The sequence below is a fragment of the Orcinus orca genome, chromosome 17 (genome assembly GCF_937001465.1).
Source record: "Orcinus orca chromosome 17, mOrcOrc1.1, whole genome shotgun sequence".
In the NCBI taxonomy this organism is placed as follows: Eukaryota; Metazoa; Chordata; class Mammalia; order Artiodactyla; family Delphinidae; genus Orcinus; species Orcinus orca.
Window position 1 is genome coordinate 47,870,702 of NC_064575.1, and position 60,948 is coordinate 47,931,649.

A 60,948-nucleotide genomic window follows, 5' to 3' on the forward strand; every position below is an offset into this window, starting at 1 on the left:
AGAATTGAGGACACTTTCAAGAGCTCTGGGACAACATTAAATGCACCAACGCTCGAATTATAGGGGTCCCAGAAGAAGAAGAGAAAAAGAAAAGGACGGAGAAAATATTTGAAGAGATTATAGTAGAAAACTTCCCTAATACGGGAAAGGAAATAGTTAATCAAGTCCAGGAAGCACAGAGAGTTCCATACAGGATAAATCCAAGGAGAAACATGCCAACACATATTAATCAAACTACCAAAAATTAAATACAAAGAAAAAATATTAAAAGCAGCAAGGGAAAAACAACAAATAACATACAAGGGAATCCCCATAAGGTTAACAGCTGATCTTTCAGCAGAAACTCTGCAAGCCAGAATGGAGTGGCAGGACATATTTAAAATGATGAAAGGGAAAAACCTACAACCAAGATTACTCTACCCAGCAAGGATCTCACTGAGATACGATGGAGAAATTAAAATTTTACAGACAAGCAAAAGTTAAAAGAATTCAGCACCACCAAACCAGCTTTACAACAAATGCTAACAGAACTTCTCTAGGCAGGAAACACAAGAGAAGGAAAAGACCTACAATAACAAACCCAAAACAATTAAGAAAATGGTAAAAGGAATATAACATATCGACAATTACCTTAAATGTAAATGGATTAAATGCTCCAACCAAAGACTTAGACTGGCTCAATGGACACAAAAACAAGACCCACATATATGCTGTCTACAAGAGTCCCACTTCAGACCTAGGGTCACATGCAGACTAAAAGTGAGGGGATGGAAAAAGATATTCCATGCAAATGGAAATCAAAAGAAAGCTGGAGGAGCAATTCTCATATCAGACAAAATAGACTTTAAAATAAAGAGAATTACATGAGACAAAGAAGGACACTACATAATGATCAAGGGATCAAGCCAAGAAGAAGATACAACAATTGTAAATATTTATGCACTCAACATAGAGCACCTCAATACATAAGGCAAATGCTAACAGCCATAAAAGCGGAAATCAACAGTAACACAATCATAGTAGGGGACTTTAACACCCCACTTTCACCAATGAACAGATCATCCAAAATGAAAATAAATAAGGAAAAGCAAGCTTTAAATGATACATTAAGCAAGATGGACTTAATTGATATTTATAGGACATTCCATCCAAAAACAAGAGAATACATTATCTTCTCAAGTGCTCATGGAACATTCTCCAGGATAGATCATATCTTGGGTCACAAATCAAGCCTTGGTAAATTTAAGAAAATTGAAATTGTATCAAGGATCTTTTCTGACCACAATGCTATGAGACTAGATATCAATTACAGGAAAAAATCTGTAAACAATACAAACACATGGAGGCTAAAACAATACACTACTAAATAACCAAGAGATCAATGAAGAAATCAAAGAAGAAATAAAAAAATACCTAGAGACAAATTACAATGAAAATACAATGATCCAAAACCTATGGGATTCAGCAAAAGCAGTTCTAAGAGGGAAGTTTATGGCAATACAAGCCTACCTCAAGAAACAAGAAACATCTCAAATAAACAACCTAACCTTACACCTAAAGCAATTAGAGAAAGAAGAACAAAAAATAACCCAAAGTTAGCAGAAGGAAAGAAAACATAAAGATCAGATCAGAAGTAAATGAAAAAGAAACGAAGGAGAAAAGAGCAAAGATCAATAAAACTAAAAGCTGGTTCTTTGAGAAGATAAACAAAATTGATAAACCATTAGCCAAACTCATCAAGAAATAAGGGGAGAAGACTCAGATCAATAGAATTAGAAATGGAAAAGGAGAAGTAACAACTGACACTTCAGAAATACAAAGGATCATGAGAGATTACTACAAGCAACTGTATGCCAATAAAATGGACAACCTGAAAGAAACGGACAAGTTCTTAGAAAAGTATAACCTTCCGAGACTGAACCAGGAAGAAATAGAAAATATAAACAGACCAATCACAAGCACTGAAATTGAGACTGTGATGAAAAATCTTCTAACAAACAAAAGCCCAGGACCAGATGGCTTCACAGGCGAATCTATCAAACATTTAGAGAAGAGATAACACCTAACCTTCTCAGACTTTTCCAAAATAAAGCAGAGAGAGGAGCACTCCCAAACTCATTCTATGAGGCCACCATCACCCTGATACCAAAACCAGACAAAGATGTCACAAAGAAAGAAAACTACAGGCCAATGTCACTAATGAACACAGATGCAAAAGTCCTCAACAAAATACTAGCAAACAGAATCCAACAACACATTAAAAGGATCATACACCATGATCACTGGGGTTTATCCCAGGAATGCAAGGATTCTTCAATATACGCAAATCAATCAATGTGATATACCATATTAACAAATTGAAGGAGAAAAACCATATGATCATCTCAATAGATGCAGAAAAAGCTTTCAACAAAATTCAACACCCATTTATGATAAAAACTCTCCAGAAAGTAGGCATAGAGGGAACCTACCTCAATATAATAAAGGCCATGTATGAGAAACCCACAGCCAACATCATTCTCAGTGGTGAAAACTGAAACAATTTCCTCTAAGATCAGGAACAAGACAAGGTTGTCCACTCTCACCACTATTATTCAACATAATTTTGGAAGTTTTAGCCACAGCAATCAGAGAAGAAAAAGAAATAAAAGGAATCCAAATTGGAAAAGAAGAAGTAAAGCTGTCACTGTTTGCAGATGACATGACACTATCCATACAGAATCCTGAAGATGCTACCAGAAAACTACTAGAGCTAATCAGTGAATTTGGTAAAGTAGCAGGATACAAAATTAATGCCCAGAAATCTCTTGCATTTCTATACAGTAATGATGAAAAATCTGAACGAGAAATTAAGGAAACACTCCCATTTACCACTGTAACAAAAAGAATAAAATACCTAGGAATAAACCTACCTAAGGAGACAAAGACCTGTATGCAGAAAACTATAAGACACTGATGAAAGAAATTAAAGATGATACAAACAAACAGAGAGATATACGATGTTCTTGGATTGGAAGAATCAACATCGTGAAAATGACTATACTACCCAAAGCAATCTACAGATTCAACACAATCCCTATCAAACTACCAATGGCATTTTTCACAGAGCTAGAACAAAAAATTTCACAATTTGTATGGAAACCCAAAAGACCCCGAATAGCCAAAGCAATGCTGAGAAAGAAAAATGGAGCTGGAGGAATCAGGCTCCCTGACTTCAGACTATACTACAAAGCTACAGTAATCAAGACAGTATGGTACTGGCACAGAAACAGAAATATAGATCAATGGAACAGGATAGAAATCCCAGAGTTAAACCCACGCACATATGGTCACCTTATCTTTGATAAAGGAGGCAAGAATATGCAGTGGAGCAAAGACAGCCTCTTCAATAAGTGGTGCTGGGAAAACTGGACACCTACATGTAAAAGAATGAAATTAGAACACTCCCTAACACCATATACCAAAATAAACTCAAAATGGATTAAAGACCTAAATGTAAGGCCAGACACTATCAAACTCTTAGAGGAAAACATAGGCAGAACACTCTATGACATAAATCACAGCAAGATCCTTTTTCATCCACCTCCTAGAGAAATGGAAATAAAAACAATAATAAACAACTGGGAGCTAATGAAACTTAAAAGCTTTTGCACAGCAAAGGAAACCATAAACAAGATGAAAAGACAACCCCGCAGAATGGGAGAAAATATGTGCAAATGAAGCAACTGACAAAGGATTAATCTCCAAAATTTACAAGCAGCTCATGCAGCTCAATATCAAAACAACAAACAATCCAATCCAAAAATGGGCAAAAGACCTAAATAGACATTTCTCCAAAGAAGATATACATATTGCCAACAAACAGATGAAAGGATGCTCAACATCACTAATCATTGGAGAAATGCAGATCAGAACTACAATGAGGTGTCACCTTACACCAGTCAGAATGGCCATCATCAAAAAATCTACAAAAAATGCTGGAGAGGGTGTGGAGAAAAGGGAACCCTCTTGAATTGTTGATGGGAATGTAAATTGATACAGCCACTATGGAGAACTGTATGGAGGATCCTTTAATACCTAAAAATAGAACTACCATATGACCCAGCAATCCCACTACTGGGTATATACCCTGAGAAAACCATAATTCAAAAAGAGTCATGTATGACAATGTTCACTGCAGCTCTATTTACAATAGCCAGGACATGGAAGCAACCTAAGTGTCCATAGACAGATGAATTGATAAAGAAGATGTGGCACATATATACAATGGAATATTACTCAGCCATATAAAGAAACGAAATTGAGTTATTTGTAGTGAGGTGGATGGACCTAGTCTGTCATACAGAGTGAAGTAAATCAGAAAGAGAAAAAGAAATACCGTATGCTAATACATAGATATGGAATCTAAAAAAAATATATGGTCATGAAGAACTTAGGGACAAAACAGGAATAAAGACACAGATGTAGAGCTTGGACTTGAGGACACGGGGAGCGGGAAGGGTAAGCTGGGATGAAGTGAGAGCATGGCATGGACACATATACACTACCAAATATAAAATAGATAGCTAGTGGGAAGCAGCCACATAGCACAGGGAGATCAGCTCAGTGCTTTGTGACCACCTAGAGGGGTGGGGTAGGGAGGGTGGGAGGGAGTCGCAAGAGGAAAGAGATATGGGGATATATGTATATGTATAGCTCATTCACTTTGTTATAAAGCAGAAACTAACACACCATTGTAAAGCAATTATACTCCAATAAAGATGCTAAAAAAATAATAGAATAGAACAGAATAGAATAGAATAGAATAGAATAGAATAGAATAGAATAGAAAATATCAGTATGTCTTGTGCATAGTACAAATATTCTCCTGGAAAACTTTTGTTTGAGGTGTGTGTGCGTACGTGTGTGTGTTGTGGGTTGTCCGTGTAAAATTCTAAGGGATGTGGTTAACATTTTTTAAAATACTCCTTTTAAGAAAGTATTCTCTAACACTTTATAGCGAGGTATACAGCTATTTCTTTGGAATAAATGGCGTTTTCTACTAATTCCTTTGCCTGGGTGCTCGCCTACTTCAACGATGTCATTCATTCCAGGCAAAAGAACAGGAGAACAGAGGAGTCAGGGGATGGGGGTGGGGGGAGGTGGTTACTGGGGGTAGGGGAGGGGCTGCTCATGGCAGCCATTCTACAGAAAAAATCATCCAGAACCAGCCCTAACCATAGCCTCCAAGTTTCCAGTGGGACAGGTTGCACTGGCCACGTGATTGATGGCTGAAGAAAATATTAGAGGCATCAGCTTGAATTCAAAGAGGATTAAAAGCTGGAGTCAGTGTCTCCTAGGACAGAGCTAACCCAAGGAAGCCAATTAGACAAGCAGATGTTTCTTTAAAGGTTGTCTGCAAAATGTGCAAACTGACAAAATGTTTACAGAATCCCTAGTACTCCACCAGCTAGGTTTACCTTTAACAAATCGTTCCAGTGACTCTACAATTACCACAGTCCTGGGGTTATCTTTCTTACGTGGCTGCAGATGAAAGAAAACCAATAACTGAGTCCAATTAATTCAAGCTGCCATTCTCCCCCACATGAAAACTGAAAGAGATCTTTGCAGCAACTGTCCAAAGTGATTATTTCATTCGAGACTCTCTTTAATAAAACTCAAATACATAGGCAGCAAACTTAACCTGGCTGTTCAGGGCTCTCTGCCTGGCTCCCATCAAATCACTGTTTCTGAAATTCATTCATTTAGGAAAACTCAATCCATGCGAGGTATCCTCTGGGTACACTAACATGCTTTAGAACCAGATAGTTGAATGTCTCTAAGGAAATTAATGAAGAAACCTGTGAGAAATCCCTAGCAGAGAGCCCGAGGGATGGCCATGTGACTGAAGAGCCAACCACTTGGGTGCCGGCAAACCTTGCTGCCTTGTGGAAGCATCCTGTCTTTAATAATTCACCTTAAAAATGTCTGGAACCTGCATCTCACATAAATGCTGGGAAAACCAGCATTTTCCTGCTCCCAATATTTCTGGAGAATCTTGGAGGAGTAGGTTTTCCCAGTTTCCTCTTATTTCAGGATCTTTTTCATGCTGAATTCTCACCTTCTCTATTCTTCTCTGTCTCTTCTCGCCATCTTGCTTTCAATGTGGTTATCAACATTTGACCTCTGGTTCTCCACAGCACACAGGATGCCACGTATGGCAGGCATGCTACACCAAAGGTGTAGAGAAGTTACGCTGCCACACAGCCAGGAAGATGACTGATAAAGCAACTTTAGAGGTCTTTGTCCTTAAACAGTCCCCACTGGAGCTCACCTCTGAGACCTTCTCACGGGTCCTCTCTCCTCTCCATTCCCCTGGCTGCTGCCCTGTTTCCTCACACACACACACACACACACACACACACACACACACACACACCCCTTTCTTTTGTAGATTGTCCTGGGAATCTCAAAATCCCACTTCTTTGTTATATAAATCAAATCAACTCCTGTTTCCTCCCTCACAGGTGCTCAAAAGACACAAGACCCATTACAATGCTTTGCAAAAGTACCTCCACCCATTACATATAAAAGCCTGCAAACATGTTGAAATTTACACCTTAATTTTTTTTTTAATCGGGTTAAATTCTTGGGTAAGGCATCCTTACCCAAGAAATATGTAATCTGAAATATGTAATCTTTAAATGCAGAAATAGTACCAATTTTGTAAAAATTGTTTCTAACAGCATTGTCCCTCTTCTCACTATTATGGATATCTAATGAACTTTCTTGACTCAGAAACTGATTTTTAAAACATGCAACGGTTAGAGTTTGTACAAACCATGTTGAAGGAATTTTCTGTGCACGGAGCTATGTGCTCAGACTTCCAAGACTCTTCAATGTATCGTTTTGTTGCTATTGTTGCTGTTACAGAGCAGCCAGGGCATTGCCAGCCCAGCCTAATCTCCAACGGGAAGTTCAGTGCGAAGCAAATGGGTACCTTCCCCTTGGCTAAAGGAAAACTCCGTAACTCCACAGCTTCGGCTGAGTCTATGAGCCTTTAGCTAAATTAGTTGGGTGTATATTTCAACGTTTGGCTGGACTGTTTGCTTCAAGGCAAAAAGGAAGAACTGGACAGGACGATGTACACAGGCACACATAACCTGAGCAGAATTCCAGGATAGATAATCCAGTTTCTCTGCTTCTATTCTTGATTTGTCTTCACTACATATTTGAGAGGAAGCATTAGGAGACTTGGTTCAGAGTTTATTCTGTTTAATTACATGTGGTCCATAAGGAGAGAACCCAACAGTTAATAGTGTTTCCACAGTAGTTGTGTTAGGATAAAATGGCATTAAGATCCCTAAAGGCAGTAACTTAGGTTCCATATTGGAAATCTTATTTCTGAAAAATAATTGTTTTAAAAGTCCATGCTCTAAATCTGTGGTGGACTATAAATCTGTTTTTTATTGTATTTTTATAATTTTACCATTTCAGAGTTTCTAGTATGAACTGACTGATGTCCAAATAAGGTCTCATCTCTTTTCAATATTCAAGTAATCACTTGCGGTTAACAGAACACCAGTTTCTCTTGTTCTCCCCTCTTACCTTCTTGCCACCTCCAGCTAAATGGTCCGAGAACCTCAGAGACTTACTGAGTCCAAAGGAGCCAGTCTTTCCCTCTCCCTTCTGAATTTTACTCTCAACCAAGGATGCTCCACATTTGGGTTCTCTGGTTGAAGCTTTTACGTTTGTGCTCTGGCATTGTTCTCAACTCTGCCTTTCTAATAGGCTGGCAGAGTTAAGAGTGACTCCCAGACCCAAATATACACTGACCCTCCCCCTTGCCCTCCTGTGCATTCTCTTCAAGGGTCTTTGGGATCCTTTCTGTCATAGACTTTAGCTGAGACCATCTCAGTCCATCAGAAAGATTCTAATCAGAAAGGAAGGGCTGATTTTTTTCTCCTAGGAAATTTTTTTTTTTTTCTCCTAGGAAATTCCTTTAACTCTTGTACATTTCCCATCCTCCTCCCAAATCACCAGGTCTTCTAATTAAGGAGTATTGGGGAAAGCATATTTGCTTGGCCACAAAAAATCCACTTACACCTACCCCTCTACCCAACGCCTATGAGCACTCACATTTACATATCTGAGGACTGTCCACGTGACTTTCCCTGCAAATTAAGATGTGCTCCGAAGTGACAGACTGAAGAAATAATAAGCAAGTTCTCTTGCTGAACAAACCAGTAGTAATAAAAAGTTACAAGTTAAATTCCTTCTCATCGGACTATGTTTTAAAAAATGTATATTTGTGGGCTTCCCTGGTGGTGCAGTGGTGAAGAATCCGCCTGCCAATGCAGGGGACATGGGTTCGAGCCCTGGTCCAGGAAGATCCCACATGCGGCAGAGCAACTAAGCCCACGCGCCACAACTACTGAGCCTGTGCTCTAGAGCCCATGAGCCACAACTACTGAGCCTGTGCACCTAGAGCCCACACTCTGCAACAAGAGAAGCCACCGCAATAAGAAGACCGCGCACCACAACGAAGAGTAGCCCCTGCTCGCCGCAACTAGAGAAAGCCTGCGCGCAGCAACGAAGACCCAACGCAGCCAAAACTAAACAAATAAATTTATAAAAAACAAAACAAAAAAACATATTTGTAAATACATTTCCCCATTAAAGTCTTTATTGTTGTTTTTCTTCCTATAGGACCGACTATAGCTCACATGAAAGCTTTGGGGGAGAAATTCTTAATAAAATAAATTTGGCGTTCAAATACAGATGTTAACGTGCGTGAGATATAATGCATGTGTCTGACACTTAATAAAACTCTGTAAATTTTGTAAATTGCCTCCCCAATCTATTCTTCTAGTAGCAGTTTTCTGTTTTTTTTGCCCAGTGCCCTTTACCCTTTCTTCTGGTAATAAGGCTTCATTCTTTTGGGAACTCTGTTTTTCCCCACACTCATCCCAGACATAGGGAGGGGTGGTAGGACTGAGGTTGGGCCAGCCATGGTACTCTACCTGCCCCGCGCCTCTGTGATTTGTCTGAGGGTGAAGAAAGATGGGTGCTGGGCCAATCAGGACCTACACCAAGATTCCTCTAAATGGAGTTGGGGAAGATGACCCCTTTTCACTAAATAGGCAAAGTTGAAAAGATGTCAGCAAAGTACTGCCAGCAACTTTGGTCCTAGACCCTCGGAGAAAACTAGCACTCTGGAGGAGAGAATGGAACCCACATCCCAGAAAGGCAAAGGTGAGAGGAGGAGAGAAAGTCTTGAGGGCAAGGAGTCTCTAGTGCCACCCATCTGTGATTCACCCCTGCCCTCTTTGGCCGAAGCTAGTTTCGGTCGGGTCTGTGTTGCTTGCAATCAAAAGAGTTTTGACTAACGCAGAAGTTGCTTCCGACCACTGAGGTCCCCAGACCTAATCCCAAGGCCAGCATGGTCAGATGTTCTTTTGCTTCTACGAGCCGTACCAAGTGTCAGTCATTCTGACAGATCCCAATTTCAGGTTAAGCTTGTTCAAGCTGGATTTCTGAACCTTGACTTTTCTGGATCCATTTCCTCTTTCCTCAGTATCTCCATGAGTCAGTCCCCCTTAGGAGGAAAAAATGTTTCTGAGCCTCTTCTAGAGACCTACGACCCATTTGCTACTACGAATATGGTCAAAAAGAGAAAAAGAAACACCTCTCTTTCAGGTCAGCTCCATGTGGGCAGGAGTAATCTCCCAGAAGTTTCTCCTCAGTGAGGGACTTGTCCTGCACAGGAGTCTTGGCTGGTTAGTTTTGAGAGCTTCTAGGACCCCAACTTCTCCAGGCTGTTCCGACCTTGTAATGGATCCCTGTGCACTCACCTGCTGTTAGGTGTGTTCACTGCCTCACAGTACCCGCCACCTGGACGCCACATAATGAACGTGTGTAGAATGAATGAGTGCACGATTGAAGGACAAAGGTGTCTTTCACCCTCCAGACTGAGTTGTTCTCTTCCCATGTCCAGGAGCACTGTTTACGTTCCAGTCCTTACTCTTCTGTACAGCGATTCCCTTTCACATATATTTATCCTCCACAAGACAATGAAGAGTCCAGGGCAAATGGCCACACCTAGTTCATCTCCCAGTGGGGCATCTATGGGACACAGTGGAAAACAGCCAGTGTTTAAAAAGTAATTAATTGGATGGTGAATGAATGAACAGAGTCTGAATTACGGATTTTTAAAATATGTTTTCGTTATTTTTCAAAACCATAACTGCTACCAGTGTTTTCAAGCGAATGCCCTGCTGAGACCAGCTTTTATGGCCCCGTGAGACTCATTTATAAATGTAATCTACTTACACACAACAAAAAAACTTGTGGACCAAAAGCTTTGATCACACGCCCCTGAGATCTTCGTAGTTTCCACTTGCTTAACAAGTGCTCCCTGCATAAGCCTACTCTGGGTCAGGCAGATTCCAAAAACCTCCCAATGGAAGAGCCCTGATGGCTGCTATACATCCCTACAGTGACTTACTTGGAAACGGAGGTTCTGGAAACAGCACTGGGCTCGGGGTCGCCTGACAGGAGCAGTGGTTCTTCAGAGCTCGGAAAAGGATCTGCCGCTTGGTTTCGAGATGAATGAAGTGGCAAATCCCATGAAAGTTTCCTCCTGAAATTATCTAAAGCCTTCCTCAACCTCCATAGAACGTTACGTGCTTCTCGTGCCCAGAATCATTATTATTTGCCCTTATGCCTGGAGTTATCCCTTCCTTGGAAACCATTTAAATCAGCCTCCTAGTTACTTATCTTGAGAACGGGCAGAAAGGAATCAAGGAAATTCTGACCTATTTTACTGTTGGTGACCTTAATTCACAGCAATGAGCCACCTACTCGCTCTAAAATGGATCTAAAATATTAGGTTTTATTTCGCTGTGTCGCCCCTGACACGTTCTCACTCTGATCAGAGCAGCAGCGACTCCAGAAACCAGGCTAATGGCGCCCTCTGGTGTTCAGACAGCGACGTGAGCCTTTTAAATCCTTGGATGCCCTGGGCAGGGGGAGGGAATACTATTTAATGCCGCCGGGAGAGGAACAGTCTTCGATACACCTTGTCTTGTTCTTGTCTGAAACGGGGCGGGTCCAACACTGCTACCCCGGAAACTTCGCCTGGTAGCCCAGTATCATCCTGGGGATTTGCTGGCCGTAAGGTCAAAGCAGTCTCCTGTTATGATTAAAAATATAGAATGTCAGTCCCTCCCCCGCGTTGGAGAGAACAATGCCCCCAGGGACCCACACTCAGCATGTCCCTCATATCCCTGCTGAGACGATGCTGAAGAGGATGTGTAGCGTGTACCTCTCTGTTGGGTGTAAAGTAGATAAACACGCAAACATTGGGTCTGGGATGGAGAAGGGTTGGGGAGAGAAGAATCGCAAGTGAGGTTCAACACTGTGTTCTGGTCTCCATGTGCCTGTACGGTGGGGAATCCAGTGCACAGCCTGACCTCCTCCCACTCGGAAGTGATTCTACCCATCAAAAGGTACGTGAGCCTTCCACCTTCACCTCAGAGTGGCCCAGCCAGCAGCAAATGCAGCACGTGAGCCTGGCCCAGGCGGAATGGGTGCTACCAGGGGAACTGCCCACCCCGGAATGGGCCCCAGCATCTGGCAGTGGGCATCTTCACGGCAACCACAGGGAGAACTCACCAGAGGATGGATCCTGCCCGTCTAATTGTTCCGAAAATTGCAGCTACGGGGCTCTCATGGTCCAGGGAATGAGGAAGGAGCCGCAAGTAACACACTGGACTTCTCACCCATGTTGGAGAATGGAGCCCAGAGCAAGTTTTCGTTTAGAAAAGTAAGGAAATGAAAGGTTTCTTTCACTTTGTGACATGGAGCAGTTCACATCTGTTATATGTAGTTACTGATTTCCTCCCATCCCCCTTCATTCCACAAAGGCTTTGAGGTAGATAAGAAAAAAAAATCCCTCAAATAAAAATAAACTCTAATGAACAGTTATTTATGGGGGTGTCTAATATCTGAACCCTTTTCCTGTTTGAGGAATTCCCTATGGCATGGGCCTGGGTGGCAGGCAGGGCCGTCTCTCATGCAGACGCCTAGGAGGTCAGATACTTGCTTTGCTCTGCACATGTGACTGGTCTTGTCCAAGTGGATGCTTCCCCTAAGGACTCTACATGAGTCCTGAGACCATGGTAGCAGTGTCCTGCCCAGGTTGTCTCTGCGATAAGATTAGGCTGTGGTTTGACTATCCAGCTTCCATTGGTACCTGCCCTTTTCTAAGCCAATTTTTTAATCTTCCCAGAGATTAATCATAGTGAAGATGAATATAGAGTGTGAGGTAAAGATGAAGGAAAAGAGAGATGCAAATATGCAGAGCGTTAAAGCTTATGTAGCTTCTATATATGAGTTAAATATTTGGCCCTGAGCTTCCTGGCAGCTAAAGTGAAAAGGCAAGCAACCTGTTACCCAACTTGTGAAGACAAAAATACATACTAGCTCCCCAAAGGAAGTGAATATTTTGCTAAGGGTTGAACTTTGAAAGGAATTTCTCACCCTAGAGTTTCTCATAGTTGCTCCTGGGACTGTAATGTACCGTCTACCTAATACTGTTTACTCTTAAGGTGGTTTCTCATAGCATCCCTCAGTGAAAGCCTTAGTTTAAGCCGCTCTTTGAAAAGGGAAAGTTTCTAGTTTTTCTGATGGTGTAGCATCTGGAATGTTTAGAAAAATGAAGGAATGGTATGTCTCTTTAGGTGTTTTTCACCAAAGATGGGTTTTCATGAGACTTGAATAGGACAGAGTTTGAAGTTATTGTCTATGATCAAAGCCTAGAGAATTCTGGAGTTTTAGAAATAAAACAAAGGCATACTCAAACTGACATCCTTTTCTGGGAATGAAATTAATGATAATAATAATGATACTAATATCATTGAGTTTTAAGTGAAAGTACAGGTACTTTTAATACATTATTCATTCACTGAATGTGCCAAGCATGGTGTATACAGCAGGGAACATGTACTTGTGAAACTTACATCCTAGTCAGGGGAAACGGACAATAACCAAGTAAACAAACAAGGAAAGATCATTTCAAGTAGTGATAAGTGTTATGTAAACAATAAAATGAAGCAGTGTGATAAAAGTGTCCAGGGATGGCCATTCTTGATAGGGGGGTCAGAAAAGACCTCTTTGAGGAGAGGATTTTTGCTCTGAGGCCTGAATGAGGAAAAGAAACTCGCCACACGAGTCTGGTGGGAGAGCCCTCTGCCAAGGGAACGGCACGTGCAAAGGCCCCGAGGCGAGAAGAAGCTTGGCATTCTGGGAAACAGAAAGAAAGAATCCTTATAACTGCTCATGACATATTATTGCTGTTGTTGTTATTTTCCAGATGAGAAAAAGCTAGAGAGGTTAAGTAAGTAGCCCCAGACCCTGCAGCTCAAGAGATGGAGCTGGGACCACAGTTGGGCTTTCCCTGAGGAAACCAGCCCTCTTGCAGGTGGTCACGCTGTTCTTTGTGGAAGAGGGCAGGGGCACAAAGCCCTTGTATGGCCATAGTGTCCCAATACCCCCTCCCAATACCTCGAGCTTTCCATTAGCCTGGTTTCCTCGCTGTTCTTTTGCGAAATGATCAACTTCTCTTCTCCTTGAGGCTCCATCCTTATGGCTCTTCTCCCTTCAAACCCAGGAAACTGAGAAGGGATCCCACATTTATCTTACAAAACCATTGAGATGAATGCAATGAGGGGTGTGGGGCGTTGTGTGAGACAGTGAAGGAAATCCAACCTGTCACATCCCTTTCAGGAAAAGAACCTTTAGGGTGAGAGGAGTTCATGATTCCATCCTTCTGCCTCAGAGCGGTAGGGGATTCAAACAGCTTCAGGCGGATAAAGACCTGGTCCTACCGCAAGGAATGGGGGCTAAATATCTCTTCATAGACGGAACTTGCTGATTGTATAGGGCAGAATCTACAAATGCAAAAAATGATTAACAAATAAATACACCCAAAGTAAATTTCAAGTAGAAATGCAACAAAGACAGGTCCATGTTCAAGGAGATTGTCTGAAACGGGGAATATATCCTCCCCTGCATACCTTTACTTGCCCCCTGGTTCTCCCCTGAGCTCTGGGGTGTCCCTTAGAACAGTAACAGTAGCCCCTAACTTAACTGAGGGCTTATGATATGCCAGACATTGCCCCAAATACTTGAATGTTCACGATACATTTTGAAGTAGGTACAGTTATCTTTTTTTTTTTTCTTGGCCACGCTGTGCACCATCAGTTATTATCATTTTACATATTTTAATGAACAAAGTCTTATTTAGCACTTACTGTGTGTCAGGTACCTTTCCAGTGCCTTCCACATACTAACTCACTTAATCCTCATTGCCATCCTGTGCGGTGGGTATTATTATTAACGCCATCTTATGGAGGTGAAAACTGAAGCCAAAGGCAGTTAAGATGAGGTTAAGCAACTTGCCTGGGTCACAGAGCTAGCAACTGAGAGAAGCAGATTCAAGTTCAGGCTGCCTCTAGGGCCTTCGTCGTTAGTCTACTTCCGGGAAGTTTTGCATCTCAGAGACTGTGTGCAGGCGGTAGGGTAGGAGGGCTGAGTCCAGAGGGGTCCTTTCTGATGATCCTGCTCTGCCCCGTGGCCTGCAGCCACCTGCCACCAGCTCGGGAGCAGGCTGAGGGAGGTGGGAGGCTGACCCCAGCCCTCCCCCTCCCCTCCCCTCCGCCTTCCCCCTCCCCCATCCAGTGAAGGAAAACAATAGTTCTTACCCAAGGTTCTCTCAGGAAGGGAGGCTCTCAGACCCGCCTTGGTCTCTCCGTATTCACCTTGCACTTTGCACATTCACATGTGCTTTTTGTACACTCATTATCCCACCTGATCTTCCCATACCCTGTCACCAGTCTCTCTTCCTCAGCCCAACCTCCCTGGAGCCTCGGGAGACGTCTTTCTCCTAGAACCCTCCCACCCTCCATGAATGGCTTCCCCTCACTCTCCCGAGGGAGACCCCCTCCTCAGGGCCCCTGCAGGGCCTGCTCAGGTCTGGCACCCACTTGCCTCTGCAGGCTTGTCCGCACCCTCGCCCCGTGGGTCCCAGGTCCTCGATTCCTGTCGTCTCCTTTAGTCCCCAAGCACTGCATTCCCTTTTTGTATTTCTGCCTTGCCTCAGGTTACATCTAGAATGCTCTGCCCCAATATCTTTTCTCTCCTCTTTATTGTTTACTCAGTAGTAAATGAGGGACTTCCCTGGTGGTCCGGTGGGTAAGACTGCGGGCTCCCAATGCCATGGGCCCAGGTCGATCCCCAGTTGGGGAACTAGATCCTGCTTGCGAGCCGCAACTAAGAAGCCCGCCTGCCGCAACTGAAGATCCCGCCTGCCGCAACTAAGACCCAGCGCAGCCAAAATAAATAAATATATGAATAATTTTTTTAAAACTAGTAAATGATAGGGAATTCCCCGGTAGTCCAGTGGTTGGGACTCTTCTCTTTCACTGCCCAGGGCCCGGGTTCAATCCCTGGTTGGGGAATTAAGATCCCACAAGCTGTAGCATGCCCAAAGTGTACATAGATAGATAAAATATATATATAGTAAATTATGTATATCTATTATAAATATATGATATATATATTAAATATATAAATAGCAAATGATGAAGACTGGCATTTCCTAGGTACCAGGCACCATTCTGACTTGTATCATCTTACTTCTCACCTATGGGATGTATATGATTACCATCCCCATTTTTCAGATCACGTTCCCAACAGTAAGTGGCAGAGCCTGGATTCGGGCTAGCTCTAAGACACCAGTGTCCTAACCCCCATGTCACACAGTCCCCAGTGTTGGTTCCAGCATGACGTTCTCCTCTGTGACCACATCCCTAGCTCCCCCTGCAGAGTTAATACATTTCTTCCACTCCTCTCGTAGGCACGTCTAGAAAAGCGTTGTCGTGGGGCACAGTCTCCCTCAGTAACTGCTGCTTGTCCTCGATCCCCAAGCTTCGCTGGAACTTAGCGGGCATTCAATTATGGTGGCCGAGCTCATTTTTTAAATGAGGACCCAGGGCTCAGGAAGGCCAGGTCCATTGCCAGGACCACAAACTGTTGGTGCCCAGCACGTGTTCAGACCCAGGTTTCAGATTCTACACGTAGCTCCTTCTTCCTGCGTCACTGCCTCACCTACCCAGACCTCTGTGCAGACGTGCGTGTGGGAGAAATGGAACTCAATTTGGACAGTTCTTGTCTCAGAAGCATAGAAAGTGGCCATGAGAATTTTTAAAATTCTGATAAACCCTCTTTTCTTACAAAAGTATCTGAATCATCTGTTACTGGTAAAATGACGAGCACCTGCAATTCCATTTTAAAATTCCTCAGCCTATAATATCCTTCCCTATAAGAATGCAAATACCCTAGAGAAAAGAGGAACAGACTTAGCTTTTCTAAGCTAGTCACAGGGGTGAATTTTGGGCTGGGACACAGCTGCCTAATGATCAGGGCGCAGAACAGAGACGGCAGTCCCATGCCGTGGGCCCCGATCAGAGCAAGGGCAGGAATGGCTCCTCAGAGGGAGATACACCTGGAAGGGAGAAAGGCAGGTTGGCTTGAGACGTGGTAACTAAATAGAGGTTGGCAAGGACTCCGGAAGGTCCTGGCATCCATGAGCAAGACCCCACAGTGGCTTAAAAGAGATTGGTGGATTGAGAAACTCACCAGCTTCAGCTAGCTGAAGCATCCGGGGTTTCAAAAGACAAATAATTTCTAGTAGATGCATAGACAATTATAATTGTGCACTGCACTCTAGCCCCTGCTTTCCTAAAAAGGAAGGCGCTCTGGTGCATTTTACCAGAATTGCTCCCAAACCCCTTCCACCTCTCTAGCTCCTCTAATCTTCATCCTCTGCCATCCTGGTGTCACAACACCCATTTTGGACTCCTCACCTTGACTGCTGCTCCAGAATCCTGGCTCTGGGGTTTGCTACCCCAGCTCCCCCTCTCCAGTCCTCGAGGACATGATTCTGAGTCTCTTTTCTCCAGCTGGACACATCCCAGCATTGAGACATCAGCTCAGCTTTGCAAGATCTGCTCAAGCAGGGCTAGCCCTACTCCCATCACTCACCCCTGGGTAGAGGGGGATCATGTATTGATGAATAATGGCCACGAATCCTGAAGTGGACTTGACCAACCCTCTTAAATGGAAGGCCGTTAGCTAGATGGGCAACATGGTGCCGGCTGGTGGTTCAGAAAAATCTCAAGTTTCTTTCAAGATCATGAAAGAATAAAATAACATAACCATAAAACCACAACCATAACCATAATAACCATAAACTAACAATATGTAGCTGTTTTATGTTGCCTGGTTGAATATAAGGGAGTCTGAAATTGTAGTGATTCCATTTACACACACACACTCATGCATGCATACACACACGTGCGCACACACCAGCCTTTTGAGATTCCATAGCAATCCCTAAGATACTATGCTTTTAAAAATGTGTGGGTCTGCATGTGGGTGCATTTTCTGCTTCTGAGTTAGCCTTTGACAGCCGGGTGCAGGGAGAGACACCCACAGAGAATACAGGGTTGTTGCTTTCCAGTAAGGAGGTAGCCAGCTACCGTGTTCCCTCTTTAGACGCCCAGCAAGGTGCAATGAGTTCATGTCCTCTCGATCTTGTAGCAGCGGGAGTTGGGCACCGGGGAACGAAGCTTTTCTGCTGGTCTTCCTCCACGGAGGCATCGGAGCCTGATCTTAACCGTTGTCACTAGGATTTGCAAGCTACAAGAGGTGCTTCTAAACTGGGGGTTCTCAACCTGTCTATCCATTAGAATTACTAGGGGGATATATTAAAAATCCCATGCAGGTTGCACTCCAAACCATTAAAATCAGAATCTTTAGTGGTGAAATTCAGGCATTGGTTTTTTGTTTTTGTTTTTGTTTTTTTGCGGTACGCGGGCCTCTCACTCTTGCAGCCTCTCCCATTGCGGAGCACAGGCTCCGGACGCGCAAGCTCAGCGGCCATGGCTCCCGGGTTCAGCCGCTCCGCGGCATGTGGGATCATTCCTGGACCGGGACACAAACCCATGTCCCTTGCATTGGCAGGCGGACTCTCAACCACTGCGCCACCAGGGAAGCCCGGGCATTGGTATTTTGAAACTACCCAGGTGATTCCAATATGTAACCAAGGATGAGGACCACTGCTGTAAAGAAAGCTGTGTTTCAGGCGATCACTGTCATTTCTAAGATCTTCACCATCCTTATCTCCACGCTCATTTATTTAACTTCTTGCCACATCTTCTCCCAAGGCTACAAATTTTGACAGCACACAAAAATCACTTGACTGGAAATAAGGCATTTAGGGATTTTTTAGATTCCATCATTAACTAGTTGTGTGATCTTAACTAACACCACAATTACTAATATGCTGATTATTAATATGCTAATTACTAATATGCAGTTACTAATGCGGATAACAGCTTACACTGATTGCACCCTTACCATGTGCCAGAAGCTATGCTAAGAGTTTTACATGCTTTATTTCACTCAATCCTCACAACCACTCAGAAAAGTAAATATTAGTTTACAGAAGAAGAAACTGAGGTTCAGAGAGGTCAAGTCAATTGCCCAAGATCATAGAATAAGTAGCAGAACCAAGATTCAAATTCAAGTTGTCATACCTAGAAGCTCATGTCCTTAACCGCCTTTCAGTACCACCTCTCTCAATAACTTTCCCTGATTACAGAGCTGGTGAAGAACACAAGATTCCCTTCCACATCTGCCCAACTTCAAAGCTCAGCCTTTTACTCGGATGCTGTACTACTCGTGTCAATGACACAAAAGTTAAGTCAGGTTGGTGTCTCTCCTCCTGACCTACTCACTTTCCTGAAAGAAATATAGATGACAAGGAAAAACGCTTTCATAGCTAGAGGGATTTAAATGGTCTAATCCAGTGAAAAGGGTCTCTGCATTGAACTATAATTCAGGCGACAAGCAAGTGAATCCCCATCTAAATGTTCAGGGATTTCCATATGTAAGAAGAAAAACATACTTCATAGGTAAGATTTAAGACCAGAAACGGTAGATCTGCAGGCTGGTAAATTTTTCTCACACTATATTCCATATGGCAATAGTAAAGCAAGTCTCTGATTTCTTTCATTTCTTTAGAGACTATAAAAAAGTATACATTTGCAAGAATCAGTATGTGTTTCGTTTTCTGCCATTTCACGTAATAGACAAACACAACCTTCTGTCCCACAATAGAAATTTATTGTGTTTTCAGATCGCCCCAGAAATACGTACATAGCAATGTCTAAACTCATCAGGCAGTTTAATTTCAAAGCGTTCTGGTGTCCTGGGCCAGAATCTCATGGGAATGTATATTCAGATAGTTCCTGGGAAGCTTCGAGGACATCTAAGGCAAGGTCTGAAACTGATTAGAGCAATATACTCCAGGAGAAATGTTTTGCATGGCCTTCCTGGAGGAGACTGTCATCACTCTTGGGTGAGACCTGGGAGGTCACAGTAATTCACACCTGACAACAGGACCTAGTAAGTAGGACTGGGCAAGGGGCCCATGGTCATCCCAGTGGTATGTGTCTAAGTGATGGCTGTCTCTCCCTTTGAAACCAGGTGAAGAAAGTACCTTCAAAAGTTGTAGGCCCAGGACACTTCCTTACAAACTTATTCTAAGCAGGGCAGAGAGAGGAGGAAGGGTTAGGAGGGAGTACACTGGAATTTATTCCCACAGGGCCTGGACCGTATCAGCCATTTGTAATGTGAAAAGTGAATGGGAGGTGGGGAGAGGGAGAAGGAGGGGGGATGTACAAGAGAGAAAAAGAACTACAGAGAGAAAGAGATGTTTGTTTCCTTCAGGTGCTTTGCCACCACTATCAGGAGGAAAGGTTGCTTAAAATAATGAAAAAGAAACGTTCAAGCTGTACTCCATTTAAACCAAAAATCAAAGTGGGCTCCCTTATTCATTCATGGATTCATTGACACATGCAACCAATACTGAGTCCCCACATCAGAGGTACAGTAGTACACAAAAGCCCGGTCCTATGAAGCTTACAGTCTAATGAGGGAGATGGACAGTAAACAAAAAAATAACCAAACAGACACATACTATGACGTCAGGTGGTGATAGGCATCGTAAGTTAAAACAAACAAACAAAGAACAGAGTAAATCATTGAGAGTGGGAGCCAGCAGGGCATGAATTTTGAGCAGAGACCTCTGACCCCAGTGAGAGAGCCCTGCTCTGGCAGAGAGAGCTCTTTAGGCAGAGGGAACCGCGAGGGCCAAGGCCTGGAGGTGGGAATGGCTTAACTCATTGGAAGCAAATCACTGAGTCAGGAACTGATGAACCAGCTCAGGAAAGTGGGGCACTTGGATCTAAAACCCGGGCTGCTGCGAGTTCTTCCTGCGCTGTCAGTGTCATAGCGTTCTTTTATACATCGCTACATATAATGACGCTTGGTGTCACAAAAACACAATTGACCTGCAGCGGGGTAGTGCTGACGGAGCTGTGGACGGGCCTCATCCGCATGTGGTAGCTTAACACCGCAGATTTACCGTGTATTTATATGCTGCACGTATATTTGTACATGTGCCTTATTTTTGTGTGTGTATTTTCCATGAAATATGTCATATTTTTTTAACATGTTTGGAAATGGTCCCTTTATTTCAATCCAGATGGCTCAGTACAGTACACATGACAGCAGAAAGATCCATTAGTTCAGACTTAGCTTGTTGTTTTGTTTGTCTTGATACTGGGGGTAAACCAAAAAAAAAATAAGTGGTTTTTATCATTTGTATCTTTCCTTCATTGCACTGGAGGGGAATCCCCAGAGCCTTTTAATAATTTGGAAGGACCTGCCTATCCCCTGCTGAGCTTAGCTCAGAATAATGTCTGGTAAACACAACATAATTTCTGGGAAAGAGCACGTTCATAAGTCCCTTGTACCCACCATCGTCATTTTTCTTGATGACACAAACAATGGATTTTTCCTGAAAGGACAGCTTCTCTTCCTTCTCTTGTGCGTAATTATAAATCGCCACAACGTTTTCAAGTAAGACCTTGGAGCCCAGGACTCCCAGGTCCCTTTCAGCCTAAGGATCACTGTATTTAACCACGGCCACTTCTTCCTGTTTGTAACGATCTGGGAGAGGAAGTGGAGGGGGCATTACAGATATGTCATATATATATCAGTACACAGCACACATTTGCACATGTTTTTGCTGTGTACAAATATACCTACAGTATATACAGTGCCTAATGCTGTGTGTATGTTTAAAAAGAACAAGGCGTACTTATTATTCAATGCAAAATTGAGGTGACTAAAACATTGAATTTTTAAAAATTAAAAGCCATTAACATTTGCCATAACTACTCTTGCTGAGTGACTTTTAATGTCATTTACTTAAATAAGTTGTGATATATAAAATTACCTAGGAAAATCAACTGATATAAATATATAATAGCAGTGTAATCAATTTTTTAAAAATATCATTCAGACTTATTTTTCTAACAAAAGTAAAACAATTGGAAATTAAATTAATTTCTTAGACTTATTTTCAGTGAATTTAACTTTTAATTTTAACTCAATATGCAGAAATAGCTTTAGCTGCTAGACATTCACTTGTCATTGTAGAATTTTTTTCTTTTCAGCACTTGACATAATTACCGGTGGACTAATTTTTGTAAAGTTAAACAATAAACATATTTTCATTTAATTCTCCAAGAGAAAGGCTCCAAAGAGCAAACACAAACAATATTCACAAGGCAGCTAGTATTAGCCAACATGAACATGTAGGCCACCTCTCCAAATGCAACTCCAAGATGGTGCCGTCATTTGAGAGAAAGACCTCCAGTCATAGCCATCTAATCACCACAGTTCTGTAGCACTGACCTTCCATACATTTTGTGTATTTTCCATGAAGTCAATGTCAAAAGTGCTGGTACCCAACGAGAGAAATTAAATAGTAAGCAATAAGATTTTGTCAAATAGAGTTGAGTTTTGGAGGGCCACAAAGAATTGTACTAATTTTTTTGGCCCCCAAGAACCAATTTCAGCCCCGCAGGTGTGCCATTGCCCTGCTAAGAACATGTGTCCTAAATTGTGAGCTCCTCGGTCATAAGGTCTGACTCCTTTTCATCCTTGTGATCCATCCTCAGCACAGAGAATTGCCTAGAGTTGATACTCTTTAAATATTTGATGAGTGAGAGAAGGAGGAAGGTAATGACTAAGTGAATTAGTGAAATAATAAACACTGGTAATCTGAGAGACCGTTGTACACTGAAGTTCTCAGCAGGGTGAGGACATTCAGTCCATCACAGGAATGATGAAGGAAAAGAAAGGAAGAGAGGGACTTCTTGGAAGGAGAAGCAGGGTAGGGAAGGGCATGGAGTGGGTTTCAGGTAAGTGAGGGTGATAAAGTTCTGTGTTGGAGAGGCAGCGTGGCCTGGGAGAAAAAGTAAGGCAGCTCATAATGAAAACTCTTTGCTTCATTTCCAGATCTAACATTGACTGCCTTATGATTTTTAGCAATTTACGTAGCATCTCTCTCAGTTTTCCAACTTTTAAAATGGAGTTGATAATACCTATTTCTTATAGAAATGATAAGAATAAGATATGTCAAAAAGCTCTGTGAGGGCTTCCCTGGTGATGCAGTGGTTAAGAATCCGCCTGCCAATGCAGGGGACACGGGTTCGATCCCTGGTCCAGGAAGATCCCACATGCCGCCGAGCAACTAAGCCCGTGCACCACAACTACTGAACCTGCGCTCTAGAGCCCGTGAGCCACAGCTACTGAGTCCGTGTGCCACAACTACTGAAGCCTGTGTGCCTAGAGCCCGTGCTCCGCAACAAGAGAAGCCACCACAATGAGAAGCCTGCGCACTGAAACAAAGAGTAGCCCCCGCTCGCCACAACTAGAGAAAGCCTGCATGCAGCAACAAAGACCCAACGCAGCCATAAGTTAATTAATTCATTCGTTTTAAAAATTAAAAAATTAAATTAAAAAATAAGTTATAAAATTTTTAAAAAGCTCTGTAAAGTAAAAATAATAATAGAAATATAATTATTGAGCCTGACGGGTGGAGAGATAGGGAGGGGCCAGACTATGACAAGTCTCAAATGCCACGTGGAGGAGTGGAATGGATACAGGGGCAGCACCACTGTTATAGGTTATTGGAAAGAGAAGGGAGATTGATGTTTATTGAGTAGCTACTATGTGTTAAGCACATCTCTCTTACCTTACGTAATCTCCACAGCCAGTCTATAAAGTAGATCCTGATACTGTCGTTTTGCAGCTGAGAACACTGAGGCCCAGGAATGTTAAAGCTGATAGATTTGCTGATGGATTGGAGGAGGACTCCCAGGGAAAGGAAGGAATTAAGAACGATTCCTAGTTTTTGGTGGTGGATGTGTCAAGTTAGACATGGCTTGGAGACATTCACGTGGAGAAGGAGGAATGTTTAATGTGCAGCTCAAAAGAAAGGTTAGAGTTGGAGCTATCATTCGGGAACCCATCAGTATAAATGCTGTCTTTCTTTTTTTTTTTTTTTTTTTTTTTTGCGGTACGCGGGCCTCTCACTGCTGTGGCCTCTCCCATTGCGGAGCACAGGCTCCGGACGCGCAGGCTCAGCGGTCATGGCTCACGGGCCCAGCCGCTCCGCGGCATGTGGGATCTTCCCGGACTGGGGCACGAACCCGTGTCCCCTGCATCGGCAGGCGGACTCTCACCCACTGCGCCACCAGGGAAGCCCTGTGTTTCTATTTTTTTAGACCATGTTACTGAGACCACTGAGGGAGTTATGGATAGAGAGGGAAAGAGGAATGATTTTAGGAGAATGCCACATGTAGAGGTTGGGAAGAAAGAAGCAAATGGAAGGATGTGGTAACCAAGTGAATCAAGTGTTTGAGAAGGAAGGGGTCACCAACTAGGACAAATGCTGCAGAGAAAGAGAAGATTTCGACTGAAGGTGGACCTCTGTGGGAGCATGGAGGTGACTGACAAGCTTTTTGGGAGGGATTTCAGAGGACTGATGGTAATAGACCCCCTAAAATTAGAGAGAATTCAGGAAAGAGTGGGAAATGAGGAAGTAGAAGCAGTGAGTGTAAACACTCCTTTGAAAATTTTGCCAGAGAGGAAAAAGAAAGATGGGGCTGTATCCAGAAGGGGAAGTTGGGTGAAGGTACAGTTTCTTAAAACATGGAAGATGTTACAGAATGTTTGTGTGCAGAAGGGAATGGTGAACCAGAGAAAGGGAAAAAAACATCAGAAGCAAAGTTCTTAGGTAGGTGAGAAGTGGCACTAGTGGAGGGGTACACCTGAGATTGGAAACAAACAAACAGAAAAAAAACAATAAAAGTTTGTCTTTTATAACAAGAAGGAAGGCAGGGCATGTGGGTAGATGTATAAACAGGTAGTTGTTCTAATGGTAGAAAGATGTAGCTCTCTTCTGACTGCTTCTATTTTCTCTTCTCAGTGATGTGAGTTTAGAGGTCCTCAGGAAGAATGAGGAAGGGGAAGGGGAGACAGTTGCTTAAGGAGAGAAGAGGAGGTATAAAATAGTTGTCTTGGGGAAAACAGAAGGAACTGAGGAGAGAAAGAAGGTAAGATCACCGGGTGGTACAGAGGGCCCACTTGAGATTTATTGGTCATAATTTTTTTTTTTTTGCGGTACGCGGGCCTCTCACTGTTGCGGCCTCTCCCGTTGCAGAGCACAGGCTCTGGACATGCAGGCTCAGCGGCCATGGCTCACGGGCCCAGCCACTCCGCGGCATGCGGGATCTTCCCAGACCGGGGCACGAACCCGTGTCCCCTGCATCGGCAAGCAGACTCCCAACCACTGCGCCACCAGGGAAGCCCTATTGGCCATACTTTTAAAGAAGGAAAAATCAGCAAATTTGTGTGTTTTTTCCCAGCTGAACTAACTGCTGAGGTGCAGGCACAGCAGAGCAGTCAGAGAGTTGGGTTTAATTAGAATTGGGGTTTTTCCAGTATCATGGAGGAAAAGAAAGAGCAAGAATTTGAGGGCACATGTAAGAGAGTGACTGCCATCATGGACTACAGAGTCCACGCTGGGTTTAGAGGGAAATGAGAGAGTTGGGAGAGAAAGAGGCAGTGGTGAGGGACAGTGAAAAAGTGGTGAGGCCAGTGGTTTTGAGGTGCTGACAGGAATAAAGAAATTTTGGTGTGGGAATAATAAACAAAGGAATGCATGTGGGATGCTGGAAATCACAATTTTGGAGGCGGGGCAATTACTGAAAGTGGCAAGATTTAGGGTAAGACCACAGGAGTAGGCGGTTAACAGGGGCTGCAGGAAAAGGGCATGAGAAGTGATGAGGTCAAGGGACTGAGGCCAGAGTGTTGAGTGGATTATCTATATGGACGCTGAAGCCACAAAAGTGATGACAGGAGTGAAGACTCAGAAACCCCAGCTTCAGAGATGCTCTGAGCCATCTTTGACTCCCCAAGTCCTACTTATGCCACAGTGTTTTGTGATTTCCCTGATGTTCAGTCTTTATTACAGGAATCCCCATCTCTGCAGGTGCGCTGAGTTTCCATTCCTTGTAACCATAAAGCTGCAATCAGAGTTCACCAGGAGTTCCTCCTATTTTCCACCAAAAATAATCAAGTTTCTGTTTTATTTCCCCTGAATTACGCTGACAGGAGCTAGCACGAGAGATGAGATGAGGTTGGGTCCTGGGACAAACAAGAAGAGGAGGGGAGACTGAATACATTCTTGTTGATTTATTTTTGACAGTAGACTGACCAGGTTGCTCTAGAATTACCCCAAACTTTGAGAGTTACAAGATACCTTGAACTTTGAGAGTTACAAGATACTTGAAATCTCCTTTATTATATACTCCGGTCAAGGTGGGTACAGACCATGCTTTACATATGCAGGTCAGCCACACTGTGCTTTTCAAATTCTACTTTTAAACTTTGATCTTTGTCTTAGATTCCTAAAACCATCTTTTGCGCAGAGGAACTACAAAACTTTCCAGTCAGATCATCCATTTCACTGGTTTCTCTTGACTCTGGGACAATATTTATGATGAGTTAGAAGTCAATTGAATCACCTAGAAAAATTCATTTTCAAAAAAAAAAGAAGAAGAAAGGAAGGAATAAATGAAAAAATATACACAATGACATTGTTTGACAGATTTTGCTTCACTGAAACTCATTGGCACATCACTGAATGGGATTGAAATTTTCAACAACTCCTACATTTGGGCTGCCTTTGATAGAATATAAGCTGCAGGGAGACACAGCTGTAGCTGTCCTTCCAAAATGAAAGGAAATCATTCTCAGAAATGAATCCCTAAAATGGTTGTTTAATGTGTGGCAGATGTGTCTCACAAGCTAGAATATCATCAGAATGCTGGTCTTTTCCCTGTTTCTCTGCAGGAAAACCATGTAACAGAAATGGATTTATCCGGTATATTATCACTAATGTTCTCTAGATGCTTAAGTGTCCCTGTGGATTGGCCCATATAACTTAGAAACAGCTGCTGCCTGACAGGACACATGGAACAGATGAACAAGTGTAGCACATCACAAGAAAGAAACAAAAGCCTCAAGGAAGAAGCCCCCAACCTCATCATGATCACCCATAGGCAGTTGGCACGTGGGATTCTTGTTTCCCTGCCCAGTGACAGCACCAGCATCTGGGAGAGGTATTAGAACCCAAGGCTCCTGCGACTTTGTCTGCCTTTTCCTCACCAAGGAGCCATAAAGGGATTCTGGACGTAAGCCAGAAAACTTGCCTACACATTTCTATGTCCTAGAACTAACCATGCTGCAACCTACAGCTCTATGAGCCAGCAGCCCCAGCCCCAAACAATTCCTGGCATAAAGAAGCTTTGTTTGTTTGGTGAGTTATTTCCAGAATGTGTGCTTAATGCCACACTCTGTGTGTGTGTGTGCGCACGCCCACGCACGTGTGCCCACGCGTGCGTGAGTATTTAAGTTCTATTAGGTCCTGAGGCTTTCTATGGAGGACGGAAGGGAGGCAAGAAGACTAACCTCATTTCCTGGATGAGAAACTGAGACATGAACATAGAAGTTAATGTCTGTATTAATGAGGAGAAAGCAACACCTGATGGAGAGTTCCTTAAAGGTGAGAAATGTAGATGCAGTTCTCGTATTCATCTTTGAATCCTTAGAGTTTTGAGGATTAAAAAATAGTATATGGGGCTTCCCTGGTGGCACAGTGGTTGAGAGTCCGCCTGCCGATGCAGGGGACACGAGTTTGTGCCCCGGTCCGGGAAGATATCATGTGCTGCGGAGCTGCTGGGCCCGTGAGACATGGCCGCTGAGCCTGTGCGTCCAGAACCTGTGCTCCGCAACGGGAGAGGCCACAGCAGTGAGAGGCCCATGTACCGCAAAAAGAAAGAAAAAAAAAAAAAAGAAATAGTATATGACTTAAATACAAATTGCATGTTCGAGGAATGTTAGTTGAAACTAACTTTGTTACACCTACAATGCTCCAGGCACAAATATTGTCTCATGTGATACTGGAAACTACTCTATCAGATAGTTGTCATTACCCCCATTTTATAGACAGGAAAGCAAACTCAGAGAGGTTCAATAACTTCTTCAAGGTCCCACACAGCTGGTAACAGAGTACAGTCTGTAAAATCAAGTCTGGACTTCCCAGTTCCTGATCTATTATACGTGCTACCGCCTTTTCACTTGTAAATTAGTGGCTTCACCAAACCCTGCTTAAGGCAAGCCTCGAGCACAGCACTTAAACAGTGTTTTCCTGTCTGTCTTTGCACCCAGAACGTGAATTTCATGAAGGCAGGGACTTTTCTTAGGCCATACCTTCAAAGGAGAACACTCTACCCTGGGGCTGGTGTCTTATTTACCTTCATATCCTTAGTGTCTGGCTCAAGACTTGGCACATTGTAGCTAATAATGTAAGTAATAAAAACTGAGTAAATCAATAAGCAAAGTGATTGTGAGTCTAAACTAATCTACACAGGAACCAAATTCTGGATATGAACTGCATTGAGGAACTTCACACATATTACTTCATGACTCTGTGAGTCTCACCATGAAAATGCTTTCTCAGCGATTCCTTCTTCCATCCCCCTGACCATGTATTGTTATGGAGCCATGACTGGAAGAAAGCAGGCTCTCTTTGGGGAATAGAACTCTTGAAGTTTTAGCACAGAAGAGCTCTGGAAGGAGACCTCCAAGCATGACTAGGCCAGATGATGTGGCTATTGTCAACCTCTCCAGCTGCATCTCCCCAACTGCCTGCCACCTACTTTGCCAGATGTCTCAGAGGACCTGTGGTCCTCCACCTCTGACCCCACATCACCATTATCCTATCTCCCTCCTCTTTATCTTTGCTCACATGGACCCCTTTGCCCTGGATCCCTTTTTCCTGCTCCACCTCTACCTACCCACCCCCAACTCCTATTCATACCTTGTGACTCAGTTCAGATGCCACCTCTTTTTGGAGGCCTTCCTGGATTTCTTTCCAGCCTGGCAAATACAGTTCTACTTAGGGTTCCCATGTGTCCTCTTGATCACCACATTTCTGCCTTCCACTAAGCTATGAGTTTCTCAGGGGCAAAAATTGTGACTTATTCATCTTTGTGTCACCATATCAATGGGAGCTTAGAAAAGAAAAAAAGGGAGGGAGAGAGAGGTTTTCCATAGACGATGAATTTGGGACAGTGAAACGTAAGGAGAGAGGGTAGCAGTTCCCAAAAGTGGGAGACAACTTAAGGAAAGACTAAGTTGGCTGGAACATTTTAAAATATCGGAGGAAAGAATGTAATTACAATAGGACCAACAGAGAGAAGAGACAGGAGGGAACAGAATGAACTTTCTTGGTATTTGCTGCCTGTAGCAAGGGAACAGGCAACAGTAGAAGCAATCTGATTCTCTAGGTATAGACATTGCTGGGGTTTTTATTCTCATGACTTAAGTGATTCTTACAGCATGTGCTGGACTTTTATAAGTTTAAACGACTGGGCCAACTTTGCATAGCGCACATATTCTGTAGAAATGAATATTTATGCTGAGTTAGTTGTACAAATACACAGCTCATTGGAGTTTCTTTCCCCAAAGCTATCAAACTGAAAGAAAAGTCAAATCCACATATAATGGGATTTGCTGAATCTTCATCCCAGGGCTGTGCCAGTGTGGGACTAGGTAAAAAGTAATTCTATGTCTATTAGGTGGTTAAAAAGCAATTGCATAAAATCATCACCAAGTATCGTTTTCATAGGGCCCCAATTCACTCACACCAAGTAATTCTAGAGTTAGGAAACTTTCCAAAGAATTCCTGCGGAGCTATAGTGGGATCAAATCTGGCCCATTGTGAATATAAAATGGCAATTTTAGTTAAACAGTTGTAGCTCCTTGGGTCTCTTCTGGCTGACTCTAATATTGCTGCTGTCTATATACTTTGGACACATTTTCACTTTCCTCTAGAAAGAGTTTTACTGCTTAATCATCCTCCTCTTGCCACCTCTCCCTTCTAGTGAGTTCTGTGTTGGAACAATGGAATAATATTTGCTTGGGGGTCTGTTGATGAATTTCACAGCAAGTTATCACTAATAATCCCTAATGTGTGTTCCTACATTTGGCACACTGACCAAGCCACTTAACCTTCATATGCCATCACTTTTCCAGCTGTAAAATTCAGCAGATAAGTCTTAGTGTCTCACATTTCTCAAATGCTACATAGCCTTCCTACCATTTCTATGCCCAGAGTGAGTAATGACTTTCAACAGCCAAATTTAAAAGGCTGACTTCAATTATTGTCCCATCTGTGTCACTCCTCCGGCAAACATGGGCTAATAAAATGCATGTGACCTGGAAAATCTTTAGTAGTTCTTTTGCAAGGTACTTCTAGTTTATGACCATGAATTGAACTGACTATTCATTGGCCAGATAATCTCATCATCAGATTTAGCCATCAGGATGAATTTGAACTTCATCCAATAATAGATTATGATTTAGCTTTTGATTAGAGGAAAACATAGATTGATTTATGCAGCCAGGAAATAATTGTTGGGTATGTGTGATGTGCCAGGTGTGGTGAAGGGTAGTGAGGGTGTTGGTTGGTTGTTTTTTTCCCTAAATGAACTAACCAAAGAGTAAAAGTCTTTTGGGGTTATGGGTAAAGCTGTTCCCATGACAACGGGTGTTGACAGAGATGTTTATTGGAGCCCAGTGGGTCGTGTCTGAGCAAGGGCTCTATCCTTGTTACACTCTTCTGGTACCAGCTCAGGATAACGATGACTTTATTCTTTTTCTCTACGAACCCCTTGTTTAGAGTAAAGGACAAAACCCACCTCTTTGGACGTGAATGGTGTCCACGGTAGGGCACGTCACAGCAGCTGCATCAGCCTAGATTTGCAACCTTCCCTTAAAGTCTGTCTTAAAAATTCCCCTCGGGCTTCCCTGGTGACGCAGTGGTTGAGAGTCCGCCTGCCGATACAGGGGACGCGGGTTCGTGCCCCGATCCAGGAAGATCCCACATGCTGCGGAGCGGCTGGGCCTGTGAGCCATGGCCACTGAGCCTGTGCGTCCAGAGGCTGTGCCCCACAACGGGAGAGGCCACAGCAGTGAGGGGTCCGCGTACCGCAAAAAAAAAAAAAAAAAATTCCCCTCAAGTGGTCTTTCCTTCCCTTTGCAACCAAATGGCTTGAAAGAGAAACCAATGCTTACTGCCTTATTGTTACCCTTCTTTGTCCCTTCTCCAGCTCATCTTCAACACCACTTACTGTGAGATCTAATCGTATTACTTTGGCTGCCATGAGTCCACCATGTCAAGTGCAAACAATTCAAACTGTTCACGTGAACTGAGGTCATTTCTACCTCTTTGATGAGATGTATTGCAATGAGAAAACATAGCTAACCTTTATTGACAACCTAATGTGTTGCTGTCCTCACAACAACAGTGTGAAATTTATACACTTATCAGCCCAGGTCACAGATGAGCAAAATAAAGCCCAAATCTGTTCAGTTACTGGCCCAAAGGCAGCTGTCTCAGGGCGGAATTGGAAATCAGACCTAGGTTTGCCTGATCGACCTTAGGCCTTCTCTGCCTGCAGTCTCTCAGCATGCCCCCCTCCCCTCCCCATCTCCCATATTAACAGGGTGGCCCAGTGCAAGAAGACACACGGCCATTCCCTGAAACAATGTCCCTTTACATTTCCTTATAGTTCTCGGTGTGGACAGAGGCCTGCAGACCGGCTTCCCAGCTGGAGGCCAAAATCATGAGGGAATACAGCTGCAATTAGAAGAGCAAGCCCCTTGATTCCAAAAGACACCAACAGCTGCACTCATCGACAACCCTGGGACAAAATAGGGCATATTGTATCATGCTGGCAAAGACCTCCTTTGGACAGAGTAGAGGATATGTAATGTGTATTTTCAAATTAATTTCAGCAAATGCCTATGTTTTTCACCCCACTTTGTCTCCCCTCCAGTTCACCTTCAACGCCACTCACTGTGTGATCCAATCACATTACCACTCAAAGGGCTTTTCTGGCCCCCATGAGGCCGCCATATATGGCGACTCCACAGTACAGGCGGCTGACCTGCTCTGCGGGGCTCACGGCACCCCATTCAGGCTTCGTCAGGTCAAGTATTTTGCTTCATAATCTCAATAGGTTGTAAATCCCTGAAGGACCAACACTGTGTCTTGCTGTCTTTGCCCCCAGCATTTAGCAGAGCCTGAGCCTATGATAAAGGCTCAGCTCCATCCCCAGCTCTCTGAGAAGGTTTCCCTCACACCAACACACCTCCACCTCTCACCCAAAAGCAGAGCTAACAAAGCCCTCCTCTGTGTCCCCAAAGCACCTCGTTGGTACCCCCAGCAAAGCACTTGTGTTCCAGAGAAATGAGTGTCTGTCTGTCCCCTGCCATCTGACCCCTGGTTGTCCCTCCAACCACACCTCCTTCACCGTCCCCTTGTTTTATCTGCTCCAGCCACACTGGCCTCCCATCCATTTCTCAACCAAGCACATTCCCGCCTCAGAGCTTTGTACTTTCTGGAAACTGTCTTCCCCCAGAGCCACATGGCCTCACTTCCATCAGGTCTCTTCTCAAAGGTCACCTCCTCAGAGAGGCTGTCCCAAGCATCCTACCAAAATAGCAACCCTGACCATTATTCTCCAGCCCCAGTTTCCTTCATAGCACTGACCCTTACCTGTCTGACATTATCTACTTCTTTGTCTATGTGATTACTGTCACCTCCAGTAAAACGTAAGCTCCTTGAGGACAGGAATTTCATCTATGCTCTATTAGAACAGCGCCTGACACATAATAAATATCTGTTAAGGAAGAAAGGAAGGAAGGAAGGGAGGGAGGAAGGACTTCCCTGAAGGACCGTGAGAGCCTCAAAGCCAGGAATGTGTCTTACGCACCCTTTAACCTCCAGCATCTAGTAATGGTCGACCTATGACAAATCATGAGCTTGTTTCTTGATTTCTGATGCAAGTCAGAGGTACGTGGTGCAGAAAAGCAACTGGCCTTTCCCGAATGTCTGCCCTGTGACAGGTCTCTGCTACGTGCCTTGGGTATAATGCTTTGTTTCATCCTCACAACTTCCTAAGGTAGTTGGTATGGCTCCAACTGAGAGGGGAGGAGACTCAGTGTCAGAGCGCGAATGCAACTAGAGTCACAGCTAGTGAAGGGCAGAGTTGGGATTCGAACCCAGTTCTCACACCAACACCTCTATTCCTTCCTCCACCTCGCCCCTCCTGAGACACCGGCTACCTTCAAACAAATGGATATGTGACTCATATACAGTCTTGTAATTCATGAAGTAAATCAAAGTAGAAAATTTAGAAAACTTTTTTCTAAGTAAGTTATTTTTCTTCCTCTGATTTTTAAATGTATTTTTCCCATAGGTCAGTGATATTTTCAGCTTTCCTTTCAGGAGGGAATAGAATGGAAGTGATTATGACAGTAAACACGACAGTCCTTGAAACCGATTGTGAATATAAAGTGCTGTATAAAGCACAACGATGGTGAGGCTAAAGTCATTGTTATTGCTTTCAAATGAGCCACATCTTTCTCAGAAAAATTAACTTGCCTGTGCAGCTCTTTCAAACTTAACCTAAATTTATTGCTTAAAAACACCAAGGGATTTTCAAATACACTCCATTCCCCAGGTCTCAGTGAAAGACTTCCTTTTCTTATAGGTGGCTGTTCGGGATGTGCCCTTCTGGGGTGTAAGCAAGAATGCAGCTCCAGACAGAGCTCTTGTTCAAACTCTGTTCAGGGAGGACTGTTTGCAGACTGGGGGTATTTTGCAAGAGGAGTGGAGCTTGGACTGATTTTTATAGTTACTGATTTTTAAATATCTTGCGTTTTCCTAAGTCTGTAGTCAGCACCGTTGCCAGATGATGCCGTTATCCTGGTGGTTGTGGTCCATGGGGTCAGAGTCAACTAAGGACATGTCAGGAGCCAACCAAGCTTGAGTGCAGACATCTAGAAGCAGTGGCTTGTGCTTCTTTGACTCAATAAAGGCTTTGCAGTGTGGTCGTCCTGTCAATTAAAACGAAACAACACGAAATGAAACAAACACTTGCCTGCACTTTTTAAGAGCTAACTTTTCTTGGCTTTAAATAGAACCTGTGTGCTGTTGACTTGTCAGTTACATTGCCAGCCCGAACCCCTCACATGGACTCCGAATCCATATGTCAGCTGCTACTCAGTATCTCCATTTGGATGTCTAATAGGCATCTCAGAGATAACACATCCCAAACTGAGCACTTAACTGGCCCTTCACCTCACCCACCAAAACCAGCTTCTACTGCTGTCTGCCCCGTCTCAGTAGCAGCAACTCTACTCTTCCAATGGCTCAAAACAGAAATCCTGGAGTCATCCTTGACTCCTCCCTTCTCTCACACCATACATCTGGTCTACCAGAGATTCTGTTGGCTTTCCCTTTGAAATATATCCAGAATCTGGCCCCTTCTCCCCACCTTCACTCTGCTACCCTGGCCCTACCTACCATCATAGCTCACTTGAACTCCAACACTTGTCTCCTAACTGATGCCCTTGTTTCTGTCCCTTGTGCCTCACACTCCAACATAGTCCCCAAAGTGATTTTTTAAACAAAAGTCCGATCATGTTGTTCTACTACTCAGAACTCTCCAGTGGTCCCCCATATCACTCAGAAGGTAAGTCAACTTCCTTAATATGACCTCTAAGGCCTGTATTACTTTCCTAGATCTTCCATAGCAAATTACCACGAATTGGTGGCTTAAAAACGACAGAAATTTATTCTCTCACAGCTCTGAAGGCCAGATGTCGAAGTCAAGGCATCGTCAGGGCTGCACTCCCTCTGGAAGCTCTAGGGCATAATGCATTCCTTGCCTCTTCCAGCTTCCAGTGCCTGTCAGCATTCTTTGGCTTGGCCTGTGACTCATGCCCTCGTTGCTATGTCTTTCCATCACCTTCTCTGTGTGTCTGTCTTATAAGGATACATGTGATTGCATTCAGAGTCCACCTGGATAATCCAAGATAAACTTCACCTCTCGAGACGCTTAATCATATTTTTGTCATATAAAGTAACAGGGAATATTCACAGGTTCCAGGGATTAAGACATAGACATATATTTTGGGGGGGGCCATCGTTCAATCACCATAGGGCCCTGCGTGACTGGCCCTTGTCTCCTCTCTGGACTCATCTCTTGTTCTCTTTCTCTTGTTTGATCCTCTCTATACTCACTGGCCTCCTTGCTGTGCTTTATGTAGACCAAGGTAATTTCTGCCACAGTGCCTTTGCATTTGCTGTTTCCTCTGCTAGAATGCTGTTTCCTCCACTTCAGTTTTAACTCAAAAGTTACCGTCTTAGTGAGGTCTTCCCTGGTCACCCTATCTAAAATTTAAATACCCCCTAGCATTTCATTTTACCCTTCCCTGCTTTACTTTTTCTCCTCAGCACTTATATTATAGACTTTGCCATTTTATCTAACTTATTATCAATTTTACATAATTGTTTATTGTCTGTCTTCCCTCACCAGAATGAAAACTACCTGAGGACACGGGTTTTCTTCTAATTCACTATGTCCCCAGCACTTAGAACAGTGTCTGGCACATTGTCTTTCAGTAAATATTTGTTGAAGGGATAAGATATCAAGCACTGGGCTTCCCTGGTGGCGCAGTGGTTGAAAGTCCACCTGCCGATGCAGGGGATACAGGTTCGTGCCCCGGTCTGGGAAGATCCCACATGCTGCGGAGCGGCTGGGCCCGTGAGCCATGGCCGCTGAGCCTGCGTGTCCGGAGCCTGTGCTCCACAACGGGAGAGGCCACAACAGTGAGAGGCCCGCGTACCGCAAAAAAAAAAAAAAAAAAAAAAAAAAGAAATATCAAGCACTTAACTACTTGCTAAGGGTCTTATATGCATTACCTCATTTTAATTCTCACAATACAAGATGCAAACTGTTATTCCCATTTTGCAGAGGGGGAAACTGAGGCTTCCAAGTTTAGTAAGTCACTCAAGATCACACAGCCAGAAAGAAGCCCTGCCTGGGTTCAAACCTACCCTGTCTGACCCCAAGGCCTGTGTGCACAGTGACTACAAATACCGCTGTACTAGTTTGCTAGGGCTGCCATAACAAAGCACCACAGACCGTGTGGCTTAAACAACAGCAATTTATTCTCTCACAGTTCTGGAGACTGGAAGTCTGAAACCAAGATATGGTCAGTGTTGGTTTCTTCTGAGGCCGCTCTCCTTGGCTTGTAGATGGCTGTCCCCTCGCTGTGTCTTCATATGACCTTCCTGCCGTGTGTGTCTGTGTCCTAACTTCCTTTCCTTATAAGGACACTCAGTCATATTGGATTAGGGACCTCCCATAGGACCTCATTTTATCTTAATTACCTCTTCAGAGGCCCTATCTCCAAATACAGTCACATTCTGAGGCACTGGGGTGGAGGACTGCAACGTGTGAATTTGGGGGCACACAATTCAGCCCATAACACTACTTCTCCATCAGACAGCTGACAAAAGAAAGGCTTCCCCTCTTCTTAAATGCTTGATCCGTACTTCACTCCTCTCTGACATCTTTTTTTTTTTTTGCGGTACGCAGGCCTCTCACTGTTGGGGCCTCTCCCGTTGCAGAGCACAGGCTCCGGACACGCAGGCTCAGCGGCCATGGCTCACGGGCCCAGCCGCTCCGCGGCATGTGGGATCTTCCCGGACCCGGGCACGAACCCGTGTTCCCTGCATCGGCAGGCGGACTCTCAACCACTGCGCCACCAGAGAAGCCCTCTCTGACATCTTTAATCTGCCTATCTTTAGTGGCTCCTTCTGTTCTGCCCACAAAAACATATAAACCCATTCAATTTTTTTTTTTTAATTCTGAGGTTTTCCATCCCCTTCAAGTTCGTATCCACTCGCCACTTCACTGCCAAACTTTAAAAAAGTCTCTCTTGGTCTTTTTTTCATCACTTCAAATCATTCTCCTCCCAACACCTGCTGGAATTGCTTTTGCAAAAGTCACAAAGCCCAGGCTGGCGGCTTCTTTCACCTTCCTCACCCCTTCACCCACCATCGCCCAGTGCCCAGCCTGCCACCTGCTCTCACCTCACGCCATGTGTTCATCTCTGACAAGATGATGCTCCTCGGCTGGCAAAAGGGAAAAGCTACTCAGGGGGTAATTTCTGTTTGTTGGAGTAAGAAGTGATGGGTTTTTTTTTAGGATTTAGTGTTTAGGGTTACCATTTAGGACTGACAGATAAAATACAGGTTACCACACAATACTGGGGACACGTTTATACTAAACAATTTCTCATTGTTTATCTGAAACTCAAATTTAATTGAGTCTTATAGCTTTATTTGCTAAATCTGGCAACCCCGTTAGTATTCAGTTTAGGTGAATCCCTGTCCTTACTTTGCGTCTTCAGCAATGTCTGTTACTCACCGTCAGTGGTGATCTGGGAAGTGAGGGAACCGGGGTGGTGCCCTAAGTGGCCAAGGGTTTGAGGAAGGGAGAACACACAAGAGACTGTAGGGCTTCCTTGGTGGCGTAGTGGTTGAGAGTCCACCTGCCGATGCAGGGGACACTGGTTCGTGCCCCGGTCCGGGAAGATCCCACATGCCACGGAGCAGCTGGGCCCGTGAGCCACGGCCGCTGGGCCTGCGGGTCCGGAGCCTGTGCTCCGCAGCGGGAGAGGCCACAACAGTGAGAGGCCCGCGTACCACAAAAAAAAAAAAAAGAGAGAGACTGTAAATTCAGAGAGGGCAGTTCACTAGGAGAGAGGTAAGTCCACCCAGCCAATCCCCACAGATCTGGAAGAAGACGAACCAATGTACCGACCTTATGAAAAGAAGTTCAAGCCAATTGATTTCAGTATGAAAGGAAACAATCACTCATCATCTGTAACATAATTTAGACTATTTCAGCAAAGGCAGTGATACAGATGTAACCTAGCACTCTGGGAATACCCTGTCAGAAATACAGTTAGCCTTTGGAAGACCCTATTAGGTATCTACACTCTAGAAACAGTTTACATGCACATTAGTAGAAACAGCTGCACCAGGAGTTTCAATGCTACAATCAGGTTTGTAAACAAGCATTACGAATGTTATAGAATATCTTACTATGGACACGAGTGGTGCTGAAGACATGGGAATCGGCTTGAAATGCTGTACACACACCTTGCGTGAGGGGGATGTCAAATCTGGTGGATCCGGCAGCTGAATGCCTTTGGGGGGGGCCTGTCTCAATCACCCCCTATTCACCCCATTGGTTATGGAGATGACCAAACAGGTGACACTCCACACTGGACAGGTAAGATGGACAGCAATGTATTAGTCACATATGCTCACAGCGTGGGAGGAGGACCCCGGATGCCACACGGGGCCATGCGGGCATCGCACTCAGGAACAGAGTGAACAGCCAGGGAGAGTGGGAGGCAGGCTTTGTAGGACCAAGAGGGGGAAGTGGCCCCTGGCTCTCTCGGGAGGAGGTGGTTGGCCTCTTGGAATAATTGCGTGGGCCGGCAGGGAGCTGAAGCCCGCTACTCAGGGAGAAGCACCACCGCACTGGGCCCTGCGACGAGGAGGTTTGTTTGGCTGGGGGATCTTATCCACTGGAGCAGAGCAGGAAGGGGAACTTGCAGTTAGGCCATTCAAGGCCCTCTTGATTTTACAAGAGGCCAAGGCAGCACAAAATATGGGCCCTTGATTTTAGACCACGTGGCTCCCTAGGCCTTGGGCTCCACTCAGTCCTGTGTGTTCCTTCTGCAAGGAGGATTCATCCTAGTAGCCTAGAAGCTGATCCCCCACCATTGTCACATCTGCCTCAAGAGAACATTACATGCCAAGTGTTGCTGGACATCTAGGACGCCACCGAAAGAAAATGTTGAATGTGTGACGTTTTCTGCACCTGCTAACAAACGTGTGTGGCATCCTCTGAGACTTGCTTTTTCCGTTGTAACATACCTCCTGATGGAGATATTTTGTAGGAGAGACCATACACTTCTCATGTCCCTCTAGTCCTCAGACTTCTATCCAGATTAGTCTAGCAATTGTGAAAGGCCAGCCACAGCCCTAGTGGTCTGGAAGGTTTAGAAATGCCCAGGGGGCTGACCCTAGGGAAACATAAGCAATCCCCCAAATCTGTTCTCGGCACCATTCTCGCCTCACTCACGCTCACTCACCAATGTATCTGCTCCCAGGGCTCCAATAGTAATGTCTCTGTGGATTTTCTCAGGATCATTAGATCCCGGTCTTCCCTGGAGCATCAGATTTACTTTCCCACCTGTGTGGTAAACATTTCCACGTGACATCATTAATTCATTAATTCAACTATTTATCAGACATTTATTGGGTAATAAGTGTTCTAGATACAAACATACATGAGACATCTTGCTGTCTCCATGGAGTCTATGTTTGGGTGGAGGATGTCGTCCAGGCACATAAACTCAACGCGTCCAATATATTATTACCATCCTCTATCCCCAAATCGATTCCTTCTTTTCCAGCTAAAGACACCGCCATCCCACCACCTGCTAAAACTTACAACTCCAAAGTCATACCTGTTTTCCATCTCTCTCCATATTCCTCACAGTTCCCTGGGGGGCAACAGCATAGCAATAAAATCGCAATAAACAAAATAAAGAATTTTATTACAGCCCCTTAACCTCCATCTCCAAACTTACCACCCTAATATTTTATTAAGTTATCACTGTTAGGGTCCCTTTTTAACGTAGATTATTGTCTACAGAGAGCTGTACTTTGTGCTCCATGAATATTTGCCTTATATCTTTGAAACGTCTTTTAATCAAGGCTCTCATTATTTTTAAGGTGAAATTTCTAAAACTTCAGAAAGTCTGAAAATTCTGTTGTCTAAAAGACCAAAACAAGCCAACAGATAGGCTCTGGTTTTTTTAAGGCCAGATCTGAAGTAGGGAAAGAAACATCTTTTGCTGCTTAGAAAGATGCTGATAGTGTTATTCAGAAAGGGACCCTAAGGACTCCAGTTTTAAACACTGACACAACACTGTCAGCCAAAAGAGAAAGCTGATCTCCTGACATAAAAGGTGCCAGTAATACCACCTTCCTCCCCTCAGTGAGGCTGCTGACGCCAGATGACGCATCTCCCACCCGCTTTGTGGGAGAGCCAATCAGTTCCCTTTGAATGAAATCTTTATTCAACGGTTTAAACACTCCTGGGGGAAGGGAGGGAGAGGACAAGAGAAGGATTTCAGAAACAAATGGAGCCCCAATCGCCAAGTTTCTGTTCTCGTTACTGTTCAGGTTTTGGCCTGTGAAGATGGTCTCAATTCCATGTTTTTCGTTAAGCTGGCTTGTTTGGCAAAATCCAATGATAAATACAAAACTCTGAGGTCAGTCTCACCTTACTCGGAAAGCTGGAGCTGGGAAGGTCAGCTTTTTGTGGTTGGGGAAACTTTGGAAGCCACTGATCTGCTGTTGACAACGGCAGGCAAAGATATGGGCCAGATAATTTTTTCTTTACAAATGTGCGAATCTAGGACTTTTCTTTCCTTAAAAACCCAACATACAAGCAATCCTTTGTTGATAGTTTGGTACCAGCGGCTAGGCGGGGGAGGGGAAGGCAGGATGGATGTGCAGGTAGAAGGAATACGTAGAATCCATAGATAGGTCAAGATCTGTTCTTTAGTTAATAAACACCCAAACTGACCCCTGCCTCTTCTCCCTGTTTTTTTCATCCTCAGCTACTCACAGGCAGTCACACCCATAGAAGGGCAAGAAAGTAAGGGTACATGGGAGCGGGCAGGGGCCTAGATATCCACAGACCAGCTGGCCAATCTGGGAGACTTGGTATCAACTTCTTGGGACCCAGATCTCCTTTCCTGGCATTGCTCCCCGGTCATGGGCCCCTGCAGCTGCTTTACCCCAGGTCAGTAAAATAAGCCCTTTTTCTCTTCCCACTATTGTCACCTCCCCTCACATAAAAACAAAAGAGTCTAAACGTGGAGAAGAATCTGTTTCCGCGCTGGAAATGGAAAGGCCAAGGTAAGTAGTTTTGTGTCAACACCTGTGAAATCATAATAGGCAGCATGTATTAAGTGCTTACTAAGTGCCAAGCACTGTCCTTAATGTTTACCTACTTATCACGCAATCTTATGAGATGAGTAATATTATCATCATCCCACTTTTTATAGATGGGGAGACAGAGGCACAGAGAGCCTTAGCAACTGCTCTCAGGTCACAAAGCTGGAACTTGAACGCAGGCAGTCTAACTTCAGAGCCCATGCTCTTTCAGCACCCCACACAGGCCTGGTCTGTCTCCTGAGTAAAGGTACGTGACCAGTGGCCAAGTGTCCTGGACAACACTCCCCCAAGCACTCCCACACACACTCACTTATTCCCATGAATAAAGGGCAGCAAATCAGGGTTGCCTGGAAGGGCAAAGAGAAGCACACAAGGAGAGGACAGCAGCAGCCCTGATTCCTCGGACCGGACAAGAACACAGGCATCACCGTGGTGAGCCAGGCGCAGGGCCCCTGCATGCCAGGACGTCAACCAAGCACTCAGAGAGGGCTGAGAGGTGCCTCACCACTGCACTGTTGCTGACGGATGCTCACCCTGGTGGGAGAGAAGGCAAAGCCAGCAAAGTTTGCATGTCATCCAGTGACCCACCAAAGATATGTGAACTAGAAAATAAACAGCCTGCTACTCATAATACAACCTAAAGGTCTCTTGGTTGTGGTCTTAGTCAGCTCGGGCTGCTATAATAGTATACACAGACATAGAGAGGCTTGGACCATAAACATTTATTTCTCACAGACAGGATGTCCAAGATCAAGGTACCAGAAGGACAGCGTCTGGTGAGAAATCACTTCCTGGTTTGTACATGGCTATTTTCTTGTATCGTCACATGGCAGAGAGCTGAAAAAGAGGAAGTAAGCTCTCTAGTATCTTTTCGTATCAAGGAACTAATCCCATCAAGATGGCTCCACCCTCATGACTTAATTACCTTCCAAAGGCTTCATCTCCAGATACCATCCATATACTCCATATACTCATCTCCATATACCATCACATATGGAATTAGTGGGGGAATTAGTGTTTCAACATACGGATTTTGGGGGGACACAAACATTTGGTCCATAGCAGATGCCATCCTATAAGTCTTCATCGGCACCATTAAAAATTACACACACACACACACACACACACACACACACACACACACACACACACACAGAAAATGCACAGGCCTGAACCGAGCTCAGAGAGAGCTCGGCCTCACAGATGAGCACATGTACTCAATCCTCATGCAGCCAGAAAGTTTAATTAATTGACCCATTGTAGTCACTGTGCCACTATACTGTCTCCCCAATATTCCACTACCTAGAATATAGAAGTAATCAGCTAGAATTGTTGAATTCAGTTACTCAGATTTTCCCAGATTGCTCCATGTAATCGAGGTCCCTCTGTACCTTCTTCCCGAAACTTCCAGTGTGTCCAAACCTCACACGGTGTCTCTAGATTCTGACTCACAGCAGAGGTGGCTACAGTTTGTAGTTATCGCCAGTATTTTCATTACTGAAAGGAAGTAAAGCTTCCAGAGTAAAGATAATACTGTGTCAAGATGAATTTAAAGATTTTCCAAACTATCAGAGAGAAACCTAAAAATACTATATCTCTATTTTTGTTTAACTCAGTCACAACCCCTACATTTAAAAAACAAATTTGTTTGTCTAGTGAAAGGCTCTCTTCAAATATTTAAACGGTTGCCTTCATCGATCTCCCTACTCTCAAAGCCCTATCTGAAATCTCTGGACCCAAGTCCATAGACCCTTTTCTCCTAGGAATGATGAAGCTATGGAATTAAGGTTATAAATTCAGTCAAGCCCCAGGACCAAGTTCCAAGTTGAAGTGTTAAGGTCTAATGTTGATATTTTGTTTTTAAAGTCAACCAAGTCATAATTTGAAACAGTTGTTCATCGGCAAATCGATTTTCTTACTTTTTCCTGATCTTCAGATAACAGTCTCAACAATTAAAAGATTAAAATGTGGGTCAGTGAGCTAAGCTATGTTTTAAGGTCTTGATACTCGAGTTAGCTAACCAACAAAATCTTGTATCAAAATTTCAATGCAGGTTGGAACGAAAAGCAACTGGGGGACAAAAAAGATGAACCATTGCCCAAAAATGTCTGTTCCTTCTTTTGGCTCACCCATTTGTGCCGTAAATATATGAATAAAATAAAGACATAAAGGGACTCTCTCTAACCCCGGAGAAAAGTTCCAGCCAATGGGTCAGCATGTTCTTCATCTTCTCAATCAATTTCCAGTAGAAAGCTCTCCCTCTGAGAAAAGGCATCTGATTGTGTTGCTTTTATGCCAAGTTCTGCTCACCAAGTTAAGTAACTGAGTCTTGCAATTTTCCAGTTAAGGGTATTAAAATTTGACCCTTGCTTTGGAGGGCAATTAGGACTCAGTCTTTCCACTGTCGGCAAATTTCCAAGGAAGGACTACAAAACAACTTTTTCCTAGTGGGGTACTGAACATCACTGAAATGGTGGCAAAGGAGCAATGGCTTATATACTGAGAGCTCTGCCAGCAAGTACGATCCAAAATACTTTATAGATGATAACAGTGACACAAGACATATTAAAGGGTAAGAGAGTTCCAAGAGTTAAGTTAGAATAGTGCTTTCTGGTGAGATGCATGCTATTAAGAAGTAAAAGAGAGGTGAAGAAATGAAGCTAAGTACCTGAGAATCATCAAATATCTTAATTATGAAGAAATGAAGACAGAGAGGCATTACTGCTGAGGGAGGTTTGAAGTTTGCTTTTTCATATAGGAAATACATACATATTTAAAATTGATGACCCTTAAGCAGGGGTGCCCCGATGATTCTGAGGATTTTTTTTTTTCATACTGAATCAGAATCTCTGGGGTGGGGGGTAGGTGTATATTGTGGAAAAAGCACCCCAGGTGGTTCTAACACACACATCCCTGGTTAAGAAAATTTGTGCTGCATACACATTTTTCTTCCTTATTTTCTCCTAAACCACAGCTTAATTTTTCCAATGCCATTAAGTTAAAAAGAAAATGTTCAGATTATAAAAACAATTCACTGAAAATTTGAAACACTTGAAAAAGTGCACATAAAAAGACTAAAATTTTCTCTAAACTCATTAGCCAGCGATATCCCTTTTAGTCCAGGGTACCTAAATCTAGAACCCTAGGACGGATTTCAGAGGGTCCATGGCCTAAATCTCTGAAAATTTATGGAAAATTACTGTGCCTTTTTTCCCCCTAAGCATATACATGGCTTTTAAAATGTTGGTAGCATATTATATATTTTGTTTTGAAATTGCCTTCTTTTAGTTAACAAGACATATTCTTAATACGCCATAGCCTTAAGAATCCTTTGAGACTATCACTTGTAAAGAAAGAATAAAATTCCAACAGCCATCCCCCACATTGTTGGACAGTGATATTACCCATACTTGCTACTATAAACAATGCTAGAATTAACAGTCATATACATAAATCTCTACATTTTTGTCTATTTCCTTTTCCCTTCAATCTGAGATGTATCTGAGATGACCCAGAATCACTGGGCCAAATGGTATGTCCTTCGAAAGACTCTTGGCATCTCTTCATTTTGGGAAAGATTTTGTCAATCTGCACCTCCACCAGGAGTGTATTAAAGTGTAAGTGACTCTAGTTTTTTACTGGTATGCTTTTAGAACAGACTGTGCGTCTTTGATTTCTTTTCAAGTCTTTTATTAGTAAAGTTCTTTTGGAAAATGGCAGCCTGGGGCTTGCCGGGTGGCGCAGTGGTGAAGAATCCGCCTGCCAATGCAGGGGACATTGTTTCAATCCCTGGTCTGGGAGGATCCCCTATGTCACAGAGCAACTAAGTCCCTGCACTACAACTACTGAGCCTGCATGCCACAACTACTGAAGCCCACGCGCCTAGAGCCCGTGCTCCGCAATGAGAGAAGCCACCACAGTGAGAAGCCCGCACACCTCAAGGAAGAGTAGCCCCTGCTCGTAGCAACTAGAGAAAGCCTGCGTGCAGCCCCGAAGACCAAAAATGCAGCCAAAAATAAATAAATAAAAATTTAAAAAATGGCAGCCTGATAAAGGGCCCAAGTGTCCTTAAGTGAGCTACCTGAAGAAGAAGGACAGAAGAACTCACCTGAGTTACGCTTACAACTTCCTCAGGCCTCCAGCCCAGGCCTCTCTTCCTCCAGGATGACGCCCCCAGCAGTGTTTCAGACATTACATGAAATTTCTAAAAATCTTATATGTTCTGGTATAATGTTATAAGTCATAATTCTAGTTATTACTTTAAAATGTATATCTCAGAAATAACTAAAAAAAAAAAAAGGAATCTTGAGATGGGCAGATTATCCTGGATTATCTGTGGGCCCAATGTAATCACAGGGGTTCTTACAAGAGGAGGCGGGGGTCAATGATAGGAGAAGGCTGTGAGCTGGTAGCAGCAGAGATTGGACTGATGTGGCCGTGAACCAGGCAATGCTGGCAGCCTTGAAAAGCTGCAAGATTAAAGGAACAGATTCTCCCCCAGAACCTCCAGAAGGAACCAGCCCTGATGACACCTTGATTTTAGCTCTCTGAGACTTATGGGCTTCTGACCTCCAGAATGATAAGATGATAAATTTGGGCTGTTTTAAGCTAGGTTTGCCATGATTTGTTACAGCAGCAATAGGAAACTCATACACCTTCCATTGATTTCATGATAGTCTCCCAATACAAATGTCTGCTTAATTTAGCCACAATCCTTTCCAGTTGCTTATCACCCCCCTCCAGCCCTCAGCACGGTGTTTGGTCCACCTTCTGTGCTCCCACATCATCCCCTGCTTTCCCTGAAGAAGCCTGGCTCACCCTGAGTTGTGACTCTCTACCTGCTGGGCTACCTCCCCCTCTAGACTGCAAACTCAACAAGCACGAGGGTTGAGTGTGCTCTATCTTTGGAGCCCAGCAGCGAGCACAACCTATGAATAAACGTTAGTGAAATGAACAGATCAGAACTTTTTTGTACACAAATGTGTCAGAAAGGTGAAAACGCCTTGAGAAGTTAAAAAAAAAAAAAAAAGAAAAGATTTGAATTGATGGAGAAACATTTTGTATTAGGCTCCTTTTGTATAGACAATGGAAATTATAAAAAATGGTATACTTATCTGAAAGGGAAATTCTGTTCTGATTTATGACAGGATTTTTAAAAACTGACTTTCATGTGAACATGAAATACTAAACATACAATATTTTAGCTAAATCACTTGGATAGGACTGAAAGCAGAGCGAATGTAATCAATTTATAATATTATTAAAACCTAAGGGGAAATGAAATGTCCGTTTCAGTAACGCTGGGCGTGTCCATGTTTCTTACACTTCAGTATTATTGTAGGACACTTCAGTGGCTGTTTGCAAAATCTTGATGGTCTGCTAAACCTGGCTTTATCCAGGCTGGTGTGGAACACACATTTGAGACACTTGGGCTTAAGAGATCTCTCTCCCTTGCATGATACGGAGTTTTAAAGGATTTTTTCCCCTCCCCACCACAGTGTTCCCTGTCTAAATTTTTTAAGCCTTTGGACTCTATCCTACAAAAATGCAAGAGCACAAGTGCACGAGGATTTTCACTGCAGCTCTATTTGTAATAGCATTCCATTGGAAGCAACCCAAATGTCAATCAACTGGAAAGTGGTTGAATAAATTATGGGATATACATAATCTGGAGGGCTATGCTTTCCTTAAAAAGAATGAGGTAGTTTTATACATAGTACTTGCTTCAAAATCATAGTTCACTGCTCTGCTCAAAACCCTTCAGGCCTTCCAGTTTCATTTACATAAAATTCAAACTTATTCCCCAGGATAAAATGCCCTCCATGGGGGGCTGTGCCTGCCTTTCTGATCTTGGAGTTTGCATTCTCCCTCCTCCATTCGGATTCAGCAGGATGGCCTTCTCCATCAGTGTCCCCTCGCTGCTCCCCACTCACACTCACTGCCACCACAAATCCTCCTTTGCACTTGATGTTTTCTCAGCTGGGAATGTTCTTCCCTTGACCAATGTTTTTCAGCCTTAGTCACACAGTAAAACCATCTGCATTCCAGGCCGCATCCCAAGCCAATCAATTCAGAATCTCCAGAGTGGTACCCAGGCATCAATTCAGAATCTCCAGAGTGGTACCCAGGCACCAAAGTGGTTTTGGTTTGGGTTGTTTGTTTTTAAGCTTCCCAGGTGATTCCCTGAACAGCCCAGCTTGAGAACCAGGGCGGCTTCACCTGGTGGCTCCTCTCCAACATTCAGGGTATAGTTCAAATGTCACCTCCTCAGAGAAAGGATGATTACACTACTTTTCAAACCAAAGATAGATAACTGGTAGAGTTGAAAAAGAAAAATATAAGCAAAAGATGAGTACAAAATGAAATTGAATTTGTAAACATAAAGATGGTAAGTATGAGATGGCATATGCTGAAAAGACAACAGAGCAATATAAAGGCAGATGGAATTTAAATTTCAGTTTGCTCACTTGCTAACTGTGATCTTGTAGCAGTTACCCACTCTCTCTGAGCCTATATGAAAAGCGGATAATCATACCCACCTTGAAGAGGTTTTCTTTTTCTTTTTTTTTTTGTGGTACTTGGGCCTCTCACCATTGGGGCCTCTCCCGTTGCGGAGCACAGGCTCCGGACGTGCAGGCTCAGCGGCCATGGCTCACGGGCCCAGCCGCTCCGTGGCATGTGGGATCCTCCCGGACCGGGGCACGAACCCGTGTCCCCTGCATCGGCAGGCGGACTCTCAACCACTGCACCACCAGGGAAGCCCTGAAGAGTTTTTTAAGGAATAACAAGACCACACATGGCACATAATGAACACTAGGTAAATAGTATTAGCTATTGTTAAGTAACAGAATGATTTTTTGAAGCAGTAATGCTTCAGAATTCCAAGAAAATAGAAAATGGCAAGTGTCTGGGGATCAGAGAGGGCTTCTCCAAGTAAGTAGAATTTAATTTTTGCCTTAAAGTAAAGCTAGAATACGGGCAAGAGGAGAGAATGGTGAGGGTTGCGAGTGGCATCCCAGGAGACAGGGAACAGGAGAGACAAAGATCAGACGTAGACTTTTGCAGAGTGCGTTTGGGGAAGAGGGAGTTAAACAAGAGGAAAGAGCTTGCCCAGAATGACAGTGCAGCAGTATGTCAGGATGGGCGAACCTTCTGTTTTCTGTCATACAGCATCTTTTCAGCACTGGCATTTCCCTGAATTAAATTGTGTCGGAGAGCAAGTCTCTGATTGGAAGCAGATCCATCAGGCGTAGAGGCAGAGAAGTGGGGGTGGTGGGAGACACTGCCTTCGACAGTTGGAGGCTGACTCTGGGCCATGAATTAGCCAGCCTCAAAGAAGCAAGCTTGTAAGGTTTCCCAGGGACAAACCACAAACCAGTTCCGCAGCCCTTGGTGCTCCCATGGGAAACCCCCAACTACCTAGGGTTGAGGGGTGGAGCCCAGCTCTGTGTGTGTGAGTCAAGGTCCTGGGTTGCCTTCAGGTTCCTGCAACCAAGGAACATTCAACGAAAGAACTACTAACAAAGGGCAGGCAGGGTTATGGGTGTGGGAGGGAGAACGCTGCAGGAGTCCTGAGAGGGACTGCCAACCTGTAGCCGGGGTGGGCTGGGGGAATACATACCCTAGTCTCTCTGCTTGCCTGCCCTCTTCTGCAGGTGAATTCCCATTGGCCAAGCCCAAGCCGGAAGCCAGAGGGCAAGGGTGTCCGTTGATGCAATCCATACAGGTCAGCCCCTGGGGCTCAGAGTGGGATGGAGGTGTGCAGAGAGTGGATCTGGAATGCCCAGCACAGCGAACAATCTGACAGAACGACAAGCCCACAGAAGGGGCTGATCACCAGCCTGCATCCTCAAGGGAACCCCCTTAGTGGGTCCCCTCCTCACCTTCCTCTCTACTTCCCACCTCCACGCCCTACACGCCCTCAACCAGCCTTGCCAACTGGACCTCCTAGTATCTCTCAAAAATAGACTTTGCTCACGCCATATACCTAATTCCACAAGGATTAAAGATTTATGGTTTTACTTCTTAGAGCTAAAAGTACTGGATGAAAACCTCGCTGGATATTTATATAACCACGGAGTAAAGGGAGGACTTCTCAAACATGACCTCAAAGGCAAAATCACAGAGGAGAAGACTGATTGTAATACATAAAAATTGGAAACTTCCATTTGACAAAAACCACCATGAACAAAGTTGAAAAGGCGTCAAAAAATAACCAAAACAAAATTCAAACAACGAAATAAGAAAATATCATTTCAGCAAGTTTAAGTAAAAGGAGTACTGTCTAAATATATAAAGGTCTTATACAAATAGATAAGAACTGACCCAAACTGGGGGGAGAGGGAGGAACTAAGAAGAAAACTAAACAAATAAGGAAAATGCTGTGAAAATAAAAATAGACACATAGGCAAAGGACATGAACAAGATTGATTAAGGAGGAAAAACAACCTGATAACAGCATATGGAAAAATGTTTAACTACTCAGTCCAAGAAATGCAAATTTAAACAAGAAACCCTTTCTCCAACCAAACTCACAAAGATTCTTAATGAGAATACTCAGTGCAGGCAGGGGTGCATTGAAAAGAGCCCTCGTGAATTGCCTAGAGGAGTATAAATTATTAGTCTTGAAAAGCAAATTGGCAGCTCAGTATTGAGAAACTTTAAAATGAATCTCCCTTAACCCAACTTGAAAATTCTGGGAATTTTTACTTGCTAGAATCTATTCAAACACTTTCCTGCTCACAGCATCTCAATGTGGCATATACCTTCCAAGTTTCACTTCCCCACCTCCCAGCTGACATCTGCCACTCCATCAATGTGAAACGACCCATTCTTCCCCAGGCATATGCCTGCGCTTCCCTGCCTCTGAGCACTTCCTGTTGATTTCCCTCGGCTTGGCTTGGCAGGCTTTGCTTACTTTTGGAATTAGCTAAGTAGTCAGAGGGTCTTCTCTGATCACCTGCCAAGTTGAGTTAGTTTTCCCTTCTCCATGTTTCCATAACACCCGGTGTATATAGGCTTACAGATAATTTACACATTTGTTTACATATATTTACATGTTTATATACCTATTTACATATCACTCTCCACCATCTTGGTTTCTCACTCTGTATCCCCTGTACTGGTGGTTTTCAACTGGAGGCAATTCTGTCCCCCAGGGGGGACATTTAGCCAAAAATGTCTGGAGACATTTTTGACAGTCGTAACTGGGGGAAAACCAGGATGCTGCTAAACACCCTACAATGTATAGGAAAGCCGCCAAAACAAAGAACTATCCAGCCCAAATGTCAATAGCGCCAATGTTCAGAAACCCTATCCTTCACCTAGCTTCTGCCTAGCATGAAACATAAAAAGCACACACCAAAAAATATACATATAATGAACAAGCCCAGTTTCTTATTCCGTACAATGCGTGTAATTATATCTATTCCAGAAGGTTGCAGGGAGGATTAAAAGGGACCACATATGGGGCTTCCCTGGTGGCACAGTTGTTGAGAGTCCACCTGCCGATGCAGGGGACACGGGTTCGTGCCCCGGTCCGGGAAGATCCCACATGCCGCGGAGCGGCTGGGCCCGTGAGCCATGACCGCGGAGCCTGTGCTCCGCAATAGGAGAGGCCACAACGGTGAGAGGCCCGCGTACCTCAAAAAAAAAAAAAAGGGACCACATATGAACAGTGCCTGTTACAAAGTTGATACTCCATCCTAACAATAACTGCATAAATTAAAAATACAGACCCAGGATGTTTTGGTCCTGAAATAACGACTCATTTCATAAACCACTTCATTTTATAGCTGAGGAGCCCAAGCCTTTAAAGGATGACTTGCCTAAAGTGTTGGCATCAGATCTGAGTTTCTAGTTTAGTGGCAAACCATACTTTAAATGCATGCATAAGAAAGGAATTAAAAGCTGACTCTTGTAAAACAAATAATTATCTTTTTTTTGGTTTGACTTATAAATACAATTTCATATATATGTATAAAATTTTCTTTAAAATAGTTAGAATACTAATACAACGATGATTCAATTGAATAATGTTACCAGAAGTTTCACAGGGATTTATTTTGAAATTACATTTTTGGCATTTTATGTAAAAATAGGCAAATGTATTAAAATACAAAGTTAAACAAATAATACATTCTTTCAACTGTAGGAGAGATATAGTCAGAACCCAGAATAACATTTAAAATAGTTTGCCATAATACATAAGCCACTCAAATATTAACAAGCTTTCTGGAATCTATGCTAAAAATTAACCACCTTGTAATGATTCAGTTCTTCTTCCCTGCTCAATTGTTAATACATACAATGAAATTTCTTAGCAAAATATAATTCAGAGGCACCATCCGACCTGAGATCTCAGATTCTAACATGTTATGGCTTTTAATATGAATACCAGTATAACCAGAATTTAAACAAATTATGGCAAATAAGTTAAAACATATATATTTTAACATCTATAGGCTTTATTAGGTGTTCCTTATACAGTCATCTGGTATGTTTAAAGAGTGAGCAATCATATAAAAGGAAATACGGTCAAAACCGATTGAAGTAATAAAATCCTGAAACTAAATAACATCTCATAATTCATTGCACAGCATATATTAGATTTCATTACATCAGTATATAGCTTAGTAGTAAATCCTCCTGATGGCCATAAACCTCTAAGGTGTTGTCAACTTGAAAAATGAAAGGGAAGGAGTTGGTGGGGGCAGAGAATGGACAAATCTACAGAAGTGCTGGTGCAGTGCACCTCTAAGTAGGAAAGTTGTAGTGTATCACCACCTAGTGGCTGAATTTAGTACCTCATTCTAATAAAGGGACCTTTTCCTGTTGTATCGTCTCATTCACCCTTTAACTGTATTCATCTCTGTGACTGTGGTTCCTAATATTCACGTCGCTCAAATGGGTAAACCCATTTGCATTTCACCCACCAGGCTGTCAAGGATTTGGTTAAGGTTTTATGCTTACCTAACCTTTGAATTCTATTTTGGTTATTTTCAAAGTCACGCAGTGGGGATGCCTATATTAACAAGATACCATCGTTTGTGAATAGAGTATTATTATGGCTATAGGAATTTGGGGCTTTGGCCCAGTTTTTATTCTTATTACTGAATCTTTTAGTAAGTCAGAATAGTGCTTACTGTGTGCCAAGAACTGTTCTAAGAGCTTGACATACAATGAAGTCAGTTAATTTTCACAACAACCCTTAAAGTAGGTTATCATTAGCCCTATTTTAGGGCTGAGGAAACTGAGCCATAGAGAGGTTAAACCATATTCCTAAGCTTACCCGGTAAGTGAATGGATTCAGATCTGGGCCGTCTAACCCAGAGTTGGCTCTGAGTAATTCTACTATTCTGTCTACAGGATGATGAGCCACCAGCAATGTATGGGATTCAAATTTATTTGAAAAGATCTGAGAAAAGAAAGAAATTGGAGCACTGAAACACTGGGAGGTCCTTGGTTGTCTGAGAATCTATCTTAGTTACCTAGTTAGGTCTAATAGGGAAGCATCGCGACAGAAGTAAATCAACAGGCCCTTAAGCGAACAGTCCCTTAACATGAGCATCTACCTACATCTTCCTGTTTCTCTGTGATTTGCAATACTGCTCCAAAAGTGTAATTCAGATTACAAAGTAAAATCACAAATCTTACAAAAATACTGAACATGTTAACGAACTGCTCTTATCATGATCAAAACCATGATCAAATGAGGATCTAGGCAACTTGGACAGACCCCGAAAAACTGACAAGAATGACTTCAGGACAGATGTTTCGAGTATCAAAGAGAAGACAGGTCTTAGGGAATTTAATGAGGCTTCCTAATATTTTAGCAAACTTTTAAAGACACTATGCACACGTTGCAAAAGTCACACGTGTTTGTCAAAATCTTATCACACTCCGTGGAAAAAATACATGCCAAATGTACACACCCGCTTTTGATTCTGTTTTAGGAATTTTAACTACAGGCATACCTCCTTTTATTGGGCTTCACAGATATCGTGTTTTTTACAAATTGAAGGTTTACGGCAGCCCTGTATCCAGCAAGTCTATTGGCGCCATTTTCCCAACAGCATTTGGAACTTCACGTCTCTCTCACATTTTGGCAGTTCTAGAAATATTTCAAACTTTATTATTATTATTGTGCTTGTTATGGTGATCAGTGATTTTTTGATGTTATTACAACTTGCTGAAGGTATACATTGGTTTTTTAGACACAATGCTACTGTACACTTAATCGCACAGTTATAAACGTAACTTTTATATGCAATGGGAAACCAAAAACTTCAAGTGACTCACTTTATTTTGGTATTTCCTTTATTGTGGTGGTCTAGAACTGAACCTGCAGTATCTCTCTATAACACAAAACTTGTTTTTCACATTCTGTTGCTTTGTTCTTCAAGGTAAGACCCCAATCAGACGTCCGCACCACACACAGCAGTGGCTTGTGGGACACCGTATGGACTGCAGGTTCCACACAGCTCCTCCCCCACTCGCTGTGGTTCCATGTTCTCGCTTCCACCAAAAAAACCTTTTCAGAATTTAGGGGTGGGCATGATGACGTTATTGAATGGTTCTAATTTATATTAAAAAATTAGACTATAGCCTTAAAGCTTTTAAATATTATTACTATCCAACGCTTATTATAGACTTTAATAATCATTTCCAAAGTGGAAAGTCACTGGGATCTGGGAAGAAAGTATGATCTGTCTTTATATTTTTGACTATTTTTCTAATGTCTGTTTTTTATTTTCTAATACACATATTAGCACAGAAGCACATATATATATCTTATACAGACTCATATTGGTGCTGTATACATAATTTTTTTTTAAAAGATAGGATGCAAAAGCAATTATATTTGGACAACAGTGGTTGAAAAAAGGCTGTTTCCCAATCATAGCAAACTAAGGGGTGAATCCTCTCTCCTTTCATTCAGTAACTTTTGAAGTCTGAGAGCCAATCTGCTTGTGCTGTTTGCTTCAGGTAAAATAAACTCACTGGTGCTTGTTTCTTGCTCTATTCCATCCTTGCAAGGGAGGCCCTGTTGGGGCTTCTAAGTATCTTGCTAACAATCCAGATGTGACCATTCTACTTAAACTGATTCAAGTGGCTTCTCTGGGCCCCAGGAGGCAGTTAACCACTAACTGAAAAAATATCTCACAAGTTTGGAAAAAACGGTAACAGATAAGTAAATACAGTAGTTATTCAGAATAAGGTTTAGAATTCCAAAACTCCAACAATTATAATAGAGATTTATTTAAAGTAATACATTTACAGCCCAGATAGTTCTACATTGGACATTTCAGGTTTAACCAACTTCATAAAAATACTTCAGGATAGCTGCATCCAGATTTAGACTACATGATTATTTCTTTGCCCATTCTTCTCTCTCTTTTCTTTCCCGAATAACCTCTTTCAGATATGGTTCAAGGTAGAATTTATCCTAAAGAATGAATAAAAGAAAAATATTATATGCTACCATTACATACTGATATACCCCCAATACTCAATAGGTCTTAAACAACAAAAGAAATCTATCAAAATTAATTTCCAACTTAAGAAAATATATTCTCAAGCAGACTAAAAATTGCCTGCTTTTCTAAAATGTAAAAACCCATAAAGATACTGTAATAAGCTACTCTGATAGGTTATTAGAGAGAAGACTGTCAGAAAAGAAAAAGGAATGAGTCTACAAGCTTTGGCCTAGTTTCAATGCAGTTCAGGGGTGAGGGTTTGCTTCACAGCGTCCTTCCCAGGAGCCAGAAGGCCACTCAATGGGCCGATCACATGAACACCACCATTTTTTCATCCGAGCAGAAAGCAGAGTGTAGAGGGAGAACAATGGCCTGGGAGGCAGAAGACCTGGATTCTAGTCCTGGATCTCTATATCAGCGGCCTGCTTAATGATTCTGGAAGTCACTTCATCTCTAAGTCTCAATGTGTTTACCTCTAAAATGGAACTAACACTTGCTCTACTAACCTCACCAGACTGTCATAAGGATTTTGATTTGACACAACTTTAAGAACTCTAAAGCACTATACAAAGGAATGTGTTCTCTGTTTCTAATACTCAATCCTTCATGGCCAACATTATCAGATACAAAAGAGCTGTTCTACCTCCTCATATTTTGTCCACTGCTCTTTAGGCAAGATCTGCTGGGTCATGGTCAGGTCCAGTGCTCTCTTAATGCGAAACACCCTCTCATTATAAACGTTCTCAGGAAGCCTTTTTATGGCTTCTTTTACATCGTCATTCTCATATATTGTATCATCTCGCATTAAGCCTATGATAAAAAACAAGAGAGTAAGATTGAATATGCATCTCAAAAATAAGGAATTTCTAAAAAATGAGTAAAATTATGACTTATAACCTAAGTCATTAACTTAACTTGGGTGGTAATATGAAGAGTTAGGTATCATGGAAACTCAATTCATTTCACACACAATAATGGGTTATTTAATGGATTATCTCTTAAATGGTACTATGGAAACAATATGAGTCTTTTAAAATCTACTGCCACAAAATTCACGTTTTATCTATAGCAATTTTAAAATCATTTAAAATGTCTACTTTGTTTTTAAACACATATCAATAGACTATATCTCTACTTTCTTATACTTTAATTCTGAGATCAAGGTATTAAAGAAGCTTAAAATGATAGTGTACTAAGGAACCAGTAACATTTAATGATGCTTCCCTCACGCTTCAATTACAAAAGATGAAGTTCATGGCAAAGTATGAAGTTCTAAAAAATAGTTCAGGCATCAAATAATTGTAAAGATGTCAGACAATTTTAACATTTGAAAAATCTCTACTTTCAAAGTTCATACAACTTAAATTTTAAAATGATAAGCGGAGGAGTTGAGAGAGGGAACATATAATAAGGAAAATGTTCTGCTACCATATTTCAAGAACATAAATCATTTCCAGCTCATACATTTGAGACAATTCCATCCCTCTCTTCTCATAATAATAAAAAGGAAATGGATTTAACAATAAAATGTGACCTAATTTTAAGATTTCTAGTGCACACAGGTGCAATTAGTTAACGTATTTTTGGGATCCATAACTCTTGCAAAAGCACAACTCTCAAAAAAAAAAAAAAAGGCACTACTCTCAGAAAAAGAAAAAAAAAACCAGAAGAAAGCACAAATACTCACCCAGTTTATTGAACCCGGCAGCATTGTAATACCATTTTCGAATACCCTCCAGCCATTTGCTTGATGCTGCAACTGATATTGTCACACTGTTAACTGCTAACAGTTCACTTATATAGTACATAAGCAACCAGGTGAAAAATGCCAACACAGGAAGGAATTTCTTTTCAAAGCATATACCCTATGTATTGTAGATAAAAATAGCTTATTTTATCTATGAGCAAAAGTATTGCAGGTAAAAAAATTGGGCAATTAAGTCATGGGGAAAAAAGGATAAACTCAAACACTTAACGTACTAAAGATCTGTAGGTACAATAAGTCCCCTGATATCCTCAGGGGATTGATTCCAGGACCCCCCTCAGATATCAAAATCCGAGAGGCTCAAGTCCCCTATATAAAATGGTGTAGTGTTTGCATATAACCTAAGCACATCTTCCTGTATACTTTAAATAATCTCTGGATTACTTATAATACTTAATACAATGTAAATGCTATGTGAATAGTTGTAAATCCGAAATAAATGCTATGTAAATCGTTGCCTGAGAGCAACAAATTCAAGTTTTGCTTTTTTAAACTTTGTGGAACTTTTCCCCCAAATATCTTCCATCAGGAGGTTGGCTGGATCCTCGAATGTGGAACCTGTGGATACGGAGGGCCACTCCAGCTTCTCAAAGTCAAGCATCCCATTCCTTTTTGTCCCCCTGCTACCATCAGAATTGAGGGGTGGGGGATGAAAAAGAAACTGGGAACTTCTCCATCATTTGTAGTTTCAGAAATAGGTTATACGAAATAACTGTAAACTTTTCAAGGGAGTTGGAGTTGTATGAAAAGATGAGATTTCAGCATACACCGGCAAATCTAAATGACCCCCATCCTCCAAAATTTTTATTCTACATTACCTTTATTTCACTTGGCTACTCTCTTTAAAAATATATGTATTTCTGGGAGGGTTTTGATACCATTAGTCAGTCATTTAATATTAATATGGACTAGTAAAAGAAGCACATTCTCCTACTCTCAAGCAGCTAACTTTCCACTGAGGGAATGGATATTTGAAAATGGATGAGGAAAAATAGGTAACGTTAAAACTCTCTGGGGAACAGGACTGAGCAGGATGGGTTACCCAGTAGGACCTAAGGGCAACATGATAGTGCTTGATGTTTACAGGAGACATGTGGTACAGAAGGGGAGGTATGGCAAGTTTAAATTTTCTTTTAAAGTTTTGTCTTAGGGTTAGCCCCTTACCAAAGAAAGAAACCAAACCCTCCTTTCACTTCAACCCCTCCTTAGTACATCACAGCTTTGGTAAATCTCCTTGGAAATGAAGCACCATGTATAACGTTACTTCTGGAAAGACAACTACCAAAGAGTCAACAATATACAAACATACTTATAGGACATAAATTATTTGTAAACATAAAATTATCTGTAAACATATTTACCAGTGATGGTAATAATGATTACTATTCATTGAACACTCACTGTGTGCTAGGCACTGTTCTATTTGCTTTACCACCATTAGCTAGAGTTATTTACAACACGCCTATCCTTGCAGAAGAGGAATAAGGCTTACATAAATTATCCCATCCAAGATCAAAGGCAGCTAATAATAGGGCTGAGGGCAGGTCTATCTAGTTTCCAAACACAGGGCAGAAGCAGAAGGCCTACAGTATTTGTCAAGTTAATGAAATAATGAATTCTTAAATTTCTCCCCCACTCCCCAAAAGCTCAATGTCATTTAGGTTAACGAATTTTTCTGGCAATCTGATGTTTCCTAATAGCTTCACAACTGCTGGGGGCAGGGAAGAAGGAACCAACATTTTTTTAAAGCTATTCCAATTTATACCGCCAGAGGGCAGGGATTGGCAAAAAAAAAAAAACACACACAGGGAAAACTGCACTTTCTTCACGTTCTAAGTATTCCGGTAATTTTTGCATCCTATTCCATAATAAATACATTTGTTCCAGTGCCTGGAATAAATACAAATTTCTCCAAATCCACAGATCAAGTTGACGTTCCAGATAAGCCAAGGTTAAACTGAAGTTTCGCTGTAACCCTTGCTCAGCTGCCTCTAATTCCCAGTTTGAGAAGCGCGAGAGGTGGAACGAGATTGAGATTTCCAATCCTACTTCCTCCGGTCACTTCGCCTCAGTTATCTTACCAGCCGAAAAGGGAAACTAGCACCATGTTCCTCGCACTAGCAGGAGAGTTTATCGAGCTAATAACGCACACGACAGCGCTTGGCTCACAGTAAGCACTCAGTTCACTTGGGTTGAAAGTCAGCCACTAATTATCTCCCCTGAACTCTTCTAAGGCCGAGGGGAAGGGCTGTTGAGCTCTAGCAGGCCGGGACGCCAGGGCTGTGGGAGACACCGCGGGCACCTTCACCAACAGCGGGTCCCATCCCCAAACGAGCCGGGCCTGGAGACAGCAGGGGGGTGAGGCCAAGGCCTCCTTCAGGCGGCCGGGAGCCGCCGCCTTCCCTTTTGCCGCAAACCTGGCCATTTAGAGAGAGCAGAAGAAGAAGAGCAAGTTGCTGCGAGAATAAAAGTTTGAGCACGGCGATGCCCGCCAAGCAGGACACCGCTCACTTACCGGCAGGCCTACTCGCCATTTTAACCCGAGACAGAAGCGTTGCCTGCTGGGTAAGTCCTAGAGGTCGCGCAAGGTCCAGTGCGCAGGCGTGTTACGTCAACGTCGCGAGGAGGGGCGGGGGTGGGAGAGCGAGTGGGTGCACGCGCAGGCGCAGTTCTGGCGGCCGGCGTTGGCACCTGCCCCGCGCCCCTCTCCGCAAGAATTACAGCAATCCCATAGGCTTGGACCCGCCCCTGGTTCCAAGAGGCATTCCATGTGACAAGATGGAAAAAGCACTAGGCAAGGAATTAGGACACCCGGTCTTCAGCCTGGTTCTGTTGCTGACGAGCTCTAAGAGCTGGGCAGCATAAATTGAGCCCTTTGTGACAAGCAACACGCTAAGCGTTTTATGGACATATTTTCATTTAATTCTAAACCTATATGATAAATACTATGATTGTACCCATTGTAGAGAAGAGGAAACGGAGGCTCAGAAAGGTTGCATAAATTGTCCAAGGGCACACAAGCTAGGAAGAATCCGGATTCATCTTCTAGAATCTGAGAATACAGATAAAACTTCGGCACTCCTTAATTCTAGGGCTACATGCTACACCACTAATCCAGGAGACACTAACCCTCTCTCACCTTGTTTCTCCAGGTGAAGTTCTACCTCAAGCCATTATAGTGGAAGGTCAGTTGGAAAAAAAATTTAATATTAAATCTGAGATGTATAGCAGAATTCAAATGCAATTTTAAGGTAAAAGTACATTTTTAAGGTCTCAGTCCCAACATGTTAAGTCTAAGCTATAGAAACCTAGGGACAGCAATATCACAAATTGTTGAGGGAGAATTTTACTAAAGGATGCAGAACAAAATTATTGGTTAGTGGGTGAGGCAGGGAGAGGGGACAAGTCAGACTCCCTGTTTACACCTTTCATCAAAATAAACTCCAGGTGTATTAAAGAGATTTAAAAGTTGGGGAAAAAAACACTCTAGGGACAGAAAACAATCCAAGTTAGGATGACTGATGCTTATGCAGTTACTGATGAACTTCTGCAACCACTACTGTCTGGGTCAGCTCAGCCTATGGTAACAAAATACTGTAGACTGAATAGCTTAAAAAAATTATTTTCTCACAGTTCTGGAGGTTAGAAGCATAAGATCAAGATGCCAGCATGGTCAGTTTTAGTTGAGAACTCTTTCCCTGTGGCTTGTAGAGGTCTGCCTTCTTACTGTGTCCTCCCATGGTAGAGAGAGAGCAAGCTCTTTTGTGTCCCTTACAAGGACACTAATACCGTCACGAAAGCCCCACCTTTATGACTTTATCTAAACCTGTATTATCTCTCAAAGGCCCCATCCAAATGCCATTACATTGAGGGTTAGAGCTTCATTACATGAATTTGGGGGTGGGGGGGGTCACAATTCAGTCCAGAGCAACTACCCACCAATATCTACTTCTGTTTTCTTCCATCCTAAGCTGAGACCTGGGACAGTAGAGAATGGCTAATTGTAAATCTAATTGTAAATCCAAAAGGTTTAATGGTCTTAGCACATTCCAATTCTAAAATTCTGTTGCCTTCTGCCTTTTTCTTTTTCTCTGTGCCACCACAAATTCTCAATATTACTCAGCGCTATATGCAGTACTAAAAAGTGGTGAATGGCTGCTCCCAGAACTACACTAGCCAAAGTGAAGTTGGAAGATATGAAGACATGCAGTACATTTGTAAGTTGGCACATCACCTTACAAGAAGTACTCAGTAGGGACTTCCCTGGTGGCACAGTGGTGAAGAATCCGCCTGCCAGTGCAGGGGACATGGGTTCGAGCCCTGGTCCGGGGACATCCCACATGCCGCAGAGCAGCTAAGCCCGTGCACCACAACTACTGAGCCTGCACTCTAAAGCCTGTGAGCCACAACTTCTGAGCTCGAGTGCCACAACTACTGAAGCTCACACGTCTAGAGCCCGTGCTCTACAACAAGCCACCACAATGAGAAGCCTGTGCAGTGCAACAAAGAGTAGCCCCCGCTCGCCGCAACTAGAGAAAGCCCGCACGGAGCAACGAAGACCCAACGCAGCCAAAATAAATTTTAAAGAAATTATTAAATTAAATAAAAAAGAAGTACTCGGTAAACTCTTCTCCCTCCCTCCTTACCCTTCAAGTTTCAGTTTTCTGGTTACAGGGTGAAGGTGGCAAGAAAAGGAAGACCTTGTCAAGGGATTATACCCAGGACTGTCACAAAATCCAGCTCCTACAGGCATTAAGCCTAGAGAGCCTGGATGTTTGCTGGTAGCCATTAGTGTTGATTCAAAAATTATTTTTGGTTTTCCTTCTGGCATATGGCAGGATTGCACTTCTCTGCCCCCTTAAAGCTAGGCATGGCCATGTGATGCTTTGGCCAAGAAAAATGTGAGACTTTTTTTTTTTTTTTTGCGGTACGCGGGCCTCTCCCGTTGCGGAGCACAGGCTCCGGACGCGCAGGCTCAGCGGCCATGGCTCATGGGCCCAGCCGCTCCGCGGGATGTGGGATCTTCCCGGACCGGGGCACGAACCTGCGTCCCCTGCATCGACAGGCGGACTCTCAACCACTGCGCCACCAGGGAAGCCCCTGTGAGACGTTTTTAAGAGCAGTTTTTCACATTCCTTTCCCCTTCCATAGACCGGCTACATTTCGGACATGGTGGAAGCTCCATCAACCTCTGCCAGATGACGTGG

General features: G+C 43.1%; 1 protein-coding gene and 2 long non-coding RNA genes across 3 annotated transcripts; 1 reads left to right on the forward strand and 2 right to left on the reverse strand.

The window, feature by feature from the left end:
- Window positions 1-33,053: 33,053 nt before the first annotated feature.
- On the reverse strand, window positions 33,054-47,060 carry LOC125961607 (uncharacterized). Its single transcript, XR_007472499.1, has 3 exons — window positions 38,610-47,060; window positions 37,275-37,326; window positions 33,054-33,495 (listed from the first exon to the last, which is right to left on the reverse strand). It is a non-coding gene; the product is annotated as an uncharacterized LOC125961607 (long non-coding RNA).
- Window positions 47,061-53,734: 6,674 nt separating this feature from the next.
- Window positions 53,735-58,341, reverse strand: LOC101282996 (cytochrome b-c1 complex subunit 7). Its single transcript, XM_004275366.4, has 4 exons — window positions 58,257-58,341; window positions 55,664-55,735; window positions 54,620-54,786; window positions 53,735-53,945 (listed from the first exon to the last, which is right to left on the reverse strand). Exons 1-4 carry the CDS (start codon window positions 58,273-58,275, stop codon window positions 53,868-53,870), a joined length of 336 nt encoding a protein of 111 aa, XP_004275414.1. The 5' UTR covers window positions 58,276-58,341; the 3' UTR covers window positions 53,735-53,867.
- On the forward strand, window positions 58,168-60,398 carry LOC117203500 (uncharacterized). Its single transcript, XR_004486279.2, has 3 exons — window positions 58,168-58,306; window positions 58,894-58,926; window positions 59,865-60,398. It is a non-coding gene; the product is annotated as an uncharacterized LOC117203500 (long non-coding RNA).
- Window positions 60,399-60,948: the final 550 nt, after the last annotated feature.

Excerpts from the sequence above, each read along its gene's own strand:
- LOC101282996 (XM_004275366.4), bottom strand. Across the intron at positions 54,787-55,663 it reads TGCCGGGTTCAATAAACTGG|GCTTAATGCGAGATGATACA; the intron begins GTGAGTATTTGT and ends TTTTTATCATAG. Across the intron at positions 53,946-54,619 it reads AGTGGACAAAATATGAGGAG|GATAAATTCTACCTTGAACC; the intron begins GTAGAACAGCTC and ends TTCATTCTTTAG.